Raw genomic sequence first — 71,791 nt, 5'->3', positions numbered from 1 at the left:
TCGTTTTGTCGCGAGCAATCGATGACAACAAAAGGTCCTTCCTTCAGGAATGTATACAAGCTGCAAAGCGTATCGAAGGAATCGTATCCGTAATAAGTTTTACGAAAACGCGCATACATATCGAAAAGAACGGCGTATCGATTTTTACCAAAATCCAGATTCATGTCATCGTACGGATAAAATTCGGAGTTTAGATATAGTTTCACGTTGGTCAAATTACAGTCATCGAATACGCTAACATTTTGAGACATGATATTCTTGCGGCCGGTCTGCAGCGCAAAGATAACGTACCGCGGCTTCTCCAGCTGAGTCGCCGTTTTGACGGCCCACGAATGCTTGGTCGTGCTCTGCAACATGGGATACTCATACAGATCCCACGAACGGAAACTGACACTAAGATATCGCCCGCTTTCCAAGGCCCGTAGCATAGATAGCTTATTGACCTCGTTTAATGTAACGTGAGGCATTCGCCACTGTATTTTAAACAATTCGATTTCCGGCTCCGTCGCAGGATTTCCTACAATGCAATTGTTATCGCTACGCGCTCGTATCAAAATTAATTCGTGACGAGCGTTAACAACCACGCGTTTGTAATCTTCGCAAAAGCCCAGCAACAACTTGAGCGGTACGCAAAAGTTGAAGTATCCTTCCGGTATGCTCGATGTAACGTCCCAGCCAGCATTCCGCATGAGTTGAGAATCATTATACGATAGCGATACGTAGTTCTTGATGGTACTGGTTATGCCAACGTTTCTGTTGCGATCAATCTCCACACCGTTGAGCTCGTATCGAATTTCATCAAACATGAACGCCACGCAATTATTCGCAAGCGTTGTCACAGACTCGTCATTTTTTCTCTTTATTACCAATCGTCCTTCAATGTAGAGAAAGCTCTCGCACGGCAACGTGTATAAATCCTGCTGTTGTATGGGTATTCTTATCTCATCGTTATGTCCAAACGTTGTGTTGGCGTACGGATTGTACGTGTGTGTCTCAATCTTGACGACGCTATCGTCAAAGATCGGTTCACCTCCAATGTTTAAGATATTAGCCATTTCGTACGACAAAACCCAATGATTTCAAAAATTCAATGTTCGACGCAGTGAGTTTCTTCTTTGGCGATCGTATTGTCTTTGTGTTTCTCGTCTGTTGCACCTGCTCAGCTTCGTTCAGTACGAGCATCTCACGTTATCGCTGTCGTCTTCGTACATGCAGTCTAACGGTGATCTCTTCTCCGCGAAAATCAATCAATCGACCGGCCTGATCCACGACGCGAAGCGTCAAGTCCGAAATGCTCCGTACGATGATCGGAAGGTAAATGATCTGTGCCGGCGTTTCCGATATCTTATATCCTGGTGGCACGCTCGGTGAAAACTCGTGTATCGTGTGCACGTACTTGTCGTTGCTGTACGCACCCGCGGTCACGTTACACTCTATGCGAATGATGTTTACGTTGATGATATTTAGCGGAACATCCGATTCGTGCAATTGTCGCGGCTCCAGCACGCGATTCGCTGAAAATCCCAGCAGCGATCCAATGTTGTTCGGTTTTGTGAAATTTATCCGATAAGCGCACTTGATCTCGCTCTTCATCGTATTGTTATTAGCATGAATAATAATCAATGGGTGCGGTTCATCTTCGTTTGTCGAGACATTATTGGATTGGTCCCATAAAAGAGCGCGTTTCAGATACATGTCTATATCACTCAGTTCATACGATCCTTCGGGAATGGTAATCTCCTTGTCGTCGTCGTCATAGTAGAATTTATTGTTCGACGAATTTACATTCGGTATCGTGTGATAGGTTTCAAAATCTGTTAGACCGAGCTCGTAATCGCCATCGCTCAAATCCACGGCGGGAAAGTAGCTTACCGCGAGGATGCTGCTCTTGCCGGTGAGCGTAAATGTCAGTGACATGTTTGAATGAATACTGAGATTAAACAGCGTAACGCCGGTCTTTAAATTGATTGTCAACCGACTGTAGAAAACGCAGACACAGTTGTCCGCAATTGCTCTGATCGTATCGCTGATAAGGTGTGCGATTGTACTCTATTACATTGTTCTCTAGATACTGCGTCAATTCTCTCGGTGGTCGAAGATTGCCAAAACTGTCGAAATATATGGCACGATCTCCCCTCTTCGCGTACGCCACCCAGTGAGTACCCGGTCCCTCAGTATTATCCAAATTCACGATACCGCTCTCGTTTCGACGTATACCGCCGATCGGTAACGAGTCGCGCATGAAAATACCTCTAAAATATGGAATGCGCATACGTTTTGCCAATTGTTGCAGTTGTACATTGGTAGTTACACCCTTGGGGATTTTTAGCGTCTCTTCGACGTTTTTTTTTTTCTCGAGACTCCCTGTCCGCGTTTGTACGGAGCGAGATAAAGTCCGTGACCTTCCATGGCGCGATTGTGACGTTGCATCTCTTCCAGCTGACGTCGCGCGGCTTTGTTATCATTCACGGCCTTTGCGACTCCCGCCGCTCCGCCGACCAACGAGCCAAGAACCCCTAATAACGGCAGGATCGGTAGGATACCGCCGCGTTTCGCTATCGGAAGTATTCGCTTGGTCTTCTTCTTTTTCTTCGTTTTCAAACCCATACCGAGTTTCGTTTTAGCCTTCATGGCCGCCCAAACGGCTGTAGCCGCAGCTCTCTCTCCGAGAGTCGAATCGTTCGCGGTGACACGTTTTCGCGCTTCCGCGGCGAGTATATTGTCTGCCACGTGTCGTTCTGTGAGATCGTTGCTACGCGAGTAGGCTATGTCGTGCTCGCGACACGCCGCGTCCAATGGATTAATACCCCGATCACCTCTTGCCAATCGTGTTTCTAAACGAGTTCCCGGTCCGCAAAATTGATAGCCGGGGATATGTAATTCGATCGGAAGCGCGTTTATCGCACGATTCAGCAGACCTCGACCTATCTTCGGCGGCATTTGCCGCAGTTTTTTATCAACGGCGGCGGACCGTCGATGTGTGTTTGCTGACACGGCAAATTATAATGTATTAAACAGCGCCGATATTGCTGAACCTCCGAATCTGCCTTGATATGTTCGGGAAGCTTATCCCACAAATAATCTATGTGATTATAAAACTGTCGCAGTAGAATGACCTTTGGTATATATTTTAACTGCTCGGCGGTTAAATCGTAAATATCGCTGTTATCCGACACGAGCAGAAACATTTTAAAGACTGAGCATCTCAGCTCTACGCGTCTCTATAAATAGGCCAGTTTTCTCGATACTGCATTTCATTCGTTGTGAAGGGGAGGTAAAATGCGGTTCGTACGACAATCGCGGACGATCAAAGTGACAAACTTTGACGATAGGATGCCGTTAACGAAAGAGGTACGCAAACATGGAGGCATGCTACCGATTTCTATACGCGGTATCATCTGCGGTCCGTCGAATTGCGGCAAGACAAACGTCTTGATAAGCTTGCTGGAAAGTCCGCACGGTGTACGTTTCGAGAACGTGTATGTGTACTCGAAATCGTTGCAACAATCGAAATATCGATATTTGGAGAATATACTAACACCGATAGAAGAGATTGGCTACTTTACGTTCTCGAATAACAGTGACGTCATTCCGCCGAGCGAGGCGCTCCCGAATTCTATTTTTATCTTTGATGACGTGGCGTGCGACAAGCAGGATACGATAAGAGAATACTTTGCAATGGGCCGGCACGCGGACGTTGACTCTTTCTATCTTTGTCAGACGTATGCGAAGATACCGAAGCATCTTATACGCGACAACGCGAATTTATTGATTCTGTTTAAACAGGATGGTACCAATCTGAAACACATATACAACGATCACGTAAACACAGATATGTCTTACGATGATTTCAGTAAATTGTGTCATACGTGTTGGCAACAAAAGTACGGATTCGTGGTGATTGACAAGGATAGCGCGATTTCGAATGGTCGATACAGAAAAGGATTTAACGACTTTGCGATACCGAAACGTGGTTAGTTGTTGTCGACGCGTCGATTGAACAACGTTAGCGCAACATGGACAGCAGCGAGGAGATTAGAGAGCGCGAGAGGATAGCAAATCAAATTGCGAAAACGAGCAATTCGATTCGCAAAAAATATCACGCCTTGAAAACTGGTAAAGTGGAGGAAGATATCGCGTTGGAGAGACACTTTAAGCCCATCATCGAGCCTCTAAGACAGATTGCCGAAAACACCGTTGCTGGCAAAGAATCTGACGTGTCAAAGATTGAGAATGAAACGGCGTGGGAAGACGAAGAGCCGAAGCTCAAACGACGACGACCAAACGCCTCGTTTAACGACTCTGTAATGGCTTCAACTCCGGTTACGTTGAAACGATCGATAAATGTGCCATCTAATTTGAGCGAAATAACCAAAATTTTTAAACCGCGTAAACCGAAACGATCGAAAGGTCCATTGAATGAACCACCGATAACCTCTGCACCTTCCGTACAACCCACAATGCTCGCAAACGAAGATGTTTTTGAAACCACGAATGACCCACTCGTGACGTCCGTTCGACAGCAGTTGCAAACACCTGAGGGTCAAGAAACGTTGCGAGATGAATTGGGTCCATTGAGCCAAAAGTATGTCGGGGCAGTTCTGAGCGGCGATCAAGAAAGCGGTATGGACATCGCGTACGGTGTTAAATTCACCAACGATGGAATGATGCTCGGTAATAAACGTTTTGACGTGAACTACGCGGACAAGATAATTATCGACGGCATACGATACAATGGCACACGCGGTCTTTTCGAATTAATCTTTAAGAAATATCCCGATCATGATATCTACACAGAGGACGATATGCAAACATACAAGAGCATTCTGTTGATGACGAGTGCTCATAAACGCAATTATGATGCTCACGCTCAAATAAAGGGCAACGGGGGATACAAGTACACACATATAATCGGGCCGTTGATTTCGGGTAAAAAAGCTGGAAAAGGTATACCGCGTGCCATGACAGGCAACAAGATCGACCATATAATTGCATCGTCGATTTCGGGTAAAAAAGCTGGAAAAGGTATACCGCGTGCCATGACATTAAACGACAACAAGATCGATTATGTTCATTGGGACGATCCCAACGAGCTTGTAGATCGTCTCAGATTGCTCGAAGCTTCGCGCCTAGCGGGTCACACCGGTCACGATAACGAAATCCTGTCAATTATCGAGGAACTTCGCGAGGCTGGACTTATTATAAATTAAGTGGCGCAACAGCGAGTCATTCAATCAACATCGAAATGCCGATCAACAAGTTTGGTATATCGCTCGGAAGAGGCGGTGCGGAACCGTACTATCAATGGAGAGGATTAATCAGAAATTACGTGCGCGATAACGCTCTTTGCATGGTCGCCACCGACTTTGACGCAAAATCGCGCAAGATTCGACGGATAGCGCCGCCTGTAGATGATGGCGATGCCGCTAATAAACGCTACGTGCAGCAGAGCGTGCAAATTTTGAAAGATCGACAGGATGAAATCGAGAGAAAGATGGTCGCATTCCAGAATAACGTGCAAATTACCCTAAACGAACTTCAAAAGATAATTCAAGATGTAATTGTGAATCATCGCGAATAGATAAGAACGTACATCTGATCTCTGCGTCAGTTGCATGTCATCGTCATGGCTGGTAAGAAGCAATCAGCTGAAAAACGGCTGCTGGTGGAAGAATTACACGCTCCTGCGAGAAGAAATTTTTCTCGAAGACGCGTCATAGTGCGCGGATACGATGACCTGTGGCAGGCGGATGTGGTCGAGATGCGCCCATACACGCGATTTAACAGAGGCTACCACTACATACTCACCGTTATCGACGTGCTGAGCAAGCACGCATGGGCCGTACCGCTCAAGGCCAAGAGCGGACCCGAGGTTACTGCGGCGATCGCGAAAATAATTCGAGACGGCGGAAGATGCCCGAAAAATCTGCAGACTGACAAGGGAAAAGAATTTTACAACGCAAACGTGCAGAAACTCTTGAAGAAACATAATATCAATCACTATTCGACATATTCCGTAATGAAGGCATCGGTCGTCGAACGATTCAATCGCACGCTCAAGAACGGCATGTGGAAAATGTTTACGCGCAATGGAAATTACAAATGGATCGACTCGCTGCCAGGTCTCGTATCGGATTACAACGCGCGAAAGCATCGAACTATCGGCATGCGACCAATCGATGTTACCCCCGCGATCGCCGACAAGCTCCTAACAACGGTGTACAGCCACGTAAAGATCGCTGCTCCCGCGCGATTCAAAGTGGGCGATTCGGTACGCGTGAGTAAATTCAAGACAATCTTCGAAAAAGGATACACGCCAAATTGGACCACGGAGGTGTTTAGAATCGTCAAAGTGCAGAAAACTAATCCTGTGACGTATCTGTTGGAAGATTCCTGCGGAAAACCCGTCGCCGGCGGCTTCTACGAATACGAGTTACATCGCGTTGCTAATCCCGACGTGTATCTCGTTGAAAAAGTTTTGCGCAAAAGAGGGGATGAGGTTTATGTAAAGTGGTTAGGATTTGATAATTCACACAATTCATGGATACACAAGAATAATGTATTGTAAAAATTTATTACAGTATAAAAATATACATATATACATATGAGTCATTTATTTTCCTAAATATCTAAATGTAATTACAATATTTTACAGCGGTATTTACAATATATTTACAATAGTATTTACAATATATTTACAATGGTATTTTATAATGTCCCCATGGCAGCGTTTCGGTAGAACCGGGTATAATGTACCGCTTATCATCGTACGGACTTAGAGCTATTTTTGTTTCAGACACGGTGTATACCTCGTGTTTTTTGGATCTTATGCAGGTTTGCTGTCGCGTCATTTCAATTTCGTCGCGCAGACACCGCGTGTAATCGTCGAACGTTATCGACCTGGCTACGACGTTACTCTTAACACCTTTAGCCTTTTTCGTATCTTTCTTACCGTCCACTCGCAAGGCGTACATCTTTGCTCTAAGCCCGACGAATTCGGTCATTATCGCACCGTTATTTTCGTCTTTCATTAAGCCCGGAACTTTTTTATTGACGAGTGGGATACCGTACGTATTATCAATCGCGTAATCGCTAGTGTCAAATCTATGAATGTGGCGCTTCATGATATCATACACATCGTCGCACTCGATGTGATAAATGAGACTGTCAGTATCGGTGTACGTGACTTTACACTTGTCGCGATACAACGGTAACATGTACTCGTGATGAAATTCGTACAAACATGTCTTGGATATATCGAGGATGCACATACCCACATAGATTGGTTTGTCGAATTTCACCTCGAGTTTTCGCATTTCTATTGCTACTAAATTCTCCGAAAAGACGCTTCGGCTATGAAAATTTGGTTTCGCAATCATAGCCTCCGCGCCGTACCTACCCTCCCAATGAGTCACGAGTCGCACGTCAACGTGATTGCGCACATTCTCCATGGTTTTGCCAAACACGGCATTGTTCATCAATTTGTATAAATTTTTCTCGAAATCATTGTTGGCCAACGTTCTAAATTTCGTATTGAGGTCTATATAATCGCGAAGCCATGGAGATTGCGCGAATTTCAGTATACGGTGAATTTTTGATATACGGAGACCGTGACGAGTACACTGCTGCAGGTTGCGATAATGTATTACATAACGTTTCTTATCGTATAATGTTGCGAGGAGCTTGTCCTGCCGCTTGCCGGGTGGTTTATCGCGCGTCGGACAGAACGGTAGGTCAGTGTGCGCGTCGTGAAGATGTTGCGGATACTCCAAGTCAACTTCGAGAATGTAGCCTATCGAGGAATCCAACGCGACATCCATAACATTAAAATCGGTTACGTCGTCGACCCATTTAAAATCTGCGTATGGCAATGGTTGACTCATTGCCCAGCCGTATAAGTTATTTACATCAAAATACATGAGGTACGACGACGGTTTCGATGGATCGTACGACTGCATGTACTTGTTGTTGGCCAGCGCGTATCTGTTTGAACATTGACTCAAACCGCCGCGTATACCGCGTTCGATAAACATGACCATGTCAATGTCGGTGAGCAATTCGAAATTGATGTGTGTATGCTTCAACATAGCATCCCACGTAAAACCCGGTAGAGTATAATAATACGCCGGATCGAGTCCATAACTCGCGACGCAACTATCGCGAAAATTTTCAAAGATATCGGCCAACAGCAAGACATCGGTCTTGAGATATAAATCGCTGTAATCACCGAGCGTTCGAATGGAGAACCGCTGCCAGACGTCGACGGCGTGCGCGTAATCGCTCTCGGATACGGTGTCACCTGTCAATGAACTGTAAAACGAGTCGCGCGGTGGTAAACACAAGTCCTCCAATTTTTCGACGCGCAGTCAATGTATTCATATGGAAATACGCCTTTTCGTGTCAGCAAATTAAAATTTTCTGCGGATAATTCACAAAATTCGCGTTGCAATATTCGCAGTTTATCTTTGCTGAGATAAGATGCCAATTTGTCGAGACTAGCGGTGAGAAACTTGTACGAATCGATAAATCGCAATTTGACGCATGTTTTCTTATCTTTATCTTCGGTGCTTTGAACGTTTTTTGTAAACGAAATATATTTTTCTTTTGTGATCGGGAGTAAATCTACATGTCCTTCGTATGCTGTTGCTATTTCAGTTATAATAAAATGTGCATCGTATCCCGATAAATTGTGAAAAACTATGGGTATGCAATGCGAATCTTTATAATTTAAGTTACAATTCGAATGCGCGGGACCTCTGTATCGACCGGTCAGGTGACAATGGTCGCGTACTCGCACGTCGTCTGGCTCGAACGGTTCTTCGCACACGTGACAGTGCGTTGCGCTGTTAAACTTTTCCCACTCGTCTCGCGTGAAATTTGCCATGGGTACATTAGTGGACAAAATGGTCTTTACGTCGTGAGCTAAACGTCTTAGCTCCTCGGCGAACCACGCGACGCAATCCTTATCGCGACGAAACCGATACATAGATAACGACTCGTCGTACGAGCAACGCACGTAGTACCCTATGCTAAACACGCGATGATGTTGATATGTGTACCTGGACGTTTCCGGATCCGCTTCCATCTTCTCCAGGGTACACTCCAGGTCGGCGTATACGACAAACGGAACTCGTTCCTTCCTGTTGTGATTTTTAAAGGCCAACCACTTGTCGTTATCGCTCGGTAACTTGATCGCGCAGTCATTCATCTCCTGACAGTCGACGGTGTGGGCAGCCAATTTCTCGTTGGAGCTGAAGTAGTGCAAACATCTGCAAAAAAATAAACGCAAATATTATAAATTTTTTATACACAAAATATTCTATATTATTAAAAGAACTATAGGTACTTACCGATCGCAAATGTATTTCCTGTGCTCTTTTTTACTGATTTGCGAGCTCACGAGGCGGGACAGGTTCTTGATCCACGCAAAATGTCCCACGTTGTCGTTATGCACGTACAGCAGATTTACGTGTCTGTCCATCTTTCGGTCAGTAACGCGTATTGGTAGGATTGCAAGTTCCTTGTTTTTTTTCTCGATGCTGTACACGTTGATGGAGATGTTGTTGTAATTTTCAAACCGTTTAATTTGATTCAACGTCATCGGAAACTCAATGTCTGTAAGATCTAGCACTGACGTGTAATGTGGATACGACGATTCCCGTTCTGCATGTCTCTCGGCTGGATACAGAGCAGCCGTCACTGACCATGCGAAACATGCATTGTCCATTGATTGCACATTTATCACCGCCTTCTTCTTTTTAATTTCTCGCGGTATTTCCACAAAACACCCCGCGTGCAATGGATTGTATTTGTTCACGTTTACCATTAAATTGAGTATACGCGACAACGCCCATCCGCTATCACGTTCCTGGAATTCCTCCAGCTTTGCTAAGGTAGGCTCGATGACGTGTTGCTTGTACCACTCAAGCAGATCGGACTCACGAAATAGTTCACAGTTTCTCGTAGCGATACTTTTATTCGCGCGTTTGTCACCCGCAACAAATTCACCATTAAACACTGTATTAATTTTTACATTGTCATGTCGTTGCATGACGTTCCGCACACGATCGAGTACAATGTCTCCCGCATCTTTGAGAAATTGACGAGGGTCGATGTGTTTGGAATTTATCACCGCACCAGTCAATATACGGCTTTCAAAAGCCGTATCTATCTCGCGCCATCTGAGTCCTGTCTCACTCGCACTGTATCCCGCACCCACATGTACGAAACGTTGACGTACCGAGTCTTTCAAACCTTCGAGTCTTGCGATACAAGCGACCAATGACTGTTTGAGACCGATCGATGACTGATCGATTGATAATCGTGGCCGTTTAATTCGGCTTTGTTCTTCCAACGATTCGATAAACTCGTCGCATCGTTGCTCCCACGCGGTAAATTCTTCCCGCGAATTTAACAGGGTGGATTGCTCCAACAACTCTTGCTCCATGTTATTGCACGATCCTCTTGCTAACGCCATTTGTTGCACTCACGACTTCCAGTTTTCGACTATTGAGCGTACCCCCAGATTCGTCATTTTATATCTCACTAATGATGCATCGTTTGATTTTTTAGCATATCTAATTTCACCGTGATCTCAGCATCCGTACATTTGCGCTAACCGAAAAATTGCAAGATTTGCAGTTTTGCACGTGTTCGATGAAATCATCGCGAGACGCGTTGCGACATGTTCTTGAAAAAAGGTACCATGTCATTGACTTATGCGAAATTGCAAAATTTGCAGTTTTGCACGTGTTCGATGAAATCATCGCGAGACACGTCGCGACATGTTCTTGAAAACAATAACGCTCCATTGACTTATGCGAAATTGCAAAATTTGCAGTTTTGCACGTGTGCGATGAAGTCACCGCGAGACACGTACGTTCACGAAAACGCGCCATTGACTTTTGGTGATTTGATCTGTATCAATGCAGCGGCCGTACATCGGCGCTATTTGCAGTTTTGCATGTGTTCGATGAAATCATCGCGAGACATGTCGCGACATGTTCTTGAAAACAATAACGCTCCATTGACTTATGCGAAATTGCAAGATTTGCAGTTTTGCACGTGTTCGATGAAATCATCGCGAGACGCGTTGCGACATGTTCTTGAAAAAAGGTACCATGTCATTGACTTATGCGAAATTGCAAAATTTGCAGTTTTGCACGTGTTCGATGAAATCATCGCGAGACACATATGTTCTTGAAAAGAAATCATATTTGATGCCCGATGAGGTGATCTCATCACGAATGTTCTTGACAAAGATATCACATTTAACGTATATGTGGATTGTGGTGGTGGTCACCATGCAGCAGCCGTGCATTGGCGCTATTTTTGCAAGATTTGCAGTTTTCGGTATGTATAAATGGTCTACGAGGATTCTAGAGCGCAGTCAAGAGTTTGATACGGTTCGAGTACGTCGCAAACACTCTCCAGATACGATGAACACTCACGGTGCGAATTATTACGTTCCGATTGAAAATGAGTCGTGTACGAAACAGCATAATGAGTAAGTACCGTTATTTTGTATATAATTGTGCATAAACTGTTTACATACCTTTGCTTATTTATTTGTATTTTTTCAGTTTTGATAAACCCCGTTGTATGCCACGTATTTTGGGAAGGAGATTTGCCTTGACATCTACAGCTTACAAATATTTGGATGTGGGAATCAACGTGGGACCTATGTCCTTTGTGGATATACTTATTGGCGATAATCGAGGAAATCAGATAGTGTTACCCCATGCGACGTGGACGGCGCTCATCGAAAGACGTATGGATATTGAACAACTTTTGGAGTCAACTATCGGTTCTTCGTTATCGATTCACGATGCTGTTATAGAACTCGTAAAAATGCGCGATGCGAGTGTAGTAAAATTGACATCGTGCAACACCAGCTTGTACATGAAACCGTCAACTATGCTTTTCATATTCGAGCTCGGACAATGTGTCAAACATGAATATTTCAAGCTGTATCAAAATACGCATGAAGTAAATATGAAATTTAATCAATTTGTAACTATTTTACGGCGGAAATGTATCATCGACAGATGTAATGCGGCAAATATTTTGCGTGAAATTTATGATGAAAATTCAATTATTGATTGTGAATTATTAGCCTACGCTTTAGATACTATTGTGTATAATGCGCTACATGACAAATAAATAAGTATATTATAGTAAAAAAAAAATTTAAATTATTTTTCCTTTTCGTTTACCGTTCCTCCTATTCTATGTCATTAGAATTACGCTGCGATATTGTCCTCAGGTTTATTTAAATAAATTAATGAGAATTATTCGAGAATTAAGATACTGTTGAGAGAGGACATGAATATGAGCTACGAAGAGGAATGACCGCGAGCGGGAGACAAATAATACACGAATAGATAGGCGAATGATGGGGATAGCAAGTGAGATATGATGATGCAAGTGAGAGAGGATAGGTAAGAAGAGGTGAACAGAGAGAGACACCGTGCGCGAACAGGGCCGCGGGCGCGAGAGGGAGGGACCGCGCGCGAACAGGGCCGCGGGCGCGAGAGGGAGGGGGAGATGACGCGAGCGGGAGCGCGCCGTGTGACGCGGACCGACCCCTCGCCCCGCGGCGCCCGAAAACGCGAACGCTCCGCGGCGCGGCGAAACGCGAACGCGGGTCCCCTCGCCCCGCGGCGCCCGAAAACGCGAACGCTCCGCGGCGCGGCGAAACGCGAACGCGGGTCCCCTCGCCCCGCGGCGCCCGAAAACGCGGACCCCCTCCCCCGCGACGCCGGAAAACGCGGTTCCCCCCTCCTCCTCCCCCGCGACGCCCGAAACATGCGGTTCCCCCTCCCCCTTCCCCGCGGCGCCCGAAACACGCGGTTCCCCCTCCCCCTTCCCCCGCGGCGCCAAAACACGCGGTTTCCCCCTCCCCGCGGTCCCCCCCCCTGCCCGCGGTTCCCCCCCCGCCCGCGGTTCCCCCCCGCCCCTCACCCCCCCTCGGAGCCCCCGGGGTAGAACCGGCCTAGCTTACCTACTACGGTCTGATTATCCCAGCCGAAGGAGAGCAGGATGGTCTGCAGAAATTAGAAGAAGTTCTCAACATGGCACGCAATTACGGCTTAAGAATAAACTGGAGTAAGTGTAGTCTGATGACAACCCGAGTCGAATATTTAGGGCACATCGTAGAAGCAGGAACAGTCAAACCGTCGGAGAAGAAAGTGTCAGCGGTGGCACGATTTTCTGAACCTACCTCGACGAAAGCAGTGCAAAGCTTCCTAGGGCTGACGGGGTATTTTCGCAAGTTTATCCCGCAATACGCACTCATGGCCCGACCTTTATCACAGTTATTAAAGATGGAGACGTTTATCTTCGCAGACAATCAAAGGAAAGCATTCAATCAATTGAAGACGGCGTTAACAACAAACCCTGTGCTGAAGTTGTATAAGGTAGGCGCCACTACCGAACTTCACACTGATGCGTCCCGACTTGGCCTGGGAGCCATTTTGTTGCAGAGAGACGGTGAGGACAAGCAGTTACACCCCGTGTATTACGCAAGTTGGAAAACCATAGGAGCCAAAGAAAGATATAGCAGCTTTGAATTGGAAGTGCTTGCGATAATCAAAGCTTTACGCAAATTTCGAGCATATCTGTTGGGTATACCTTTCCGAATCATTACGGATTGCAAGGCGTTTGTGCAAACAATGTCCAAGAAAAATTCATGTCCAAGAGTGGCGCATTGGGCTTTAGAACTGGAAGAATTCAACTATTCTGTAGAACATCGTTCAGGTACTCTAATGCGACATGCCGACGCACTCAGTCGCAACCCTATTGAGTGTCTTATTCTCCGAGAAGCTGAAGACGCACTGACGGCGCAAGTTAAACACGCTTAAACGGAGGATCCTGACATACAGCGAATTATGAAGTCTATGAGGAGTCAAGGCAATCAAGAGTTTGTATTACTAGACGGAATACTCTACAAGCGAAATGAAGGCGATCTTTTATTAGTTGTACCCAAATCCATGCAGACGGAGGTAATTCTACAAGTACATGAGCGGAGTCATTTTGGATAGCAGAACACGGAATATCAGATACGGGCAGAGTATTGGTTTCCGGATCTACGTGCGAAGGTACAACAGACTGTCAGTAACTATATTCGTTGTCTGTTAGCGGAGAGGAAACAAGGCAGAACTGAGGGTTTTCTACGACCTCTACCCAAGGAAGACAAACCACTGGAGACTTATCATTTGGATCACTTGGGTCCAATCCCATCGACCAAAAAGGGTTACGGCCATATCCTGGTGGTGATAGATGCATTCACCAAGTTCGTCTGGCTATACCCGACCAAATCGACGACAACTGACGAGGTGATCACCCGACTAAGCAAGCAAGCGGTTATTTTTGGGAATCCCCGGCGGATTATTACGGACCGAGGAACAGCATTTAGTTCACGTGCTTTCCGTGAATATTGCGAAGCAAAAGATATAGAGCACGTAATGATAACTACCGGTGTACCACGTGCTAATGGTCAAGTGGAGAGGATCAATCACTCCATTATTGCCATACTAACCAAGTTGTCTTTGCAGAATCCAGCGGAGTGGTTCAAACATCTGAATAGAGTACAACAAGCGATTAATTCCTCATTCTGTCGCAGTGTTGGCATGACGCCATTTGAGTTACTGATCGGACGAAACATGCAATTGAAGGACGACCTAAAATTACGGGAACTCCTTAAAGAAGCGACTATCGAGACTTTTAGTCAAGAAAGGACAGAACTACGATGCAAAGCCAAAGAAAACATCTTAAAGATCCAAGAAGAGAACCGAAAAACTTACGATCGTAAGCGCAAGGAGCCATTTAAGTATCGAGTTGGAGACGTCGCACAGTGGAGCGAACACTGTAAATTCCCGGACAAAACTTGAAAAAACGTTTTTTTAATTGTGAACACTTAACTATCAAAAATATTTAGTAAAATAGTCATACTCTTCATTCCTACATTAGAATTAACATAACGAGAAACAGATGAATAAATAAAATTTATCAAAGTATACCGCTCAAACATTTTGTTGACTTCGTCAAGATGCACTATCTGATTCAGTTATAGGATACTTATTTAAATACGTTTACCTTGCAAATTAGGGTTATAGTATCAAATTAGTATTACTATACTATATAATTTTTCCATATAGTTTATAAAAAATATGCACTTTCCGTTCTGTGTATTTTATTTTATTTTATTGAGAGTTTTAGTCAATAAATATGACATTTAATAAAGGTTTTAAAAAAATGCCCAGACTTGCCCGTTCTGTACCAAAAATTTTATAAAAGTATACTTCTAAAATTATTCATACGTGATAAATGTAAGTGCATCTAGGTGCTACTTTACAAAATATATATTTATGAAGATGTTAATTTACATATCATAGGACAAATCATTTCAAGTATTTATTTAAAAAAGCTCTGTATAGTAATGAAAAATGTGTCAAATATATTTCTGTATAAGAGATACTTGTTTCATTAAATTCCCTTTTAGCTAATATATGTGTCAAGAGAGAGAGTTCTATAGTCCTTTAAATTTTTACCATATGAGTTCGCAGAATAAAAAATAATTCAGAATACTCGACAAAATTCATTATAAGAAAGGAAACAAGAACGGTAAATGAAATAACGTGAGAAATAAATCGGCAAGAAGAAATCACTGAGAGATAAAAAAGACAAGGAAACTTCTAGATGCACACAAGAATTATAGCGTTATACCGCGCAGTCTTTTATTCAAGTTGCCTGTCCCTATATAATCTCTTTTGTTTTTCCGTAGAATTGTTGTTGGGCTATTCGGCTGTTAGTTTTGTCGATGTGCGACGCGCGATGCACGTTACAAGACAACGCGCTATAACGTTATAATTCTTGTGTGCCTCTAATCTAGAAGTTATTTGTCTTTTTATCTCTCAGTGATTTCTTTTTGCCGATTTATTTCTAACGTTATTTCATTTACCGTTCTTGTGTCCTTTCTCATAATGAATTCTGTCGAGTATTCTGAATTATTTTTCATTCTGCGAACTCATGGTAAAAATTTAAAAGACTATAGAACTCTCTTGACACATATATTAGCTAAAAGGGAATTTAATTTTTCTGAAAATGCTGAGGAATATTTATCTGAGCCATTAAGAAAATTTTCATCTCGTTTATATGAACGATGGTGTAAATCGAATTGTATATATGCGAAATTTATAAAATTGAATGAATCATGGTTACGAACAACATTTCGATTCCCAGAAGAAGCTTTGATTGTAACTTCGACAGAAATAGAGTCAACCCAACCTTCTACATCAGCGAATAAAAAACAAAGACCAGATATTCCTTTATCTAAACGAAAACCATTTTTGAATATATCAAATAGACAAAAAAGAAGACGTACCGAATTATTGAGAGCTGAAAACACTATAGATGAATTAGCATTCGCTCTAAAAGTAAAGATGCAAGCTTCTGGCAATGTTGATGGTGCAGCAATCTTATCTTTTCTTATTGAACATCCTGAACAAACATCAAGACTCAGAGCTTTCTGCGAAGGTAAAGGACTTGAAGTAAAAATGTACTCCAAAGAAAAAGCTTTAGCATTAATAGTGAATTTGAGATTATCGAAATTAAAATATGAAGAGCTACGAAAAATTTCTATTGAACAAGGTATTAATCCGTATCCTTCGTATTATCAAATTCAATTGGCAAAGAAAGACTGTTATCCCCCAAAAGAAGCAATTATAATTTCAGATACTCATGCATCAATAAAGTTACAAGCTCTCCTTGATCTGACAACTTATAGATTACTTAAAACATGTAATATTGGTACGCATTCTGAAATTCGGAATTTAAAATTAATATCTAAATGGGGATTTGATGGAGCAAACTGTCAAAGCCTTTACAAACAAGCATTTACAGATCTACCGAATGTTTGCGACAAACCGAAAGATGATTCAATTTTCACAACGTGTTTAGTCCCTCTGAAATTGATCAATGGTTCAACTATTATTTGGGAAAATTTGAAACCGTCTTCTACCAAATATTGCCGGCCAGTTAAGTTTGAATTTATAAGGGAGAATAATGAAATTATCCGTAGAGAAAATCAAAAGATGTCAACCGAAATAGAAGCTTTAATTCCAACACAATACGAGGACAATATTTCGGTGGAACATGAACTGTTACTCACTATGGTGGATGAAAAAGTGTGTTCATCATTAACAGATTCTTCGTCAATGAAATGTTTCATATGCGGCGCAAAACCTAAGGATATGAATAATTTTGATCTTATTTGTAAGAAGAATGTTCAGGTAGAGCATTACAAATTTGGATTATCAAGTCTTCACGGATGGATTAGATGCATGGAATTTTTATTACATGTTTCTTATAATCTTGAAATTAAAAAATGGTCGATCCGAGATATGCAGGAGAAGTTGCGAAAGGAAAACGTAAAAAGAAAATTCAAGGAGAATTTAGACAGAAATTAGGTTTATTAATCGATGTAGTAAAGCAGGGTGTCGGCAACACAAACGATGGCAATACTGCTAGAAAATTTTTCGAAAAGCCTTCAGTAACAGCAGAGATTACCGGATTGGATGAACAAATAATACGGAAATTCGCAATCCTTTTACAAGCTATCGCATCAGGTCGACAAATTAATGCAGAAAAATTCGATTATTACGCTAAGAATTTAGCGAAACTTGTTATTGAAAAATACGGATAGTACTATATGCCAATTACTGTTCATAAGATTCTGTTTCATGGTGCAGAAATTATAAAATATGCAATTATGCCAGTAGGACAGCTCTCCGAAGAGGCTCTTGAGGCTAGACATAAACAGTTTAGAAAATATCGTCTTGAGAATACCAGAAAGATCAATAGGAAAGCGACAAATGAAGATTTATTGCATCATTTATTAATATCGTCTGATCCATTTATATCCAGCCTAAGACCCGATTTCAGAAAATCAAAAGAGAAAGAAATGTTTCCAGAGGTACAAGAATTATTTCTTCAAGAAGAAGAAAATTCCGAAAACGATGAAGACTGTAATGCAGAAAATTCTGACGCTTCTCTCTAACTCTGATGTCTAAAATTTATTTTAATCGGTAAGTAATATTATCTGTAATTCATAATTATGTTCATTACATAGTTGCCAATTGTTTTTCGTGTACATATACTTCTATTACTTACGCTCAAAATGATTAAAACAAAAATATTATCATATTATATCAAAATCTCAAGTAAAAATACTATATAAATGAAGTAGACGTATAAAATAAAAAAACCCAGAACGCTCCACCGCTATGTCCGAGAAACTCTATGTTTCGTTCCAGTGTGCGTCGTGGCTATTCAACGGACACAGATGGGGCCCGGACTCAAGGTGCGACCGAAGTTTTTGGGGCCTTATAAAGTGAAGTCTGAGTGAAGCTGCGAAATGACAGGTACATCGTTGAGAAACTAAGCGAGTGTGAGGGACCCAACCGTACGAGTACCTCAGCTGACCATATGAAGCCATGGCCGAAACATCGAGGGATAGACTTAAACGTTGACGAATTGACGGACTATGACACTGAGGACTATATCCAAGCATCGGACGGCATCGAGGTCGATGCCGGTTGTCGAATGGCCGAGTGTGGGAACCGGGAATTTTCCGCGGTTGGCAGCGCCGAGAAACCGGAAGAAGAAGCGAGCTTTGAGTAGAGAGGAGAGGGGAGAGTCAGTCGAGAAGGAGAATCTTCCGTGAACGGTCGAGCCACTACGCTTTTATCTGTTTCGAATAAAGTCTCTTTTACCAGTGAACTTCGTATCCTGATTTCGGATCCTACATAATACTCTTCAATATTAATTTTACTTTCGTCTGAACATTATTAAAAGCTTTGTCAATGCAATTTACAACTTGAAAAAATATATTTAAATTCTATAGCCGAATTTTTGGCTAAATTCCGTACCATGTGCACAGGGCGGACGAAAATCAAACGGGAGCGGGATACGTTATGCGGGATAGTTGTAGTTGTTGCTTTGACGGACGTTTATCCCGCATCACGCATGACGCATCATGTGACCGCAGCCTAAGACTAGGTTTTGACATGAGACGTAAAGCCGTGATCAGGGAGTCGATCATGAAAGATTTACACTTTCCACTTTTCATGTTACGAATATTACGTGAAAATATTTACATGAAAAATAAAAAAATGATATATTTTTTCATAGTATATTTTTTATAATATACTAATTTGAATGTGATTTAGTTAAAAAAAACATACTGTCTGCCATTGGTTTTAATGTCTGTGATTAAGATATTGTTCTCTATCGTAAATTTTTAAAACGTCAAATTTATTACGTGACAGCAGCAGCAGATGGTACTGATTGGCTACAAAATAGAGAAAATCTAAAAACTTGAAAACTTTTCCATTTTGCAACCAATCAGTACAATTTGCTGCTGTTTTTCATTGTCCATGAAATGTTACCTTAAGGTGATGCTGGAGCTGTCTGTATGACCGACAAACGTACCGTTTTCTATATTATCGACTTATATCTGTCCTTATATAAACAAAGATATAAGACAAGAATAGCATGCTACCAAATGTTTCTAAATCTTGCGTTGGAGGGTTTATCAATGTTTTTCTTGTTGTGCACGTTGAAAAATTTTCTATATAAAATCAAAGTTCTCCCGATTTATTATGGTATATGTACGGCACGTCTGGAAAAGGATTTCTTATTCTGTCAACGTAATACGACGCTACGTGCCGACAAAAAATGCCGGTAAAACAGACGGTTCCAGCACAAGAGGGTGCTCAGGTGTGGCAATTTATGGCTATTTTTGTTTTTTGATGGCGATATGATTTTCAGATTTCGCGACTGACGATTTTCTGGCTACTGATGGTTCAAAAAGCAATTTTTCGACTATCATAAATGTGCACATATGGGCGCATTCAGGAGATTAATCAAAAGTTAAAACTTTACACTTTTCACGTTTCCGCTCTAAGGAAAAAGTTACATAATCATTACTCACAGACCAAGTCGCCGAGTAGCAGTCGAACGTAATTGGCTCTTATTTTTAGAATCAATTTACCAACTAATTAACGTAGAGGACCGATATCAATAGACTGCTGTTTTTTACACGCCTCCCTTAATAACATTGGTAGTTTTAAAATACATAAGCAAGTGTATGTAGATTGAAAATTCAGAAGCCATAGGCAGTATGCAGACACCATAGCGCCGGCGCATATGACTTCTGCATTCGTGCTCATGGCTCTATGTGCTTCCATCTTTAAGGTGAAATTGTATGGGCAGTGAAAAGCAGCAGCATATTGTATTGATTGGCTACAAAATAGACAAGTTGTCGAGTTTCTGAAACTTTTCTATTTGGTAGCCCATCAGTACGATCTACCGCTACTTTTCACTGTCCATAAAATTTCACCTTTAGGCTGGCAAATCACAGCTATTCCCTTCTTCTAAAGAATAAATGTGATTGGCTAGTTCCGCTATTCTAAAAACTACCGATGTTATTAAACTCGATTAACGGCGCCGTGTAACAACCCACAAGCTCCCAGCCAGCGACCTCTACAGTAATGAAACTTACGATACATGAAAAAATCTGCTTAATTTGCTCCTTCATAATATGCATGTTTCATAATTTGCTCCATTTTACTTTTTTTATAAATAAATGATAAAGTTAGTAACAATGTAAACGTTAATATAAGCGAAAATCATTAAAATTTGTAGATTTGCAAGGTACAGAAAAATTGCTCCCTTTTCGTTTGAATTTGCTCCACCTTTACAAACTAATTATCTACAGTATTTATTAAGAAAAACGTAAATAATTGCTTTATGCAGTTCGGAGGTTATCAAGAAATTGTGCGCATGCGCAGTACTTAGCGCCTGCGCAACAGAAATCGAGCGCGCCATTTTTTAAATTATTCATTTTTCTTTAATTTGCTTTATACAGTTTGCGAGATATCAATCATTAGAATTTGTACATTCTCAAGGCACAGACAAATTGCTCCATTCTTGTTTCAATTTGCTCCACCTTTAAAAACTAATTATTTACAGTATTTATTAAGAAAAAAATAAAAATTATCGTTTTATGCATTTTGCAGGATATCAATCATTGAAATTTGTACATTCTCAAGGCACAGACAATTTGCTCCATTTTTGTTTCAATTTGCTCCACCTTTACAAACTAATTATCTACAGTATTTATTAAGAAAAACGTAAATAATTGCTTTATGCAGTTTGGAGGTTATCAAGCAATTGTGCGCATGCGCAAAAGTATTTAGCGACTGCGCAACAGAAATCGAGAGCGCCATTTTTAAAATTGTCATTTTTCTTTAATTTGCTTTATGCATTTTGCGGGATATCAATCATTAGAATTTGTACATTCTCAGTGCACAGACAAATTGCTCCATTTTGTTTCAATTTGCTCCACCTTTAAAAACTAATTATCTACAGTATTTATTAAGAAAAAAATAAAAATTATCGTTTTATGCATTTTGCGGGATATCAATCATTGGAATTTGTACATTCTCAAGGCACAGACAATTTGCTCCATTCTTGTTTCAATTTGCTCTACCTTTAAAAACTAATTATCTACAGTATTATTAAGAAAAACGTAAATAATTGCTTTATGCAGTTTGGAGGTTATCAAGCAATTGTGCGCATGCGCAAAAGTATTTAGCGACTGCGCAACAGAAATCGAGAGCGCCATTTTTAAAATTGTCATTTTTCTTTAATTTGCTTTATGCATTTTGTGGGATATCAATCATTAGAATTTGTACATTCTCAGTGCACAGACGAATTGCTCCATTCTTGTTTCAATTTGCTCCACCTTTAAAAACTAATTATCTACTAATTATCTTATTTATTAAGAAATAAATAAAAATTATTGCTTTATGTATTTTGCGGGATATCAAGAAATTGTGCCCATGCGCAAAAGTATTGGCTGCGTTCAGCAGAAGTCAGCGCTTTTAGTAAGCGCTTTGGGCTGATTGGATTAAATTTGTAGATCCAGATGAATAGTCCTATCTCAATTAAAATGTAAAGTCTAAAGGTGAGATTTCATGGGCAGTGAAATGCTGCAGCAGCGAGCCGCAGTTCTAAATTTCTTAGAAAATTCCTAGGAAATTACTATACTTCCCTAGAAATTTTTAAACTTCTCTAGAAATTACTTAGTAATTTTTAGGAAATTACTAAACTGCTGCTCGCTGCTGCAGCATTTCACTGCCCATGAAAACCCATCTAAGGGCCAAAGCATATATGACAGTCGTAGTCGTGGACGTAAGTAATGCTGGGGGTCGATTCTGTATTTTGAGACGAGGTGAATATTACAAAAGTGAACAGATTTACTAGATTTCGACAAATGAAATTGTAGATTCTCTAGTGAATTTCCTCACTTTTGTAATTTTCACTTAGTCCCAAGATACAGAATCGACCCCCTGGGTCTACAATGCGAGTCGCAAAGTCGTGAGTCGCAAGAATTGACCAATCACAGTCCATTCGCCTAACGTGCACGGACCGGTTCGGACGTGTTTCGCGCGTAGTCACGGACGACGTTTTAACGTGTTCGGACGTGTCCCGCCCGAACGTAAAGATTTTTTTAAAGTATTGCGACTGATACTGTCTGCTTGCATTTGCCACTTAGACCTTGCTACTCAACAATTAGTAATCAACAAACAGTGGAAAATACTGGCCATATTGTCCTCGTGCTAGAGGCAGGAGCCATTAAACCCAAGAAGAAGAAGACCAATCACAGTCGAATTTGAGGAGAATAATTGACTGTGATTGGTCAATTTTTGCGACTCACGACTTTGCGACTCGCATTGTAGACCCAGCATTAAGGGTTGGCAGGAGTACATTTATTACTAGATCGTAAAATCCGTTTTACGGCCAAAATAATGAGAAAATCGCACTTTCATCATGATATTCGTAATCAGCAGCATCGCCTTCTAGAGGCTACAGAGCGATTTTTTGGACAAATGGTCGAAATTTAAAATTTTGCGAGTTTTTGTATGAAATCTCGAAAATTTTATTTTGCATGAAAAGGCACCACGGTTTAAAAAATGGTTTACGGTTTACGGTTTACGGTTTACGGTTTACGGTTTACGGTTTACGGTTTAAAAAATGGTTCCTTTTCCGCGATGCCGATTGGTTCTCTCGCTGCGCTTACTTCGCGAAGATCGCGTATTTTGACAGCTATGTGTATCAAGGGGTTAGTAGTGTAATATTAATTACTTAATATAAATTTAATTTGTTTACTACGTTAGTTCTGTTCCTACGTTGATAAAAAATTCTCTTTTCCTCTTGGACGTCATCAAGATTATTGTTTCAGATAAGTTTTACAAAATGTTCTTATTATAACCTTTATTCTTCTTTATTCGTTATATTTTATTTTACAAACGATACTTTGTGTTATATTTTATTTTCAGTTGCGGTTTTCATGTTTTTTGTACAAATGTTTTCTGTATATGGTTATATGTAATGCGAATCTTTAAATTGTGTTGGGAACATGCTCTTTACGGAGATTATACATCTATTATGGATCTAACAATAAGATGTAACAAAATTAAGTCTGAGATGAAGAAATGGAGCTGATGGTTGAACTGAATTGAGTTACTTACGATGGTTTGTCATGTTTATTACTTCTATTCTATACAATATCTAAAATTGTTGTTATTTTATATCCTGATGCAAAAGAATGGAGCAATAATTGATTATTGTTGTCGAGTTGTATAGATAAGCCCATTAAAGTGAACTTCTTTCTGGATCAGAAGAAAGTTTTATTTTTGGTGGAAAAACCAGTGTGGAAATAAAGTGCGTTTGCATCATGCCAACGGATTACTTTCGCGTTGTGAATATGCAAGGAGTTGTATTTAATAGCACTTTTTGGAGGATTCCTGTGGATTGCGAAAGAGTAACTCGGTTTAAGATTATTGTTTCAGATAAGTTTTACAAAATGGTCTTATTATAATCTTTATTCTTTAGATCTTATTTTGCAAACAATACTTTGTGTTATATTTTATTTTCAGTTGCGGTTTTCATGTTTTTTGTACAAATGTTTTCTGTATATGGTTATAGCCTGATCTACAATGTGCTCTTTGCTTTCTGTTTTTTGCTCTTAACCTCTTTGCGATTATTTCGTATTTTGCAATTCCGTCGCGTAACGTGATGTTTCTTGTCTCTTCTGAAGTTCGTCAATTTTTATCTTGGGCGACAGAGAACAAAAAACATCGCGTTACGCAACGCAATTGCGAAATACGGGATAGTCGCAAACAGGTTAAGAGCAAAAAACAGGAAGCAAAAAGCACATTGTAGATCAGGCTTATATCTTATGCGAATCTTCAAATTGTGTTGGAAACATGCTTTTTTCAGAGATTATACATCTATTATGGATTTAAGATGTAACAAAATTTAAAGTTGTACAGTCTGAGATGAAGAAATGGAGCTAGTTTTTCTAAAAAAGGAGTTCAAACAATTAAAGTTCTCAATAAAACTGGAAGAAAGGAGTTAATGAATAAACATTTGGCTTGAGAACTAAAACTGAAGTGTGCTAAAAATGTAACGAAATCGACAAAAGTATGTAATTAACATTTTCATTCAACTTTAATATAGCATCCATTTCCTATTAAACTGATATTCATTAAAATATTCATTAAAATGTAATAACGTTGAAAGAACGATGTTTTTAGATTTTAAGGATCGACCTGTTTGGGAAAGATAAAAATCAAAACACAATTGATAGCTTGTTGATATGACTGATTAGTTATAATAATAATCCGTAAATAACAGTAGATTCCGTAAAAGTGGTGAATGTTACTTCCACAAAGGCGGTATTTAATTTGTCAGTAAATCCCTATAATTATCTCTTGCATGTTGACAAATTGATCACAGTCTGGGATACTTGATATTTTAAGAAACTAATTACTATAGTATCGCAAAGGCAAATTAATTACACACACATACATACACAATAATAACATTTATTGTGCTTCAGGGACAAGTATGGAAAGTATAAAATTTATAATTAATAATTAGTAAGATAATTAATATAATAAAATTCAATAAAATAAAATAAAATAACATTATTAATAAAAGATATATTTATAGCTTATTATGTAATAATAAATGTTATACTATAATATTATGATTAATATAAATATTTTTTTGTAATTCTCGTGAATTTTAATATCTTATGTATAGAATTAAGCTAATTTTTATATCTGGACACTTTTTATTAAATTTTTTTACCTTGGATTGAAGATCATTTCTTTTTTCCCACTCATTGTTTAAACGTCGACTATAAGCAACATAATGTCCAATTCCACCAGTATCTAATGGTGGTATAAATTCCACAGTTCCGCACAATAAAAAATTCTGCTCTTTAATCACAGATTAATAGACAGATAGCCAATGGCCCCTCAAAAGTCGAGACCACCATTTCCGTGACTTGATTACCAACACACTTTGCCCCTTACCGACAGACTTTGCCCCTAGGATTGAGTCCGGACTAAATCACATTACAGACTTTGCCCCTGGTGCGAGTCCGGACTAAATATACCCGATTTTACCTACAGATTTTGCCCCTGGTGCGAATCCGGACTAATTTTGCAGTGATGCCAGATTTCAGCAGTGATGTCAGATGTTCGATGCTCGGTCAGCCGAGCCGCAGCCGGCGAGAATCGTGCTAGGCTTCTTGTTAATATCTCGGCGCTCGCGCGCGCGCGCACCTAGGTCTTGTCGTACTTATTAATAATTACTTATGACATTTATTGTCATTATATATATATATATATATATATATATATATATATGAAAATTATGTAAGTTTTTATAATAGTTAAACATACGTAATATATATTATTATTTTCAGTATTTACTTAGACATTGATCAAATTTACATTATTAACTTTTTTTATTCTTTTCATTTCATCAGTTTTATTTTCTGTTGCAGTATGGAAAAGATAGTTCTAAAATAAGATGTAGGAAAAACAATATATCAAAGTAATAAGGTTGAGTCAAAATTCCAATTCTTTTAAATAAGTTATTTATGTCATAAAGTGTTAATTTTTGCCAACCCCTTAATCAATAAGTAAATTTTATAAAATAAATATTATAAAATAAAATGTCTGTAGTATTCACTCAATGTTACATATGAATGTTTCATTTAGATGCGCTTCATGTTAACAACGTATGAATTAATTCAATTGAAATAAAAAAAACTACTTTATTTATGTTTAAATATTACGTCTAATCAAATTGTTTTTATTTTTCTATTTGAATATAGTAAACGTTTACTTAATTGATTTTGACTACTTTCAATTTTGAAAAAAATATATAAGTCTCTTTCTATTTAATGTATGTATAAAAACACATGTTTAAAGGACACTGTAAAAATAGCGACTAAACATTAAAGTTAAAGTTTCTTGGAAAATCGAAAACTGGTCACATCAATGCAAATCATTAATTAGATTTTACACTCTTTAAGAAGCATCAAATTTAACACCTATTTAATATTTTAATATATACGATATCATGTATGAAAACTTTACTCATAAAATATTGATTTCTTTCTACAAAGTTAAAATTATATTGGCAGGATTATAAATGCATGTATTTTACATAATAAAGTATGTAAAAAAAATTTGGGACAATGCTTAATATGTGATTAAGAATTAAAAATTGTTATCTCTAGTTGTTAGTGTAAATATTTAAGAAATATAAATAAAAATTTTGTATATTTTATATACATTTAAAGTGTCAATATTCCAATTAGATATATGTTGTCAAAATCATAAACTTATATGCACACATAGACTAATAATAAGCGCTTTCAAATTAAAAGGCTGTATGTTACTAGCATGTATACATATACAAGAGAGAGAAAGAGAGAGAAAAAAAAGAGCATGTTAATTAAACTTTTGTTATAAGATATATGTACTTAAAATAATTGTATTTTTACCAAAAGTTAAAATTTATGTGCTTTAAATAACTATTCATTATTGTTAATGAACATACCTTCTAAGAGTAAATCATTTTTCAAAATATCCTCACATGTGTCGTTGAAGGAACGTAGAAAACTATTGAGATGTAGTCTACAAAAAATGAAAAGTACAACTTTGTTGTATATTACATCTATAAAAATATGGAAAACAGTAATAAAAATGTATAATACAAAATGCAGAAAAGATAGATATTATACAAATATTTTTAAATAAAAGTTGTTTTGCGATAAATTCATTAATTTCAACAATTGATCTAAAGGAAAATATAGAAAAACAAGAATCGTATATAACTAATAGCAAAAAAGAATGGCACAATAGTAACAATAAATAATTTGAATAACATTGAATTTTGTGTAAATAAAGCGATTTACTTATATTAATCAACTCTTTTTTTTTAATTTTTTTAATTTTTGATTCATTAAAAAAGTCAAAAAACGAGATAGTGTATATATGTACACACAGCAAGAATAAAATCTATATAAATATAATAAAAATTATGTTTTAAGATATTTAATATTTAATAATTTAATATATGTATAGCAGACAATACATCGTAAAAAATTTACTTTTTAAATTTAAGCAGGATTACAAGAAAAGTACATTTATGGAAAGTGATATGCCTGCTTATGATATTGTATTTGTTATTGAAAATAAAGTCAAAGTCTAATTAATATTTAATTACTTTTTAAAATGTAAATTTTATATATTATAAATTATAACGTAACATAATGTTTCACAAATTTATATCATGTAAAATATAATATTTTTATATTATTTACCTAATCTTCATATTTTTTATAAAATTATTTTTTCAAGATGCAATAATTTTTTTATTTCAATTGTGTAAAATTATCTATTTAATTTCTGTATAAGAAATTTTTTAACAAGCAACAAGCAAGAAGGAAAGAATAGGAAGAAAAATTTTGATGAAGCCAAAGGGGAAAAGTTATAAAATGTTTAAATATACGGAAATATTAGAAATGAAAAAATATAAATGCAAATTTAGTACATTTATAAAGATAAAAAATGTAAGGATGAGTGTGTTAAGAAATTGTCTATGTAAACTGTATTAAATGATAAGGATACATGATATAAAAATGTACAATATTATGATATAAAATAATTGTAAAATTACCAAATTATAAATAAATATAGAAACAAAAATATAAAAAACATCTTTTTTGACAAAAAATAATATAATAAATAATATATATATATTTATTTATTATAATATATATTACTTATTATATTATTTTTTGTCAAAAAAGATATAAGTCATAAAAGATAAGATAAGTTTATATATATATATATATATATATATATATACTAACCTGCCCGTTGCAAAATATTTTTGAAGTTTCAGTATTTTATTGTCTCGGATTTTGCTTTTAATACTTGTATAATGCCCACTTATTTCAGTACTCTTTAAACGTTTAAGCTTCAGTTCCTCATCAATAATTAATTTTCGTAAGTTATTTATGAATAAAATAATTTTTACTTTGTTCATTTTGTATATTTTGTATAACATAAAAAAGTGTTATAGAAGCATTACCTAAAAAACTCCAAATGTTTTGGGATTTGCCGAATTTTCTTCCTACTATACTGTGAAAGCATTCTGTTATATTATTTGTCCTTGCAGGACAATCATAAACACTGACTTTTGAGGCTAATGGTAACCAAGTTTTGCGTACATATGCTAAAAAATCGTTAACTGCAGGGTATTCCTGAGAAATTTGATCCACTTCCAGTTGTATAAAAGAAAGCGCTTCTTCAAAACAATCAGAAGGAATCAATGCCATAGTCATGATCATCGATAAAACACTTCTTGGTGCATCCATTAATCCCAATCGTCGCCATTGACGCAAAAGTGCCTGGTAAGTAAACATTGATATATTTATGTATTTGAATGACTTTGATTTTTATATTAATTTTTATATAAAATGAAAACAAGATATAAATTATTATGTAAAATGATAATACTTGATTATAGTGAAACCAGCATCCATGTATTTCTGCTGTTGGAAATTGTTCATTTATCACCTTCATGGCTGCCATCTCCTAATCGCTCATTATAAACTTTAAATTTTGTTGAAGCACTGGTGCTAACTCTATAATTCTGTTCCAAATAGCTCTGTACATATTACTGGAACGACTTTCGCACAGAATAAAGATCATAGCAATACCCTAAAAATATAATATATATAAACAGTAGTAACCTTCATATTAAAATAAACAAACTACATTTAAATATATAATGGTATAACAAATAATCTAATTTGTTAGTTTTAAGTTAATTTAAAATTTTAAGATTTTATTATTTTTAAGTAATTTAAAAAAGTAGACATTTAAAAAATATATAAATTTATATAAAAATATAAAAAAAAATGTTTTTTTTATATAATATCCAATTTTATGGTGTATGTATGTACATACATAAAATCATATTATCTTTTTAAATTATTTTAAAATTTGTATATGTTTCTTAAATGAGATCAATATTAAAATAATATATATATATATATATATATATATATATATATATAAGGGGGGAGTCCGGGAGACTTGACCATAGAGGAGAGTTGAACCACTTCAAATATCTCGTTCAAATTTTGAACAAAGAGCTCAATCCGAGCACGTTAAAACACGTTTGTCTCAATCACAGTCGAAACGCACTACCAATCGTCATGTTGTCACGTGCTCGGATTGAGCTCTTTGTTCAAAATTTGAACGAGATATTTGAAGCGATTCAATTCTCCTCTATGGTTAAGTCTCCCAGACTTCCCCTATATATATTATACATATAAAATAATATATTTAAAAAAATAATTAAAAAATAAACTTTTATTATAACTTTTACAGATTCAATTTCAACAAACTGTAATTATGACATAATATGCAATGTTATTATATACCCTCATACTTACTACATTCATATGTCGGGTATGTATTGTATACATTTGACTCATCAATGGTACACGTGGAACAATCTAAAAAGTTAACATTGTTTTAAATATGTTTATATTTTTGATACATAAATATAATAGAAAAATGTAAAAATAGTATAATTTTAGAAGAAATGCGAACTTACATGAAATGTTCCATCCACATAAAGTTCTGTTGATTTTTGTAACTCTTGCAATAGCTCATTACTTGTAAATATTAATGCCTTTTTTCCATCGCTGCAAATGACGTGCCCTTTGTAAAATTGTTCAAGAGGTTCATACGTTGATAAAGTTCTAATAAAAGTCTCCATATCTCTTGGTAAACTTGGGCGAAGTTTTAATCTTTCACGATACAATGAATACTTTAACGTTCCGTATGACAATGTTGCAGCAGTTTCAGGATACCTGTGTTAAAAGCCATAAATATAAGCTACAACTAAGAATTACAGTTAAAAAAAATATAAAATTTGAAATATACTTACTTTCTGCAGACACTATCAAATATTTCTTTCAAAGGTAAAGATGTATCTCTGCAAAGTTGCAACATTTCTTGTTTCATGGCAAATTGTTTTGCTTTCCATTGTACTTTAAGATGATTATGATCTTGAACTATATGTATTTTGCCATCCTTATCAATTTTAAGAGTGCCAGGACATTTTGTAGATCGACGAGTGTTACACCGTAGAATATTTGTATTTCGCGAATCTTTGTTGTAAGTGTAATCATCGTAAACATAAATAATGCTACCAGGTTTTTTTCCACATATTTCTTCCATCTGGAAAACAATAAATAAATAAATATATATCTTAATTTTTAAAAAATAATAAAAATGTAAAGAATGAAGTTAGATAAAGAATGAACCACTTTTTGCAAAATGTATAAAATTTCACGATTATGTAAGTAAAATAGAAATACAGCATAAACATAATTATTATAATACAATAAAAATGCTATTATAACACACATATACGAAGCACCACAAAAGCAGCAGTTAGATAAAAAATTATGTAACGTAAAAATCGAGGGAAATATGCATACGTACGCACTTTTAAAAGTTTTTATTATGTTCTATTTCAATTATGAAATTTCATAATTGCTTATAGCGAATTCGACCAATCGAGTTCGCTATTAGAGATACAACACGAGCACATAATTACAACAAAAGGGCTATTACAACATGCGCATTTTAGGCAGATAACGAGCAGAGGTTAAATTAGTATAATGCACGTTTCAGTATACAACAAGCGGAAAATTTTTTTCTTATCGTCGGTTACTTACGTCGAGATGTAGGCAGTCAAGGAATGCGTCCAATGTATGAAAAAATACGTTGCTACTTGTCGCAACGTCTTTCAGTATATTTCTCTCTAAATATACAGCTAGCTACTTGAACTTACACCACGAGCATTACAACAAAGGCGTTATTACAACAAAGGCATTATTAAAACAAGCATTTAGGCGATTAACGACCCAAGCAGAGGTTAAAGTTTTAGATCACGATGAATCGGAAGCAATCTTAAAAGATTCTTTTCATGTATGTTATCTCTAATCATATAGATACTTGAAAATACAGCACGTAATTACGAGAAAAGCTCTCCAACACGAACAGATTTACGACGAAAGGCTATACGATAAATTGCTATTACAACACGAGCGTTATATGAACGACACGATGTATCCCGCCAAAAAGTGCGAGAAGCATGCATAATTGCATAAACATGAACTACATTTATGGAGGATTCACACTGCGTCCGATGTTCGACGATCCGACATCCAATAACAGAATTTATTATTAGAGATAAAAATTTCCTATTGGATGTCGGATCGTCGTACGTCAAACATCGGACGCAGTGTGAATCCTCCATATTCATGTGATATACCGCCTCGGCACAATAGCGTGAAGCTAATGCTGGGTCTACAATGCGAGTCGCAAAGTCGTGAGTCGCAAGAATTGACCAATCACAGTCGATTATTCTCCTCAAATTCGATTGTGATTGGTCAATTCTTGCGACTCACGGCTTTGCGACTCGCATTGTAGACCTAGCATAAAGGTACCTTTTCATGCAGACGCTCGACGCTCATTTTCAGCGTCAAAAGACGTCACGTGATAAAAAATGACGAATCAGTATCATTGGCTGCGTTTAGCAGAAGTGCTGAATTTGCAACTGTTGTAAAATTTGTAAATCTGATTGGTATATGCTTATAGATTTAGCCAAGATTAATGCTAGGTCTACAATGCGAGTCGTAAAGTCGTGAGTCGTAAGAATTGACCAATCACAAGCGAATTTGAGAAGAATAATCGACTGTGATTGGTCAATTCTTACGACTCACGACTTTACGACTTGCATTGTAGACCTAGCATAAGAGCATATACCAATCAGATTTACGAATTTTACAACAGTTGCGAATACAGCTCTTCTACTGAACGCAGCTATTATTTTCGGCCCTTGCCCAACATACAACATTTCCGAAATTACGATTATTGGATATCACACGTCACGCATCGCGTTGAAGTACCGAGGTATTCGTTGCCTATTATTAAGGGTCGACAGGAGTAACACTACCGACCTCTATCGGGTTGCTTAGCTGCGAGTCCGTATTTTATTTATTATAAATTTTTTAAGAGCCAAAATGAAAAATCCGGCTCTGTACCAGCTTGCGGCTGATATTACTGATTAAAACGAGCATAAGTTTAATGAGATTCGTTAATTAATTTGGCTAAAATTTGGGAAAAGCCGTTCCTAAGCAGCTTTGCAGGCTTGCTTAGAGCTGCAAAGCTGCTTAGGAATGGCTTTTCCCAAATTTTAGCCAAATTAATTAACGAATCTCATTAAACTTATGCTCGTTTTAATCAGTAATATCAGCCGCAAGCTGGTACAGAGCCGGATTTTCCATTTTGGCTCTTAAAAAATTTATAATAAATAAAATACGGACTCGCAGCTAAGCAACCCGACAGAGGTCGGTAGTGTTACTCCTGTCGACCCTTAAGGGACATTTTCACGTGCTGATGAAAGTAATTATTTAAACGATAAAAAGGATTACGTGACGACTTATGTCGTTGAATATTACAGCGGTGATGACTCCTGCACAACGTAACTTGCGCCGATTAATCACATTATCTGTCCGCTGATATTCAAATAAAGGCCATTTTACAATTGCGTAAATGTAGTTGTAAATATAAGGCTTAAGAAAATGATCAATCATATAGCGTTTTCGACTGAAGCAGGGTTAACCCAACTCAGGTTATTTTTGGCCAATCACAGTTATTCTTCTAAAGAATGGAATAACCGTGATTGGCCAGTTATAAAAGAAGAATAACTGTGATTGGCCGAATATAACCTGAGTTGGGTAAACCTCGCTCAGGCGAAAATGCTAATAGTCGAATATTCTTGCGATCAAAGAATAATCAACTACGATTGGTCATTTTTTTACAACCTTACGTTTACAGCCATGCTTACGCAATTGTAGAATGGCCTTAAGATGTTGTGATTGGACGGCGCAAATTACGCTTACGCAAATTACGCCCCATGTGAAGGCACCCTCACGCTAGTGTGCCGAGGCGGTATATCACATGAATAAATGTAGTTCATGTTCATGCACGCTTTCCGCGCTTTTTTCGGAATACATCGTGTCGTTCATATAACGTGTTGTGATTGCAATTTGTTATACAGCCTTTTGTCGTAAATCTGCTTGTCTTAGAGAGCTTTTCTCGTAATTACGTGCTGTATTTTCATGTATCTATATAATCAGAGATAACATACATGAAAGGAATCTTTTAAGATTGCTTCCTATTCATCGTGATCTAAAACTTTAACCTCTGCTCGTGTCGTTAATCGCCTAAATGCTTGTTTTAATAGTGCCTTTGTTGTAATAATGCCTTTGTTGTAATAACGCCTTTGTTGTAATGCTCGTGCTGTAAGTTCAAGTAGCTATATATTTAGAGAGAAATATACTGAAAGACGTTGCGACAATTAGTAGCAACATATTTTTCTATACATTGGACGCATTCCTCGACTGCCTACATCTCGACGTAAGTAACCGACGATAAGAAAAATTTAATTTATTTTAATAAATTAATTAAAGAGAACATATATAAAAGACTATATAAATAATGGTATTATTTTTCATCAAATATTTATTTGTTTGATTTTTGTGTTTTATTATCATCGTAAGTAACGCTAGAATAACAGAAAAATGTTATATTTATGTGTTAATTTATTCAATCAGAAAACTTAAAAATGTACGTATTCATAAATTTTAAATGTTTTCTTTAAGACATTGTTTGCATTAAGTATATATTAAATATCATAGTATATTCAAATGTATTATATAAAATATTCTTATTAACTAAATGTTAATTAAAGATGGTATAATTGAATATTTTATCGGCATGTTTTTCATCGGCTGCTTTCAATATGGCTGAATTAACTTGCATACAATTGAATGTAATATGATTATGTACTTACTTAATTCGAAACTGCTTTGGTTTACAGCAATTTCAATTCTGTTTAATTAAAAAAAAAATTATGTTACAGTTAAATAAATTTGATTATTTTTTACATTGTGCATTATTTTTGATAATTTAGTCTTCACTAATAATTGTAATGAGTTGTCAATATTAATAAGTTCGTAGACAAAGTCTGACATTTTATTTCATTTAGAAATATTATTAGGAATTAAAGATGGAATCTCTACATATATTTTGTGATTAAAAATATAATTACCTGGCACATATTGCATAACCATTTCACATTTATTTCATTATAGATGCAAGTTTTTCCTGGAAGAAAGAAAGGGACAAGTATTTATGTATATGATGATTACGTGTACTATTGGGATAAACGTTACGAAAATGTCTTCCGATGCAATACACGACGGATAACAAAATGTCGAGGCTGGGCCATCCTTCAGGATAATACTGTAAACGTTGTAACTGAACATAATCATCCAAGATCACCATTTATGAAGGAACAGATTGAAATGAAACAAGAAATGTTAGAACGTTCTTCCAAAACTCATACTGGATTAAAAGATATATTTGATTCAGTTTGTAGAAGGTACAACTATTTTGTTTTTTTTCTTTTTGTACTTTTCCTTATCATATTTGGCTTCATTTATACAATCTTTAATTTCATTTATTATTAATTATATCGCCATATTAGGATCCTGCATTAATATGTTGTTCCAGTTTAATTTACTGGTTATATTTATCAATTTATTATAGTTAATACCACAATATGAGTTGTTTATTTTTTGTTTCATATCTATTTTATCTATGCTGACAAATAATGGATAGTGATCTGTAAACTTGTTTGTTATTGTGTAAGATTTATAATTTAAAGTGTTTGTTTTTATGAATACATTATCAATGCAAGATCCTTTACCTTCTGCTGGATTATCTAGAGGTTGTGTAACATTTTGAAAGCATGGTATATAACCCTTTTCTAAGAAATTGTTTAATAGTTCTTGATCTAAGCTGTTTAATTCTAACAGATCTATATTATAATCTCCTATGACTAGATGGTTATTGATATTTATATTTTTACTTAAGAATGTTTAAGTTCATTATAAATTTAGTCTTGGAAAAATCGTATAATCTATATAATACAGAAATCTCTATATTTTGATTTTCCTCAATCATTATAACAGCATTATTTTAAATCTATCAATTTCTATTACCTGCGTTATTTTTTCAATTCCTTCTTTAATGTACATAACAACACCATAATTTCTATTAATTTTACTCTTATTATAATGTATTTCATAAAAATCTAGTTTTTGTGTTTTATATTTTTCTAATTTATACGTATATTTTTATACTTTATTTCTTTACCGCCTTCGTCCTAAAGTTCTATATAACATAAAATATAGAATCCAAATAATTTTTAATATGTTATAAAATATTTTTTATGTCCAGGTTGCAATCAGGCTTATTAATAAAATAAAGTTATATGTAAACACAGACCTACTAATTTATTTGTCATATACTTTTTCTTCAATATCTTGCAAAATTTGTGTAACTTTATTAATTTTATACTAATAGATCATTTATATTATAAAAATAATCGCATTTTTAATAAGGAATTTTTTAATATAATGACAATTTTTTAAAATAATTGTCATAAATTTTTTATTTATAAAAAGTAACAAATTTCATGTATAATATTGTTATAAAAAAAACTTGAAGAAAATATTTTTTATTTATAAATTTCAATTATCTATCAATATTATAATTAATGCTTTTAAAATTACTAAAATATAATTGCTGAAATACTTACAATTATTCTTTAAATCAGTCTTTATTAATAACTTGTAGAATTTTAAGTAATTAATATAGCGTTTGTCTTTTTTATAAACTATATAAAACTTACTACTTAGAGTTCTATAAAAATTTAATAAAAAGTTTGTTTTACTTTTATTATACTTAATTAATGTTTGACATATTGGACTGAAATTTATTTAAACTTTATAAAAGGTCAATTATTTTGTATATTTGTGTCACTGTTATTAAAATTTATATTGCATTATATTTAATATATTTTTTGTTTCTAGCAATCCAGATGCAGCAGAATATTTAAGTTTTACGTCTATGAGATGTAACATGCGACGTGAACGTACAAAGAGCCAACCACGTGTACCTGATACATTGGCATCATTATATGATATTCTAAAAAACTCTGACATAATTGAAAATATTTATAAAGAAAATATAACTACGTCGAATGGAAAAACTGCAATAATTTTATCAACCAATTATTTACTAGATGCATTAGCTTCTACTACTGAAATTTACGTAGATGGAACATTTTCTGTAAGTACAAATATCTGTTCTCGAAATTAAGAAATTAAATTAATTTTTTTATGTTTAAAAAAATCGTAATAGTACAACAAAATATTGTAACAGATAATATTGTACAATTTTAAATCTAATTTTATTTATTATTCTTAAGGTTCTCCCCTGCAAGCCTCATATTGCACAGCTTTACACTGTACATATACGATACATGGATACAGTAAGTATATATTATAATTTTAAGATGTTCCTTTAAATTTTAAACATTATTTATAACTTGTATTTTCAGGGCATTGCAACATTATTCGTAATGAGTGATGTACGTACAACAACTTTATATGATGCTTTATGGGACAAAATTATAGAACTTGTGCCACAACTTAAACAAAATATAAAATTTATTATGAGTGATTTCGAAATGGCTGCAGTGAAATCATTAAATAAAAATTTTACTACAGCTAAATTAACTGGATGTTGGTTTTACTTCAATCAGGTATATATAATCATATTTTTATTAATATTGTTATATTTTGCCATTATATCGCAGAAATTGGACTTCGACAATATGTCACTAAAAATTTATAAGTTACTTGCTTCATTTATGCTGAATTTTTGTACTTTTTTCAAAGAGTAATATGAGTATTATGCACGAATTGTGATTAAATATAAGTTACGAAAGTATTTGTTGATATTACAACCAATTGGCCCTGCTTTTTGTATATACGTAAAAATTGAATTTCGTATATTATGTTATGTTACGTCTTTAACTAAAATTGATATTGACTGCTCAAGAGTAAAAGAAAAAATACAAAAATGTTTACAAATATGCTAAATATATCGCAAATATTATTTTATATTTTATTATTTTAACGTAATTACCATTTCTTTTATTTCGGAGTCTTTTACTACAAATATATGTCATACGTGATAAGACATTATGTCTTTTGATTGATTAATGTTATAAAAAATATAAAAAATTGCATTAAATTAAATTACATCTCTTTCCTTCTTTTTTAGGCTGTTCTGCGTAAATGGCGAAAACTACACCTCTCAAGTGCTACAAAAACTGTACTGTCAATGACTATGACATTGCCTTTGTTACCACCAGAAAAGTTTCAAGAAGCTTTATCCATCATACAAACTGAAGCTGACTTATTGTCAAATGAATATCCACATATTTTACAATTTATGTCATATCTGAGACTTACCTGGTCCAACATGGCATCAAAAATTAGTACCTACCGTTGTCCTGTACGTACTAACAACATAGTGGAAAGTTTCCATAATATCGCAGTACAAAAAATAGGAACAAGGAATACAAATGTATGGACATTTTTAGGTAATGTTTGTATCAATATAATGGCAAAATATTTTCTATTAAGTACATAACATATTTTTATACATACGTGATTATATGCATGCATTCCTTGTAAGAAATAGACAATTTACGTAATTTATCACAAATGTATGACGACCTATAGTATTTTTTTACAAAATTTGCGTCACATATGTGATGTTACATTATAAGTATAAATAAGGCTCCAATTTAAAAATCTTTTTCCAGATAAATTATCACATTTGATTACTGACCAAGAATTAGATTTACGTCGCTTAAAGAATGGTATTAGACCTCGACGACCTCGTACAAGAGCAAATAGGGAACTCGATTCTAAAATTATAAATGCGCAAGAGGACCTAGTTAGTGGAAGGTATTATTTTATTATTTCGTATTTTTTTGCGTATTAAATCGAGTAAACATAATAATAGACGTAACATAATAATTATATTGTTAAAAATTAATTTTCTTTAGGTTGTCACTGAAGGAATTTTTATTAATGTTTACCAGAAACAATATGTTTCAAATGGAACAAATGACATTATTAGAAGGTAAATGTATTACAAACATACCTATTAGATGTGCGTGTGCGCGTGAATGCGTGTATGTGTGAATACATATACATATATATATTCACACATAAACACACAATATACATTTTATATATATATATATAAAACATATATACACAGGGTGTTCCGTAAAGACCGCGTTCGCATTCATACAATTTCATCAATATCTTTGATTATTATTGCAAATTTCACAAAACGGTATAGGACATTTTTGTTAACATAATCGCTTCTACTCCCTCATAATCAATGTAAGAAGTATCTCGACCGATGTCAAGAGTACAACATTTACCCTGTGTATATTACATTATAATACTTTAAACAAAATTAAATTATTTTTTTACCATATTAACTTATTAATTTGTTGTTATGACACTTATTTCAAGAATAAAAATATATGTAAAAAAATATATTTTTTTGCAGATATCAATATAAATGATGAGCATGTTGTAGACGTGGAGTTATTTTCGGATAATACAGAAGAAACCTTCCATACATGTAAATATTACTAATTTTACTAACTTTATTAATTTTTCTTTTATTTAAGAACATTTTTAAACAAGTTTATTAAGATTTTTTTTTCCTTTTACTAAATGTAATAAAACAAGCTATGCTATATTTTTAAAATTGTTTTATATGTATATAAAAATTAATAATAGTTAAAACAATTAAGAAATAAATAGCAAGAGGATAAGAAAATTTAAATACATAATAATAGTATACATTTGCCTTAGAAAATTATATGTTTATTATTAATTTTTTGTTTCAGGGGGACAAAATATAAGACGCAGACGCAGACATAGAAATGTACCTAATCGAAGAGAGATAAACAATATACATGAAACAAGTGCAGGTAATAAGAATGATTTTTTAAATAATTTTCAAATATCTTAGTTTTTTCAACTGTTTTTATAGAAAAAGAAATTCATAGAAAAAAGTCACCAATATAATCTGTTTAGTAAATGAGCTTATAAATTGATACGTATTTGTACATGTTTGTTTCTTGTTCATATGTTAACATATTCGTATGTTAGCATATATCGAGATTTTAAAATTTGAAAGTTTTATTTCAATAATTTTTTTTATAAATGACATTTTAAACAATAGTAATTATTATTATGATAATGGATAAGTTCAACATTCTTGTAATTTTTTAAAAGTATTATATTTTTATCTGTATTATTTTCATGAACGTAATCTGGATACATTGGTTTTCAATTTCTCAAAGCTTATTTCTTGTGTCTTAGAAGTACATTATTTTCTTAAAATTTAGGAAAAATCTTTAAAAAATATGATACTAGCTGATAGAAGGCAATCTCTAGTATAAATGTGTGTATATAAATTTTTATTTTGAATTTAATGTTAAGAGATAATATCCTAATATTTACATATATCTACCTTCAATAAATTATTTTATTACATATGGATATTTAAAATCTGTGAAAATTATTTGTTTTCAGATAGCAATAGAGAGAGTTCTTCCCGTATAGAGACAATAACGCATGAGCAACTTGAAACAAATATTGCTAATACATCTAGTCAAGAGGAGGAAACAGATGCAGTCGGAGAAGAGGAAACCATTGTACTTGAAACAAGTTTAGGTAATAAAAGTGATTTTTCGTGTTTTACAAGTATTTCAGTTTTTTTACATCTTTTATTCTTGATTTTATTTTTAATACTTGCATATATCTACCTACAAAAAATTATATTATTGTACATTAAATATTCAAAATGCAAAATCTATTTGTTTCTAGATAATGATGGAAACAGTTCTAGTGTACAGACAACGCATGAGCAATCTGAGATAAACGTTATTACAGAAGATAATTTTAACGGAACAGAAAGTACTAAGCAGTTCAAATATACTGTTCTAATATATATTCGAATTAATTTTGATATATAAATATTGGTATGTACAATACTGTGAACTTTCTTTATTTTCCTACAGATGACGAATGGATATACGAAGTACCCGAAGATGATTATTCATCTTTACTCGACAATAGTGCCTCTACAGAAGAAGACCTTCCATACCACACTGTGAATTGGAATCTCGAGGATAATCAAAATACTTCAGAAGAAGTATCTTCTACAGACACTTGTACGGTGTGTCTTGCTAACGAACGCACACATGCTTTCATACCCTGTGGTCATCACGCTTGTTGTCATCAGTGTATTGAACGTTTAGAAAGTTCTCGATGTCCAATTTGCAATACAAGATATAGCAGCTGTATAAGAATTATTAATGCATAATTATTAATTAATTAATGCATAATTGAAAAAGGTCTTTATGGAAAAATAGATCGCCGTCTAATGTCCATTTCTAGCCATACTTCGATAAATACAGACTTATTTTGATCTCGGTTTAAAATAGTTTTTATCTTCGTCTAGCTCTAGGAAGTTGTAGAAATGGACATTAAGTAAAATAATCTCTTTAACAATTACTTAATTCGAAACAAATATTCCTTATTGATTACTTAATTACTAACGTTTACTATTAGAGACAAAGATAAAATGTGCGCAATTTCATTTATTTTTAGTCTTTTCCGTTTTTAATTCATTTATTCTAATCAAAACTACAAAATGAAATCTTTAATAGACTTTAAAATAAGTTTATACACGTATGACATAGATAAGTTAAAATGCAGCAATATGTCATTATTACGGTTACAATATCACTCATTTGAGACATCGATATTTAATTTGCACAAATGAATGTCGTGCCAAAGATATTTAAGTTTTTTCGTGAAATTTTAAGTGTAGTACTAAGTGCTGTGACTTTATTTACATTTTTATTTAGATTCTAGGGTTGATATAAATATTATAAAATATTGATTCAACGTACAGTATTACAAACATTTGATAACCCTGTTCTGTTCTCTGTCTCTAAACACGTAGAAACTGCAGTTGTAAGAGTTACAATATTATTTATTTTAAATACAGATATTTTATTTCTACAAATGTATGACGCGCCAAAGGTACTTCAGTTCTTTCGTAATATTGTTAAGTATGATACTAAGCGCTGTGATTTTATTTACATTTTCATTTAGAGTCTAGTGTTGATACAAATGTAGTTTTTCTAATGTTGGTATAAATATTAAAATATTTTACGTACAGTATTACAAACATTTAGTTTCCTATCCTGCTGAACAAGCTAGAATAATCTCTAAACACAAATAGATGATATCAGTGTCAATCAATTATCTAATAAAATTTCAATAGCAAATTTCTATGTTAAATAACTATTTAATAAATCAAACAGTTTTATAATAATTACATTACTATTATATAATTCACAGCAATTCGAAATTGAACTTTTTATAAAGGAACAACTATTACGGAAATTCAGAAGGAAATATTAAAAATAACATGTATATATTGGTTACACATATGAATATATTCTTTATCTCTATATTGAATTATTTATAAAGTAATTTTACAACTATATAATAATTACAATCTACTCGCTGAAATACAAATAATAACGATCAATTAAATAGAATAACATTTAATACAGTTACAATTAATATTGCAAATTAACGTTGTTACTTATAAATAATCATTATTTTCGCATAACATACTACGTTCTACAAATAAGTCGCAATAAATAGAGATCATAACACGGTTCTACAATTTAATGGAAACTACTCGACGCTTTTTCATACGCAAACAAAAACGCTCCTAAATTCCTGTTTACTACTTGCAACCCGTTAGCACCACGCGTGTCCTTACAGAGTCCTGCTCCATCGGATTATCCAGAACGATATTCTTGTAGCTTTTAAAGTTCTCTGCTTGCTCTAAAGATATCCTCCTCCTCTCTATCTGAAATAAAAATAAGAGAATTATTCGATTATTTTGCTTACTTTCCTCGGTATTAGTGATCACTATTATTTACGAACTTTTGACTTAACGACTTTCTTGCAAATATCTCGTTTCGACTTTTATCATATTAAATTCTTCTATACTTTTCTTTATTTTAAACCGCGTGAATTACAAGTTATTATAAAAAGGGACTCAAAAATAGAAACCATTAATACTTCGCTACAGTTATTGCAATTAAAGCAAAGTGATTACCTTAAATTTTATGGTGTATTTATTCTATCCCACGATGCATAGTATCCATTATCCTTGTATCCCAGCCCCTCAGGCGCATATATCCCAGCAGTTACTCCATTCTGAAACAGAAAGTTTTTACAAGCCTTTACTCTGTTCTTCATATAATTAGTAGCATAATCAGTTAATGTGATTCAGGAAATAGATTTAAAAGACACTTATCTGATTGTACAACAAATTATTCTCTTGACTATCCTTCCGATCAAGGGTGCCTGTACCATCTTATTCCTTGCGGGCCTCTCTCAGGACGTATGAGACTTTCACTTTCCGGGACGCCTCCCTCAGGATGCTCAGGACATCAGGAGTGAACCAGGTCGCTGCACATCTCTCTCAGTGCATTGTTCGGACGTAGATATTCACCTGAAACGCTCATCGCTCTCTGCCAGTCCTCGCTCTAAAACAAAAGTGAATTAATAGTTGCACGATTCGTCAATAAATAGATAAACAAATTACTAAAGATAGTTAATGACAGCACTGTTAGCTCTTTCAATAGACAGATTAATAAATCAACGGATTATCTGTTCCATTTTCAATATTATTGCGGATTAAATTTATTCTTTGATAATAAGTCTCTTCACTTACCCCGCCAGTCTCCTCTCCTTCAGGACCGCTGTTCCTGACTCTTCGCGTCACACGACGATCACGGAGCCAGTCACCGGACCTTCCGGTCACCGCGATGTCCCACACATCGTCTCCTCTCGCTTCGTCGCCGTCACTCTTCCGACCGCCAGAGTACCCGACGTAGTGAACCTGAAGAGAGAGAAATAAAAGCTATTATGAATTAATGAAAAATACGATTATTTTATTATTATTAGATTCTATTCACCTTGCTTTTTCCTCGCCTTGCATTCCTCTCGTAGATTTCTCGCGTTTGACACCACGCGTTACACACCTGTCAAACGCACAAGGAGAACAAAACCTCACCATAATTTCGATCTCCCAAGATTACACGTCGTCAGGCCGTCTGCTCATCGCGCGTTTACCGCTAAGCCTGCGAAAACTTCCTGACGTTGAATAACTCCAAGAAATAAAATTATTCAATATTTTATACAACTTATCTCTTTCGCGACATTCGTGCGCAAATGCACAGTGTCCTTCTTTCGGTGTGCAAATGCACGGTGCGCTTTTTTTCGTGTGCATCTTTTCCGTGTGCAAATGCACGGTGTCCTTCTTTCGGTGTGCAAATGCACGGTGCGTTTCTTCTCGTGTGCATCTTTTCCGTGTGCAAATGAACGGTGCGCAAATTTTGCGTGTCCAAATGCACGGTGGGCATATTTTCGTGTACAAATGAGCGGTGCGCATCTTTCCGTGTGCAAACGAACGGTGCGCATCTTTCCGTGTACAAACGAACGGTGCGCATCTTTCAGTGTGCAAACGAACAGTGCGCATCTTTTCGTGTGCAAACGAACGGTGGGCATCTTTTCGTGTGCAAAAGACTGGTGCGCATATTTCCGTGCGCAACTGAACAGAGCGAATTTTTTAATAATTTACTTTCTGTGTGCAAAAGACATTTGGCCAATAATTCCTGTGTCCAAAAGCACCGTGTCCGATTGAACCGTGCGCAAAGTGTCGTGTCCAATATCTCTGTGTCCTTTAGTGCCGTGTCCATTTGAACGGTGTCCAAGTGCACCGCTCCCGTTTAAAAGAGGTTTGATAGCGGTTCAATAGCAGTTATACAGATCGCAGTTATACAGATCGCTGTTTTAGTTGTTTAGTTGTTTGATAGCTGTTTAAAAGCTGTTTTTAGTTGTTTAAAAGAAGTTTGATAGCGGTTCAATAGCTGTTTTAGTTGTTTGATAGCTGTTCAAGAGCTGTTTGATAGCTGTTTTTAGCTGTTTCATAGCGGTTCAATAGCTGTTTTAGTTGTTTGATAGCTGTTCAAGAGCTGTTTGATAGCTGTTTTTAGCTGTTTCATAGCGGTTCAATAGCTGTTTGATAGCTGTTTTAGTTGTTTGATAGCTGTTCAAGAGCTGTTTGATAGCTGTTCAAGAGCTGTTTGATAGCTGTTTTTAGCTGTTTCATGGCTGTTTGATAGCTGTTTTTAGCTGTTTTTAGCTGTTTCATAGCGGTTCAAGAGCTGTTTTTAGCTGTTTTTAGCTGTTTCATGGCGGTTCAATAGCTGTTTGATAGCTGTTCGATAGCTGTTTGATAGCTGTTTTTAGCTGTTTTTAGCTGTTTTTAGCTGTTTCGTAGCGGTTCAAGAGCTGTTTGGTAGCTGTTTTTAGCTGTTTCATGGCGGTTCAATAGCTGTTTGATAGCTGTTTGATAGCTATTTGATAGCTGTTTTTAGCTGTTTTTAGCTGTTTAATAGCTGTTCAATAGCAGTTATACAGATTAAACCATTGAAAGTTAATGGTGCGATATCGTTTTCATGAACATACGTGTCTCGCGGTGAATGCGCGTGCCGCACTCGTCGCGCAAACGGGGGCCGGGAGCGAGAGGGACCGCGCGCGAGAGAAAGAGACCGCGCGAACGAGAAGACTCGCGCAAACGGGGGGACGGAGGAGAAACATCTACGATAGGGAGATAACGCGAGCGTGCCGTGTGACGTCACGCGGACTCCGCGGCGCGCGGCGAAACGCGAACGCGGGTCCCCTCGCCCCGCGGCGCCCGAAAACGCGAACGCTCCGCGGCGCGGCGAAAACGCGGATCCCCCCTCGCCCCGCGGCGCGGCGGAAACGCGGTCGCCCCGCGGCGCCGGAAAACGCGGACCCCCTCACCCCGCGGCGCCGGAAAACGTGGACCCCCCTCGCCCCGCGGCGCCGGAAAACGCAGACCCCCTCACCCCGCGGCGCCGGAAAACGCGGTTCCCCCCTCCCCCTCCCCCGCGACGCCTGAAAAACGCGGTTCCCCCCTCCCCCTCCCCCGCGACGCCGAAACACGCGGTTCCCCCCTCCCCCTCCCCCCGCGGCGCCGAAACACGCGGTTCCCCCCTCCCCCGCGGTCCCCCCCGCCCGCGGTCCCCCCCGCCCGCGGTTCCTTCCCGCCCCTCACCCCCCTCGTTCTCGGTATGTGGTCCAGAACCGGCCTAGCTTACCTACTTTTATTAAAACCTAAAAAAAACAAGTTCGATGACGAATATACAGGGCCGTATGAAATTGTGGAAATCCTAGAAAATAATAATATTAAAATATTAATTCCACCAAATAAAATTAAAATCGTACATGTAGACCGAACTAAACCTGCTCGGATTGCAGATCAGGGATGAAGGAAAAAGAATACACAATTACTGGTTTAAAAGATAATCCTGGAATATTTTTCGAGGCCGTTGGAGAGATGCGTACGTCCGAGAATTCTTGGAAGATGATAATCTACATCGACTTGCGCGATATTAAAGGTGCAACGGCCAAGCTTGAACGGCAAATGGACTCAATATTACAACAATGTGGTGATCACAATTCACATTGTGAAATACGACCACGATTGACTTCATTAATTGCCAAATTAAATAAGATAAAGCAGTATCAAGATCATATACGTGAACTCATAGGAGAATCCCAAACAAAACGAGCTCCCCTGGAATTTGTTGGACAACTTAGCAAGATATTATTCGGAACCTTAACCATCGAAGACGAATATGCCATGCGTAATGCAATAATGCACGTAGAAAATAAAACTAACGATCTCGCTCTGCTACTCGTGAATCAAACTGTAGCAACGCGAGCGCGTTTCGGGGAACTGTACTACGCTACATGGGAGATAAGAAAGCAGCTTAGCGCAATAGACCTTAGCGCGAGCGACCTTACTATAATACTAACCTATTAGAAAATATTAACCATACTAATACTTATTATATGTACAGTCGTTCACGGAAAGATTGCAACACTTTTTTTTTGATGATTTTTGGAACGCGCAGAAATTTTGAGATCGCGATCCACCATCTCTGTATACACGTAGTGAACGGTATGATAGCTGTCAAAGTGAACTATACAAGGTGGAGGTTCACGAAATGTATCTTGTGCGGCGCGGAAAATCTTAAGATATCAACTGGATACTGTAATATCGGGGTTAGTATAAAAGAATAAGCTAAATAGACAATTTTATTTTATAAATTAATTTTTATTTTCAAGACGTGTGTAACATTAAAAATTAATGTAATATAACCTATTAATATAATTATTTATAATAATTTTATTAATTATTATAATAATTATATTAATTATTTATAATAATTATATTAATATATTGTGTTATATGTTATATTAATTATTAATTTTAATTACATACTTAATTACGTAATTAATAACATTAAAATTAATAACATATTAATTTTAATACATAATATTAATACATAATTAATATAACAGTAAAATTAACCGGCGTCTGGTAGTTCGGCAAGCAGAGGACATCAGTCGATCAAAGAAGCTGCCGTGGAAGACGTGGATGCTGAGACCACGAAGCCACATCACCGCTTCAAAGCCAATTCTTCTCGTCAAATAACGATGAAGTAATCTTTCTAAAAAATTAAAAATTACAATTATAAAAATTAATTGCAAATTCAGTTTTAGTATAAAATAATCATTGTATTATAATTATATTAAGTTGAGAAGATAGATTTACTTACATAAAATTGCCAGATCGCTGATTACTATTGACTGTTCAGTAAGAACAGATCAATCGCAATCTGTTGTCCGCTGCAATCCAGAGCGAATCTCTTGTAGAAATTCGTTGTGGGATTAAGATGCGCACGTCTTTGTTCACTCTAGTACTGGGATCTTCTCTCGACTGCAGGGCCTCTGGACCGACATTAGGCAGGCATGTTTGGAAAACGGCGATACGTCCTCGGGTGCTGGAGAGGAGTTTGTGAGCAGCTTGAAAACCGGCACCAACCCGGGCGTTGTTATTATCGAAAGTGCCACCGAACTTGATGGGCAGCTAGGCGAGAAGGTCACGGAATCGGCAGGCCCAAAGATATTTCGGATGACTTTTGCCTTGTGCCATGTTCATTCAAGATTTTCATTCCTTCAATCGTTCATTCATTGACGAGAGTTGTTCACGTTACAATCATTTAATGTCAAACATATTATTCATTTATTCATACATCATCTTGGTGAAAAAACTTTTCATATTTTTTCAGATATTTTACAAGAATTGAGACTTGTAAAAAATTCTGAAAAAGTATATGATATTTCTCTGATACTTTCAGAAATAATTGAAGATTTTTAGAATATTTCAATATCCGTATATATGAAAATTTCTGACAAATTGCACAGATTTTCTCATATTTATTCAGATTTCTGCAAGGATATATTAGCGAAAAATATTTTATTCTTATTTCGTCTGAGATGTTTAATTCGTATAAAAAAACTGAAAATTTCTGAGTATTCTAAAAAAAATCTGAAAATTTTTATAGAAATTCTGATTAATAATGTGAAAAATTCTGATATTTTTTTACCAGAGCATTCATGGAAGGTCACATAGTATTAATACCGTGTGACACTTCCATATGATTCTCTATTTCTACATTTAATCTTTGGGGCATAGATGCAACTTTTTGGAATAACTCGTGCCTTGCGCGGAAATCTTCCCACACGATGAGAACATGTTGCGTCAATGCCTCGCGTCTATGTGGAAATTGAGGTTTCCATATTTTCTGAGTAGGTTGTTCCTCTCGTTTTCCATAATGTTACACGCCCAGATTCATTCATCGAAAATACCTTCTCATTCGAGAAAACGGTATTTGTCCATTCATGCTTCTGTGCCAAATGCTGCAAGGCAAAAGCCATCCGTTGTTCTTTGTGGCGTTCGGTTAATTGTTTATATTGAGCCGGTTTATATCGATCGTATCTCTGTTCCCACTATCTGCGCCGCAGGCTCCTAATATGCGATAGCGCAAACCGTGCGGCGTAGATGGCGAGAACAGAGACACAATCGATATAAATCGGCTCAATATAAACAATTAACCGAACGCCACAAAGAACAACGGCTTTTGCCTTGCAGCATTTGGCACAGAAACATGAATGGACAAATACCGTTTTCTCGAATGAGAAGGTATTTTCGATGGATGAATCTGGACGTGTAACATTATGGAAAACGAGAGAAACAACCTACTCAGAAAATATGGAAACCTCAATTTCCACATAGACGCGAGGCATTGGCGCAACATGTTCTCATCGTATGGGAAGATTGCCGCGCAAGGCACGAGTTATTCCAAAAAGTTGCATCTATGCCCCAAAGATTAAATGTAGTAATAGAGAATCATATGGAAGTGTCACATGGTATTAATACTATGTGACTTTCCATGGATGCCCTAATAAAAAAATATCAGAATTTTTCACATTATAATCAGAATTTCTATAAAAATTTTTAGATTTTTTTTAGAATACTCAGAAATTTTCAGATTTTTTATACGAATTAAACAACTCAGACAAAATAAGAATAAAATATTTTTCGCTAATATATCCTTGCAGAAATCTGAATAAATATAAGAAAATCTGTGCAATTTGTCAGAAATTTTCATATATACGGATATTGAAATATTCTAAAAATCTTCAATTATTTCTGAAAGTATCTGAGAAATATCATATACTTTTTCAGAATTTTTTACAAGTCCCAATTCTTGTAAAATTTCTGAGAAAATATGAAAAGTTTTTTCACCAAGATGATGTATGAATAAATGAATAATATGTTTGACATTGAATGATTGTAACGTGAACAACTCTCGTTAATGAATGAACGAATGAAGGAATAAAAATCTTGAATGAACATGGCACAAGGCAAAAGTCATCCGAAATATCTTTGGGCCTGCCGATTCCGTGACCTTTTCGCCTAGCTGCCCATCAAGTTCTGTGGCACTTTTGATAATAACAACGCCCGGGTTGGTGCCGGTTTTCAAGCTGCTCACAAACTCCTCTCCAGCACCCAAGGACGTATCGCCGTTTTCCAAACATGCCTGCCTAATGTCGGTCCAGAGGCCCTGCAGTCGAGAGAAGATCCCAGTACTAGAGTGAACAAAGACGTGCGCATCTTAATCCCACAACGAATTTCTACAAGAGATTCGCTCTGGATTGCAGCGGACAACAGATTGCGATTGATCTGTTCTTACTGAACAGTCAATAGTAATCAGCGATCTGGCAATTTTATGTAAGTAAATCTATCTTCTCAACTTAATATAATTATAATACAATGATTATTTTATATTAAAACTGAATTTGCAATTAATTTTTATAATTGTAATTTTTAATTTTTTAGAAAGATTACTTCATCGTTATTTGACGAGAAGAATTGGCTTTGAAGCGGTGATGTGGCTTCGTAGTCTCAGCATCCACGTCTTCCACGGCAGCTTCTTTGATCGACTGATGTCCTCTGCTTGCCGAACTACCAGACACCGGTTAATTTTACTGTTATATTAATTATGTATTAATATTATGTATTAAAATTAATATGTTATTAATTAATTTTAATGTTATTAAATACGTAATTAAGTACGTAATTAAAATTAATATAACATATAACAATATATTAATATAATTATTATAAATAATTAATATAATTATTATAATAATTAATAAAATTATTATAAATAATTATATTAATAAAATTAATAAAATTATTATAAATAATTATATTAATAGGTTATATTACATTAATTTTTAATGTTACACACGTCTTGAAAATAAAAAATAATTTATAAAATAAAATTGTCTATTTAGCTTATTCTTTTATACTAACCCCAATATTACAGTATCCAGTTGATATCTTAAGATTTTCCGCGCCGCACAAGATACATTTCGTGAACCTCCACCTTGTATAGTTCACTTTGACAGCTATCATAACCGTTCACTACGTGTATACAGAGATGGTGGATCGCGATCTCAAAATTTCTGCGCGTTCCAAAAATCATCAAAAAAAAAGTGTTGCAACCTTTCCGTGAACGACTGTACATGGTGAAGGGTTTTGACATGAAATAATAAATTTCATCTAATTAACATATGATTATATTTAATGAGCACGGTGGAGGACCCTAATTCCCTTAGAATAAGTACTTTGAAAAATAAATCGTAGCAATCAGTAGAATGTAATCTTAATTTTATATCATTAACTTTAACTCTGATTTATATACATGCATTTAGAATAGAAAAGGGAAAAGAGTACGTTGACACACACGCATATATATATATAAATATATATATATTTAATCAATCTTAAAATACAAGTAACTTAAATGCTTTAAATAAACAAAACAATTTCCGTCGCCAGCAAATAATTCAAAATAAGTCGTTTTATTTTCGACCCAACTGGCCAATTAAAACAAGATTGCACGACGTTTCGACCGAATTCCGGTCCTTATCAAGTGCTATACATTTAACAATTCGACTTTGACTGTCTTACTGTTCGGACGTTGTCCCTCGATATGGCTGGTGACGTTTTGATTTTACCGTTTGTTTTGGAACGCATAAGAATTGTAAGCTTTTAACTAATTTTTACAGTGTTAATTAATTTTATTGTTTTTGACCAGCGTGATATTGTAACGATTTTGTATAGTTTTTCTATTGTTAAATGTATTATTTTCTCTTTTGTTTAGTTTTGCGTTTGTCTTGACGTTGTCAGGACACCACGTCAACGATGCAATTTGTTATGCGGATCGGTGTAACTTAAATTAATAGCACTTGATAAGGACCGGAATTCGGTCGAAACGTCGTGCAATCTTGTTTTAATTGGCCAGTTGGGTCGAAAATAAAACGACTTATTTTAAATGCTTTACTAATTGTAAGATTACTATTATAACGTATTCATATTCACACTCGTAAAGCAAGCCCATCCAGGATAATTTCGTACCTATTCCTCACCTGAAATAAGATAAAGGAAAATACATTAATATTTCCATATACACATATATTCATAAGAATATAAAATAAGATTGAAAATACTTATCCTTATTAATTCAGTCTCAGCTCACTAATACCTCCTATCACCTATAACAATAACAAAATATATTAATTACTGCACTCTTATAAAATAAAACTGTTATATATACTCAATAAATAATTATCCTTACAGAGCTAAGCAAAATGTCAACGACAAGCCTTATGCTAGAAGTGAAAAGACTACGTAATTTTGCTTATCGCCTGGATTTAGACAAAGCTAAGGAAAAAACACGCGGCAAATACTTGAATATATTTAAACAAAAATAATAAAAAATAAAAAAAAGGGGAGAGACTAAAATATGAATAAATGTAGTAATGATAGAAATATGGCATTAACTTACTTTTAATTTATCCTTATCATATCCGTCCAACGAAATCACGGTGACAGTATAGACAACCAGCCCTATCATAAAATAAGAATAACATATATTAACAAATATCCGAATAAGTAACATAAGGAATAAACAATGAAAACAAATATGTGCGTCTATATATGTATACAAATACAAATATACACGTGTATATGCCCAATAAAAAAAAAAAGAAAAAAAATATATATTACTAATAAAATTTATATATACTCTAGAAAACAATGGCACTAAAACCTCAATTTAGATAAATCCAGCTACAGCAACACAGCTCTTACACTGCTAGGCACACTTTAGAATCCTGTAATAAGAATCACATAAATAATCAATTATCTATAAATATAATCATACTCTATACGACATAACCATCAATTATACTTACTAATAAAAGTTCGGGGACCGAACTTCCCTAAGGAGGGAGATGTCACGTCTGACGGTATAATCACCGCTATATTCCAGACGCATAAATTTTTTGATTTTCCATCCATATTGCACAGCGCCTGAAAACAATATTATAATATAACAATCACTCTTTAAACTCTTTAAATTAACTGTCACAACAATCACTCAGCTGATGCGAGTACGCGTTCTTAAAGTAACTGGCCCAAGCCTAGAGAACATGGCTGCCTAAAGGCACCCTTTCAAGCTTAACCCCCATTTTCATGAATCACACTATAAACTTTTGGACAATCGCTTGTTAAAATTCCCCAGAATCACTAAAATTGATCGTAAATGGATATTACAAGCCTTATGAGATCCTTTATGCAATATAAATTCACTTTGACACGCGGATCTAACGATAATAAATGCATGATCCATAAGAATAAACTAAGGAAACTTAGATAAAATATAAATAAATAAATTAAAAGCAGATTATTCATAAGAACATAACCTTTTGTGTCTAAAAATTATTATTATGCTAAAATAATAATTATCTTACTAGTATTTCTCAAACATGATTGTTATAAACAATTAAATTATATTATTAACAGACCTAGCTAGTGTGACTACTGGAACTATCACAAAAAGTCAAACATCTTTTGGTTATAAATCATTGTTGGATTTCTCAAAATAAACTAATCAACAATAAAATTTATCATAAAATTATTATAAAAAATGATGAATAAAATTACTGCAGACACTCAGCAGAGCATGTCAAGTAATCTTACAAAAACCCCCACATCATATCCCTTCTTAATTCCGAGATATAATTAAAAATTACGGAAATCCATAAAACACAAAAATTTTAAACAACCTAAAATAATGCCTTTAATTATCTGAACACAACAAAAGAAACCCCATCTTTTTATCTCTTACCGTTCTCGAGTTATAAATTATTAAAGTTTCACGTCCGCCATTTTGAATTTCCTACCCTTTAGACTTACAAAGACCAAATCACTTTTACATTAATATTTTAGTCTTTTATACATTTTAAGACCGAAAAATTTCATTTCTGAATAAAAATTTTGACACTTAATTATTATGATAAAAATGGAATCTCTCATACTCCTAAACATTCACTCCATGAAAGACGAAGATAGTTTAATACCAGTTCACAGAGAGTAAGACAAGGATAGCCCTATAGACTCTTAATAAATTAAAATAAAAATGATATCAATTATAGAAATACATGCTCTTATATTTATGGAAAAACACCACATTGAAATAACTATTACCTTATTAATATTTTTCAAAACAATTGTTATAAACAATTAAAATTATATCAATACTATTTTACTACTACGTCATCAAAATCATCTCGAAAAACCGATCGACTTAATGAAAAAATACTTACTACAAGATTGTTCAATTTTGCAACTTATTTTTATAAACAATTATAAATAAATAATTAACCACACTAATAATAGCCGTTAACAGATGCCTCAGGTTATGCACAACAACTTTTGTATAAGTCAAAACCTCGTCACTCCTCTGGTTGAGGCAGCAAAAAATTCCAAAGGGAAAGACACCCGGTATAACGGTTTAGCATGGGAATTGTTCCATATAATTGGCAATTATGTGGATGAAACAATTATGTGGATGAAAACTCGTTCAGGTAAACACGAATTTTGATTGCGCACATAAACTCTGCATCAGTACACCTACGAAAAATGATAATAACTTTTATTTCTGCAATTGTTTATTTACGAAATATTTGTAACAATAAAATAAAGTGCCTCATAAAAAATTATTTCATTGTTGAATTAAAACCGTGCGACTAAGGAGAATTTAACAATATTAATATGTAAATTAAAAAGTACCAATTTATTTAATTAATAAATTGTTATTAACAAATACATATATCAACAATAAAATTTTCCAATACTATATTATACTTTAGTGAAAGTCCTACAATATGTTTCCTATACACTCCTTCCAAATTCCCAACCATTCGCGAGATATAAAAATAATAAAAATCTTATTATATATATATATATATATATATATATATATATATAAACAATTTAATTTCATTGATTTCCCGTACTAATGAGAATGCTGACCACTCCTACATGCATGATACATTATTAACATGATATTAGAATCATTATTACCACTGTTAAAATCACTTTTATCAATATTATTATTATTAACAAAATATATATATACTTACTAAAATTAATATAAATCTCGATCGTCAAACGCTGAAGCGCCACTCACGAACCTGAGAAAGATATAATTGTATTATGCGTAACATAAGGAACACGAATCCGAGCGAGATGCGAGTATTGTACGATTTGAAAGAAAGAAAGAGAAAGTCAGATATACTATAGTAACTGTTAGACGAAGAGAGCAATATCTTTTATACTTTAGACATACTAATAATGACTTTAATTGTACTATTAAATTATTCTACTGTATGTAAAGTATGTCTGAAGAAACTTAAATAATATTTAACATATATTTGCACGTTTTAAAATTCAAATATTAAAGATTTCCTTTATGATAAAAGTCATACTAAAATTTTATAATGAAAGTAGGTATCGCTCTCAATACAAATCGCTGTTAGACTAGAGAATAAAAATAGAATTCAGACGAGTCACCTGTATGACTCATTCGAGGGAATCTAGTCTTCGCATAGACCATATATGGACATGTCGAAGCAGAGCGCAACGCATGACCATATAAGGTAATGAATTTCAAGATACCACCCTATGACTCATTGCTGGCAAGCGAGCCACACCACTAGAAGTAGACTCACATCCGCTAGACAACGCCTTATGACTCATTGTAACGAGGTGCGGTCACCTCCCACTACCGTTTCCAAAATTGTATAAAAGCAGAATCTTTCACCCTCTCGACGGAGAGTGTGGAACGAGCCAGAAAAGGTCACATATCTTATACTTGTTCCATCCTCCCATATAAGCCACTTGTATCGTAAAAGTTCTACAATAAATATCATACTCTTTTATATCAAAAGAAAGATAAAGATTATTGAATACCTACCTTCGACGGATCCAAGGAGCCATAATCTACATCGCCGACCAACAGCTAATTATCCTGGGGTTTTACCTCCTTAATTGCAAGAAAAAGAACCCATCAACGGAGACGTTCTGCCGGATCGAGCCACCTCGCATCACCCAGGACGTCACACGCGTTCCGTCTTCTGCCGCGCACACTGCGATCTTGAAAGATTTTACGTTACAAACGTTTTTTTCCAACAGTTTTTACGCGTCGCGGCTTCAGATATCCGAAAGTTTCGTTAGCTGCGTGCAGGTACGCCGCTAAACTCGGTCGTGTAAAAGACCGTTAGGCGTTTCGAAGAAGGCGTCGACGACGAGACAGTCACGTTGAAGTGGTGCACGTCACGCGGTTGTAGCGCGTCAAAGCGCGAGAACTGCACGGCGTGGCCGCGACGTACTGCAGTGGAGGTCATGAGCAACGCGTCTTCTTGTCTATGCAACTTTCTCGTGACTGGTAGCGTAGTACAGCTAGACGAGGCCAGGAAAACTGGTGGAAAATGTCCGTCCCCGCTTGTACGAATGCCGGGAAACAAGATTTGGTAAATGTTTACACATAGGGCCTGACCTCCGCGAACCTTGACCTTGACCGATGTTGTCAAGGTCACCCTCCTGAGTGACCTTCAGAAGGTTTTAGTCGGGGATCGCTTTTTCGTAAAAAGTTCGTAACAAAAAAAAGTTTGGCGACCTCACCGCGTTCACGGACCTTGGTATATGTTGTCAAGGTCCGGACCCCGAGTGACCTTCAGAAGGTTTTAGCCGTCGCTCGTTCGTCGTTAAAAAGTTCGTAACAAAAAAGTTTGGAAACGACGTAGGTTGGTAGACGCGCTTTACGAGTCGTTGACTGTTTAAAGCGCGTCACTACGCTACCGAGGTTAGGTGACACGCTTTAACAGTCGTTACGTGTTTAAAGCGCGTCAACTAACCCCGGCGTAAACCCGTTCGGGGCTACCGCACCTCCCCCGAAAGCAGGAAAGGTGTGTAAGTGACGCTCGGTTCGCGTGAAAAGTGTCGACGTGAACTCGTTTGTTTTTAACAAAAAAAGTTTGGAAACGATGTAGGTTAGCGGACGCGCTTTACAAATATTTAACTGTTTAAAGCGCGTCAACTAACCCCGGCGTAAACCCGTTCGGGGCTACCGCACCTCCCCCGAAAGCAGGGGGGGGTGTGGGTGAACCTCGGTTTGCGTGGAAAGTGTCGGCGTGAACTTTTTATGCGTGGAAAGTTACGCGGCGAGATGCCACCGGGGTTAGCGGACGCGCTTTAAAAATATTCAACTGTTTAAAGCGCGTCCGCTAACCCCGGTAAGTCGTCTCTGCTTTAACAAAAAGACTTCACGTTCGCAACACGTTACTGCTTTAAATGTTGTGTTTTGGTAAAGCAGCGACTTTCTCGCGAACGAAAGTCGTCTCTGCTTTAAAGAAAAACGTACGCGTAGTCGTTCCGACCTCTCAGTACTTAAACGAACTGCCATATTTTTGAAACTTTTTTTGTTTCGAACTTTTTACGAAGAAGCGACCCCCGACTAAAACCTTCTGAAGGTCACTCAGGAGGATGATCTTGACAATATATGTCAAGGTCAAAGTCCGCGGAGTTTAGGCCCTACGTGTAAACATTTACCCAAGATTTTTTTTTCGACGTTCGCTCATGCTCGTAGTGTGCTCAACACGCTATCTTTCCGTAGTGAAGATAGCGGTAGATGTGTTACGGCTGAGGGGAGACTGGGGCTAAGCCGACACTATTTTTTCAAAGGCACGTTTTAATATTTCCGTAAACGTTTTAGGCACCGTCATGGATATATATTTAAAGAGTGTTTTTTCCGGTACAAACGTGCGTCAGGAAGTTTTGCTGTACGTCGCTTTGTTTTGCCGCCAGAAAAAGAAAAGTAATGCGAAGACAACGTTTCAACGTGAAAACGGCCGGGGTAAACTCGACACTTTGCCTGATCGACACACGTTGCGTTGAACGTTCGTTTTTCGTGTCTGAAACTAAATATACCGTTGTTTATTGTGTCGTTAGAAAGTACAAAACATCGGACGTAAGTAAAATCGTTCGTGGAAAAACGGAGAACAAAACGTGTTAAACATTCACGTCGTTTCATCTAAACTCCGGTCTGAAAAACACGTTCGGTAAGTAACGTCGCGCGTATACGTACGCACACCGTTGTCCGGGACCCGCGGCTGCTGTACAAGCATCGTTAGTTCGTGGGAACTACGGAAACAGCGTGTCGATTTAGCCCTTGTCGACTTAGCCCCGAACGTCGTTTTTTACTTTTGTTCGTCCAAAAATATATAACGTTTGAAACGATGCGAAAACTCGTCGCGGCGTCGTCGAAAGCCGTGACGTTCCCCGCAAACGTACTTACTGGTAGCGTCGCAAGAGTAAAGCTCGCGGAAAGACTAAACCGTTCGAGAGATCAGAAAACATACTTTTTACTATCGAAAACGCTTCGCGCGCGTTAAAACGTACACTCGGACTCAGACGGTTACCAACGTCTGTTGCGACGCGTGGCACCGAAAGACGCTGTTACAGTAGGAAAGGTAAGTTTCTACGCAAGCGTTAACGTGGCAAAAAGCCTAGTGTCAACGTAGCTCCGTTGTCGGCTTAGTCCCGGTCTCCTCTCGAGACAAACGGTAGACAGCTTGTAACTAATATTTATGGAGGATTCACACTGCGTCCGATGTTCGACGTACGACGATCCGACATCCAATAGGAAATTTTTGTCTCTAATAATAAATTCTGTTATTGGATGTCGGATCGTCGTACGTCGAACATCGGACGTGATCGGACGCAATGTGAATCCTCCATTAGTACGTGCAGCGTACCGTTTTACGTACGTAGTTCATCGTACGCGTACGTCTGTTCGTTGTTGTTTGTTTCGTATCTGAATCTTGTGTTAAAACGTCTCGCGCACGCGTACGATCCGTTTTGATAGATGCTCAACGTTTTTTGTTACAACGAAACGTTACGTTGCGCGACCGTTCGCTTGCGTCGTTAATATTTTTGTCGCAGGCGTTCGGTTGTCTCCGGCAAACGAACATCGTGGTGTCGTTCGAGTGTCGTTTCACGTCAAGTGCCGCAAGTCTGGTAAAAAAGATGAGATCAAGACTGAAACGTCACGCTAAGTCGTGGCCCCGGCGTCGCTCCAGCACTCTCATGTTTACGTTAAAACAGGTTTGTTGCGTGAAAAAATGTATCATGTTTTTAAAAGGATTTTGAGAAACTTCGTTTACGTTTTCGCGCCGATATACGACGTACGTCGTAGACGTGTAGCTTCAAACGATACGTACGAAACTTTACGTTCGTTTACTTAACGTTTGGACGGTTCTGACTAACGCGTACGTTCTCTTACGACGATAGAGCGTTAAACGTGTTTTCGAATCTATACAGAACGTAACGTTAGAACATCACACGCTAAATGTCCAAAGACCTCGTTCGTACTAAGTCGTAACGTTTTGACGTTTAGAAAAAACGCGTGCGACCGAACATTCTTAACGTCTTCCGCGAGCGGCGAGATCTACTTTCAGACGTACGGGTACGGGAGGAATTCGCTACGGAAGATGTGTTTCACGGTGAGCAACGGCGTCGTACGGTGCTTGGCGTACAGGGTAAACGCGAGACTTTGCCTCTGCCAAACCGTGGCGGAACGCGCAGTGGGAAAGGCGGAGTACGCAGAGAAGAACCGTACCGTTTGCTGTGAGATAAGCGAGAAACGTTTCCTAACACGTACGCGACGACGTCGGTCGCACCGACTGAAGTCTTTAAGTGTTTACTGGAACGCAGGACGAAAAACGAGAAGGACCAAGTTTAACGTGCGTAAGTTCTTGGGGACGTGGCAAGGTAGGTAAAAACGTAACGCAGTTTCGAAGCAACGTACAGTTTCGTTCGTTCAAACCGACGTAAGCGTCGTGACGTGCTACACGGGCTTTTATCGTTTTTTGTATTTTTACGTTCTTGCTGTGTCTTGCGTTTTATCTGGAGTCTCGCGTACGATAACGCGTACGTTTACCTGCCATTTCGACGACACTTTCAAAAGTAGAAAAAAAAGACGAGTCAGATCGTCAGATGTACAGAACGTCGTCGACGAAACCGTCGTTTAACGATGTTGCGACACGTGTGAAAATTCGACGCGTAACTTACCGTTTCGTCGTGCACGTTTCGTTCGTTGAGCAAAACTTTCGATGTTCCTGTTCGGAAGTACGCTGTAAGTGAGTAAGCGTTAAACCGCGGAGACGTTGTTTCGCGTTACGACGTTTCTTTAAAATGACGAGACTGAAAACGTGAGAACCCGAAGTAGAAATCTACGTTGAACGATAATTAAAGTTCGGTATCTGTAGAAAGTTTCGAAACACAACGCGCGCGAGATCGTCTCAAGAACGTTGAAACGTCGGAGCGTCGGGAGTGTAAAAACGTAACGCGTTAACGCTTGATTTTTTATAGTTTTGGTAAGGAAAACGGAACCGCCAGGGTCAGTGTGCGCGTGCCGCAGTGAAGAGTTTCCTGGATCGTTGGTCGCAGCGCAACGCTACAAAGGCGAGAAACGCAGCGTTTCATGGTAGACGTACGAGCGACAATTTAGACCTTCGTTTTAAAGCGCGACTGTCGCCCACCGTGAAGGACGTTGGAAGGGAACACAGAGAGACCATCTTAGAAAGCTACGGGCGAAAAGAGACGGGGTGTTGCGTGTGGGAACGTTATCGATGACAACGTACGCGTACGCACCGTAGATATCGTATGAACGTGTGTCAACGACCGTCGTTGTGACTCGCAAGTCGTTGACAAGTTCAACGTGCGAGTAAGAACGATCGTTTAAGAAAGTCCGAAGTTTCAAGTGTGCTGTCGTTACGCGAGAGAACGAGTCTGCGAAAGTCGGTGTCGTCTTTGTTAGCCAAAATCGTTTCTCATCTTTTGACCGTCTTTTCCTGCACGCTCAACGATGGCAACGAACGTACGCCGTCAGAAACTTCGGACTTAAACGTATAATATTTCGATAAAGTCGACGTTGTCGACGTCTCGTCCAAACTTGTGTCAGCGGGGTCACGAGAGTAACGCGCGTGTCGTAGGGTCCAATCCGTTTGATATTTTTAAAACAATCGACGTAGTAAGACACGTGGTAGACTTAAGACGATCTTAACGCGACGATCTACGTCGGACGACCGGTTTCAGACTTTACGTCGTGAAGTTTTCTTCGCACGTTTTGCAGAAACCTCGTCCTCGAGAAAGAAACGTCGAGTTTCCGGTAGGAACGACACCGGTCTCGTCTGCTCAAGACACCGGCCGATTGTAACGCAAGGCGTTTCGCTTGTAACGACGCCTGTAACGAGCAACGTGTGCGTTTACTCGATGTGCAGAGTCCGAGATGTGTACGCGCCGTAACGGTGTCAGTTCGTGTTTTCTAACACGCGAGCGAACGAAAGTAAACCACCCCGGAAAACGTTCTGCTTTTTGCTCTCCAGTAACCTGCGACGCTTTAAACGCGTCCTCGTTCGAAAAAAAGCGCTTTACAACGCGTTACGTGTTTAAAACGCGTCACTCGGCTACCGAGGTTAGCGGACGCGCTTTAACAGTCGTTACGTGTTTAAAGCGCGTCAACTAACCCCGACGTGAACTCGTTCGAGGCTGTCGCACCTCTCCCGAAAGCAGGGAAGGTGTGTGAGTTGTTACGTCCCGATAGATCGCGGCCGCAGAGGGCGGTACTCGGATCGCTTATACGGGACTAGTCGCTTTTCGGGTTATCGAGCCAAGGGGCTCTATCCGGGGATACCTGCGACCGAGGTAATTCGCTATCCAGACGCCCGTCACCAAATCGTTTGCCCGATCCGCACTCTCACTGGGAGATTTAGGTTCGGTAGTTCATCACCGTACCGTTGATTTAGAGGATTCGTCAGATATCGTTCAAACGGTTCTTCTACTCTAGTGCATGCGTAACATTCGAAAGCGGGCCGGCAGTCGGCTAGAACCTTACTGCACTCGCTACACGTGGAGAACTCTATCCGCGGACCGTATTGCACGAAGTGCCTGAGGACGCCTTCGAAATCTTGCCGGAAGGGCTGGTATTTGCCAAGCTGGCAATCCTCACAAATAATGACCCCGTAGTTTTGTTTTGGAAAAACAACGACCAGACACAGATTTCCGTCATTAGCCATGCTCTGATAGGGCTAGGAAGTAAAACTACCTCCGGAGGTTGCCGATTTACCGGATGTCCGGGACACATGAACAATGGAGCGCTAAACTCTAGTTTGGGAGATGGCAATTATCGTAGATTCGCGTTCTAAATATTGGTCTCCTCCCTCGTGTTCCACCGAACGTTTTACGTCAGAGAATATTTCACAGCACGTGGTACACGCGGAGGGGCTCTGGATTTCTCCGATCACGACGTCGCACGAATCGCACTCTTCGACTTTGTATCGGTAACCGATATGCATATAATGGCGGACTAAGCAGTCGTACTGGCGGCGTTGCGGGCCCGTTAGGTCTCGGAAACACTCTTCACAGAGGTAGTGTTTGCTATTACGATTTTGATGGCAGATAGTAAAGACACACACGGCGCGCGATAACCAATTCCGCCGCGCAATTCTAGAGGCCAATGGGGTTAGTCGGCGCGCGGGGCGTCGCGTGCGCGCCTCGATCATGCCGTTCGCTTAGCGCCTAGGGGCGTCGTCACTTACCTTTAATCGAGCTCCAATGGGCGATCCGCGGTGCCCCAGTGTTCTGGTGGTGAGGCGTCGAACCACAGGTGTAGAATCTCGGCGCGGCGCTGGATCAGGCGGATCCGGCGGGGGTCGTCCTCTTTGATTGAAGCGATGAATTCCCAGGATGGAACTGGTGGTGGATTATCGGAATCTCTCCCCGGTGTGAGGGTGATCGGGGTTAGCCGATAATTCTGGGCTTTCCGGAATGCTTGGTAATCTGCTCGAGACTCGGCCTTGTCCAGTGGAACGTAGATGTATTGTATACTTTTAATGTTAATTTTGCGCACTGAGGTTACGTTTTCGAGTTTTGGTCTCGCGTCCGCCTTGCACGCGGAACTTGCGACGAAGTACTTTTCGTATTCAGGATCAGGTGCGTAATCGGAAAGGACTCCTAACAATGGATTCGGAGGGGTCCCGAACAAAAGGCGGTTGAGCCTGCGGGTGCGTACCTTGAGTCCGCTTCGTCGCGTCTTGGGCATTTGTTAACTACTGATCGAGGTTAAAAGACAAATATGCTTTGGTTGACTCTCCTTGCTCGTGGCGAGAAAGCGTGCTGCTCGTACAGCACTGCCTCTCTCCAGGCACCCACGGACGGTAGCGTGCCGCTCGTACGGCACTGCCTCGTACGCAGATGTGGCGCAAGGGGAGGACCGGTGATTCGGATGCCTTATTGCAATTACTAGAATACCCACAGGCGGAGACGTGCCGCTCGTACGGCACTGGGCTCGTGTGTGGATGTAGTGTAAGTGGGATCAGTGGAGGATGTGCGAAGAGGTGTAAGAATTTGTAGAGTAAGATATTGTATAAAAATGATTGTATATTACGATAATTCTACATAGGACATCTATGAGCTAACATATGATTACAAAAGTAACAAGATTACAATCAGGAATGTATATATATTTATATAATTGTCAAGTGGGACGAACGTATGGCGTATTTCTATATGACGCGTGTGACGTCCTAGGTGATGCGAGGTGGCTCGATCCGGCAGAACGTCTCCGTCGAAATCAATTTTTATGGGTTCTTCTTGCAGTTAAGGAGGTTAAACCCCAGGATAATTAGCTGTTGGTCGGCGATGTAGATTATGGCTTCTTGGATCCGTCGAAGGTAGGTAATTCAATAATCTTTATCTTTCTTTTGATATAAAAGAGTATGATATTTATTGTAGAACTTTTTACGATACAAGTGGCTTATGTGGGAGGATGGAACAAGTATAAGATATGTGACCTTTCCTGACTCGTTCCACACTCTCCGTCGAGAGGGTGAAAGATTCCGCTTTTATACAATTTTGGAAACGGTAGTGGGAGGTGACCGCACCTCTTTACAATGAGTCATAAGGCGTTGTCTAGCGGATGTGAGTCTACTTCTAGTGGTGTGGCTCGCTTGCCAGCAATGAGTCATAGGGTGGGGTCTTGAAATTCATTACCTTATATGGTCATGCGTTGCGCTCTGCTTCGACATGTCCATATATGGTCTATGCGAAGACTAGATTCACTCGAATGAGTCATACAGGTGACTCGTCTGAATTCTATTTTTATTCTCTAGTCTAACAGCGATTTGTATTGAGAGCGATACTTTCTTTCATTATGAAATTTCAATATGACTTTTATTATAAAGGAAAATAAGAAATCTTTAATATTTTAATTTTAAAATATGCAAATATATTGTTGAATATTATTTAAGTTTACATACAATAGAATAATTCAATAGTACAATTAAAGTCATTATTAGTATGTCTAAAGTATAAAAGATATTGCTCTCTTCGTTTAACAGTTAATATGGTATATCTGACTCTCTCTCTTTCCCTCTTTCAGATCGTACAATACTCGCATCTCGCTCGGATTCGCGTTCCTTATGCTACGCATATACAATTCTATCTTTCTCAGGTTCGTAAGTAACGCAGGTTCGTAAGTAACGGCGTTTGACGCTCGAGATTTATATTAATTTTAGTAAGTATATATATTTTGTTAATAATAATAGTATTGATAAAAGTGATTTTAGCAGTGGTAATAATGATTCTAATATCATGTTAATAATGTATCATGCAGGTAGGAGTGGTTAGCATTCTCGTTAGTGCAGGAAATCAATGAAATTAGATTGTTTATATATAATAAGATTTTTATTATTTTTATATCACGCGAATGGTTGGGAATTTGGTAGGAGTGTATAGAAAACATATTGTAGGACTTTCACTAAAGTATAATATAGCATTGGAAATTTTTATCATTAATATATGTGTTTGTTAATAACAAATTATTAATTAAATAAATTGTTACTCTTTAATTCGCATATTGATATTGTTATGTTCTCTTTATTTAAGAGGTTTTGAATTTCTAATATCATCTTGTTTATGAGCACACTTTATTTTATTGTTATAAATATTTTGTAAATAAACAATTGCAGAAATAAAAGTTATTATCATTTTTCATAGGTATACTGTTTACGTGCGCGGTCAGAATTCGTGTTTACCCGAACGAGTTTTTATGTTTATGATATATAATTGCCAATTATACGTCATAATGCAGACGGAGGTATATATTTCGTTAATTAATTAGGTGTAGCGGATTGTTAAAGATTATGTTTTCCATATGGGCTTGAAGAGGAAGGTTTAAACTTAATTTACATGCAAACGGGGTATTTTTTGCAAACGTAATTTAAGAGATATTAAGGATTGAAGTTTGAAATAGTCGAATTTCGGGTAGTTGTGACAGAAAAATATCAATTATATGGCACAATTCCCATGCTAAACCGTTATACCGGGTGTTTTTCCCTTTGGAATTTTTTGTAGCCTTAACCAGAGGAGTGACGAGGTTTTGACTTATACAAAAGTTATTATGCATAACCTGGGGCACATGTTAACGGCTATTATTAGTGTGGTTAATTATTTATTTATAATTGTTTATAAAAATAAGTTGCAAAATCGAACAATCTTGTAGTAAGTATTTTTTCATTAAGTCGATCGGTTTTTCGAAATGATTTTGATGACGTAGTTAGTAAAATGGTATTGATATAATTTTAATTGTTTATAACAATTGTTTTGAAAAATATTAATAAGATAATAGTTATTTCAATGTGGTGTTTTTCCATAAATATAAGAGAATGTATTTCTATAATTGTTTTATCTCCGTCTATTTATTTTCATTTTTATTTTAATTTATTAAGAGTCTATAGGGCTATCCTTGTCTTACTCTCTGTGAACTGGTATTAAACTATCCTCGTCTTTCATGGAGTGAATGTTCAATTTTCAATCTCGTTTATTAATTTAATTAATTTAAATAGAAAATCGGCGTTAACGTTACTGGTGTTTAGGAGTATGAGAGATTCCATTTTTATCATAATAATTATCAAAATTTTCGTTCAGAAATGAAATTCGGTCTTAGAATGTGTAAAAGACTAAAATATTAATGTAAAAGTGATTTGGTCTTTGTAAGTCTAAAGGGTAGGAAATTCAAAATGGCGGACATGAAACTTTAATAATTTATAACTCGAGAACGGTAAGAAATAAAAAGATGGGGTTTCTTTTGTTGTGTTCAGATAATTAAGGGCATTATTTTAGGTTGTTTAAAATTTCTGTATTTTATGGATTTCCATAATTTTTAATTATATCTCGGAATTAAGAAGAGATATGATGTGGGAGTTTTTGTGAGGTACTTGACATTCTCTGCTGAGTGTCTGCAGTGATTTTATTCATTAATTTGAATAATAATTTATTGATAAATTTTATTGTTATTTTGTTTATTTTGAGAGATCCAACAATGATTTATAACCAGAAGTTGTTTGACCTTTTGTGATAGTTCCAGTAATCACACTAACTAGGTCTGTTAATAATATAATTTAATTGTTTATAATCATGTTTGAAAAAATGCTAGTAAGATAATTATTATTTTAGCGTGATAATATTCTTTAGGCACAAGAGGTTATGTTCTTATGATTAATCTACTTTTAATTTATTTATTTATATTTTATTTTAATTTTCTGAGTTTATTCTTATGGAACATGTATTTATTCGTGTATTGAATTGAATTTATATTGCATAAAGGATCTCATAAAGCTGGTAATATTCATTTACGATCAATTTTAGTGATTCTGGGGAATTTTAACTAGCAATTGTCCAAAAATGTATAGTGTGATTCATGAAAATGGGGCTTAAGCCTGAAAGGGTACCTTAAGGCAGCCATGTTCTCTAGGCTTGTGTCTACTACTTTAAGAACGCGTGCTCGCATCAGCTGAGTGATTGTTATGACAGCTAAGTTAAAGTGTGATTATTTATTCTTATATTGTTTTCAGGTGCTGTGCGATATGGATGGAAATCGAAAAATTTATGCGACTGGAATATATCGGTGATTATACCGTCAGACGTGACACGCGTAATTCTATATGTAGTGAGAGAGCTGAAGGCTCTGGGTTCGGTAACGCACGTGGAGATAGGAAGATTCTCGGTGTGGAAATAGGAAGGTTCTGGATTCAGAGGGACTCGAGAAGGATTCAGTGGTTACTTAACTGGAGAGTCCGTGATCGAGGTAGGACTCCGGGGAACTGAGAGCGTCCCTTGGGATGTTCGCCCTTATATTCCTGTTTTCCTGATGGCGGGGGTGGTCGAGTAGAAGGGTTGACTGAGTGGAAGGGTTGAGTTGCGTCATCAGCTCTGTCTTCGATTTCTCTTTTTATATGGTCATGTTTTAGGTTTTTTTCCTTTCGTTTGCCTGAGTGGAAGGGTTGAGTTGCGTCATCGGCTCCGCTTTCGATTTCTCTCCTTATATGGTCATGGCCTGAGTTTTCTTCCTTTTGTTGCCTGAGTGGAAGGGTTGAGTTGCGTCATCGGCTCCGTTTTCGATTTCTCTCCTTATATGGTCATGTCCTGAGTTTTCAGGAAGGGTCTGGGAGGGTTTAGGTTTGCGTTACCTAAAGGAAGCGTTGCGGGGAAATTCCTATGGCTAAACCCTTGTGGGCATTGCGACTTATTCGTTGTGTATATACATTATTGGAATAGGCCAAGCCTATTGCGTACATCGTGACTTATTTTCTATATTTATATGCTAGTGGGTAGGTTAGGCCTATCGCGCAGGTCGTGACTTATCGCTGGTGTGGTAACTTATTCGGTGGTAATTCTACTGTCGGTAAGTCATACTAGGAAGTGTGGTAACTTATTCGGTGGTAATTCTACTGTCGGTAAGTCATACTAGGAAGTGTGGTAACTTATTCGGTGGTAATCCTACTGTCGGTAAGTCATGCTAGTAAGTATGGTAACTTATTCGGTGGTAATCCTACTGTCGGTAAGTCATGCTAGTAAGTATGGTAACTTATTCGGTGGTAATTCTACTGTCGGTAAATCATTGTTCTTATGAGTAAGGTCTGACTAAAGTCTTCCTACAATCTAAAGAAAGTTTCAAATTTTCCGGGTGTACAAGAGGGTGGACGTAACACATCATACATATAATAGCTTTTTTAGATATAAATATATATAAATATAAATATACACACATATATATATAAGCTGTGTATGTATATATAAATAAAAAATATATTTACCAAATTGACCAATGTCAACCCAAGTGAATTTGTAATTGGCATCACACAAAGCCATAAGAACTATGCTAAAATATTTTTTATAGTTATAGAATTCCGATCCTGTGCATGGTGGTGCTTGTATTTCCATATGACGACCGTCAAGCGCTCCTATGCAATTTGGAAATTGCCACTTAAGTAAGAACTCCTCACTTTTCTTCTTCCATTCCTCAGAATTCAAAATAGGCAAAACAATAGGTTGAAGAGCTAGCCATATAGCATGGCACACTTCTGGTAAAATTTTGTGTACTGTTGATCTTCCCACACGATATTTTAGATGTTTAGTTACAACGCTATCCCCTTGAGCAAGATATCTGCAAAAGAAAAACAACTATCAAGAGTGAATTAAAACAAGAGTAGTACTATCATTGATTTAATTTAACACTTACGTTAAAGTTATGACCAGTTTTATTTCAGGTGACAAAGGTTTTCGATTGCTGTACTTAGTAAGATATGGAGTTGTTAACTCCAGTAAAATTTTATACTGTTCTGGGCAAAGTCGCGTGTACATAAAAAATTCTTCGTGATCAGTTAATTTTATTTTGCAAAATAGGTTAGACACGAAACCTTGACGTTTCCTTCTATTGATTGGTCTCACCCACCAACGTCTGCTTTTGACTTTTTGTATCCGATACGTTAATATTTGAAGTACAATGCTTTGATGCCAATATAACATAAAATGTATTATAAGGTTTAATTTCTGTAAATCCATTTTTGACACGCACGCAGGCATATTTGAACGATTATGTACACTGTCTTGTTGGTGTTGTTGCAATCAATGCAGGATTGTCGAATCTAGAAAGTATACGCATCATCATTATAGTTATATACTATACGTGGATTAAAATTACATATAAATCTAACATATACAATCATACCTGATAAATATAGGTAACTTTGAGCCCATTATAAGTAATCGTAGGATAAGCAGGCTAACTGTAACAAGTGTGAGAGCAGTCAAACCTTTTGTACACTCGCCTGACCATGCAGGTTAAATTTTATTGCCACCAAAAGCTGACTTTAGTGCTAAGAAAATATCCCACGCCCTAACCTAAATAAAATTACAACCATTAGCATAATCTTATCATATAGATTAATATAGAACACGTTCCACAGAATGAATGTAGTACATTGAATGAGTTTTACCTTCTGTACAATAAAATTTTCATACATCCTGTAGATCTTTTGCTTTTGGAACATTTAGTACATGTGATTAAAGCTGTCAGGTAAAATAAGGAGGACAAAGTTTCTGCCCTACCAACTACACCTGTGACACGTGCAGCCGTATTTACCAATGACAATTATTTGTGATAATAATTAAAAAGTCTCTATTTTTGTTACATACTGCTTCTGTGTGTATAGAATGCACAGCAAAAAATAAAGATAACACAAAACTTGCTGCTTTTGGCAGAAACATCAAACAGATCCTGTAAGCACACTTTTGTGGCAGACTCCATATTCTCTTTCTCCATTGGTCCATCTTATGGTTATGTCTTACTGCCATTGTAGACAGTATGGTTTCAAGACTAAAATTTTTGTGACCTACGACTAAATATTACAGCCTTACAACCTTACTGCTACGGTCATTGTAGACGATGCTTAAGAGCAGAACTATCGTCAGGCGTACGGGATCACTTAGATACGCGAGAACAAACGGAAGGACGTAAAGCTGGTATACCAGTACGCGTACCATCATCCGTTCGGGGAAGTCCAAAAACGATGCAAGAAAGATATCAAGCGGCACGGTCTTGGGTAAGAAAGTTTGAGAAACCAGACCGCTTTTTAACAGTGACCGGCACGCCACAGTCTCCGTCACGTAAGGAAACGTTTGTGGGCGGTCAAGTAGACGCGCGTCCAGCGTTAGCAGCAAAAATCTTTAACTTGGATGTAAAAGAACTGCGGAGAGATCTACGGCAAAAGGAACGTTTCGGAAAACACCGAGCTTATGTAGGTGTACGTGAGTTCCAAAAAAGAGGCGTACCACCGTTGCCGTTACTTGCACGGTTAGGTGCGGAAAAAAAGCCAAGGCCGGAAAAACGTCGAGATAAGATGGTATGGACTGAAATCCCTGCGGAAGAAAGGTCGCCAGAGCTTACGGCACGGGTTTTAAGGCCGCGGGTGTCACGGATCATGTAGCGACAGATCGAGAAGATATCCTTGTCGAGGGAAAGATGGAAAGTGTACAAAAGGCTATCCAAAAAACGTTAGAGAGGAAACAGAAGCAACGGAGACGGGCGATCTTCGGTATCAAAGAAGGACGCGAGGGAAAAAATACAGAGTAAGAGGAAAAGAACGTACGACGCGCGGAGTAGTGCCCTCGTCGCCATATTTGTTACGGAACGATGCGCGGCACCGGACGTTGGAAATATGTTCCGCAGTAAAGAGTGTTGACGACTTCGACAAGTACATTCACAAAGGATTTGCGTGTGCTGCACGTAAGGTGCAAACAAGAGACGGAACGAGACTACGTAAACGAGATAAGGTAAACGCCGTCATGGATGCAAGCGATGTTGGTACACCAGAAGCACGGTGGAGACTGAACGGACATGAACGGTTTATGAAGTCTCCGACAGTACGAAGACTGGCAGTTCCGTTGCCTACGCGTCAACGGATATATTTCAAAGAGGGAACGGAAGAGCAAGCAGCACAAAGTGCGCAGAAAAAGGACACTACACTTACTGCATGGTTTAATGTGACGCAAGATGATGAAAGAACGAGACCGTTCGTCGACGCAGAGCGTGCGTCACACATGGCGTATGAAAAGAAAGAAGCAAACGGGAAACTACGTCAAAAAAAAACAGAAAAGATCCGTTCCAGATTCGATACAGTAAGCATAAAAGATACGGAAAGATATTATCTACGCGTGCTTCTTCTACATATTAAGGGAACTAAATGTTACGAGACGTTGAGAACTGTCAACGGAGTTCTTTCGGAGACGTTCAAGGCGGCGACAAAAACAAGGACGTTGCGAGACGCAGATGATCACGGGGGCAAAACGAAAGAGAGTCAACGGCCTGCACAACGTAGAGAGCTCGTTGCTTATATTTGCATATATGGAACACCTACAGATGTACCAACACTTTGGACAAAATATAAAGACGCCCGGCGTGAAGATTATGTACACAGAACGCGGGATACGTCAGAAAATATAGCTTAGAAGTGTATCGCGGAACGACGGGAACTAGCTGTGTAAACTTCAACGTGCCAAAACCAAAGCCAGTGAAACGTACTAAACGAGACGCGGCGTTAGATGAGGAAAGAAGTAGAGGAGAAGATTTTGTGTTGACCGTAACGGCAGAGCAAAAGCACGCGTACGCGTTAGTACGGCGAGTACGTGAAAATGAAACGGAAGTCAAAAGGTTATTTTTTATAGACGGCGTTGCAGGAAGTGAAAAAAACAGGCCAAGCAGCAACACTTTTAAAGGGAGGAAGAACATATCATAGTCTGTTGAAACTAACACGACCACGAGATGAAACAACGAACGCAAATATCAGAGGAAACACGCAGAAAGCAAGAGACCGTACGCTTTGCGAACGTACGACGATGGGATGAAGTAAGCTGGACTGTAGAACAAGCTCTAACAGCAGTCGATAACGTCGTAAGAGATTTGATAAGGACGACAAAACCATTTGGAGCAAAAGTACGTCTTTTTGCAGGAGACTTGAGACAAACGTTACCTGTAGTGGCTCATGCAAAACAGAACAGCTCGACGTGAGTCAACTGTAAAACACACGCTATGATGGAAAAAAATACGTCAACGTAAACTTAAGGAAAATATGAGAACAGGGGAGGAAAGAGACGTTGCAACGTGGCTACGGGACGTAGGAGAGGGTACGTTGACGACGACAGCGGGACTACAACAAGATACACAAGAACGTCCAGACGACGTTTTATGTAAAGACGCACTACGTACAGAGATTTTTGGAAAAAAAATAACTATGGAAAAAATAATGGAAAATCCAGCGAGAGCGATCCTTTGTTCAAAAAATAAGGACACGTTTAAACGTACGGACAACATTTTAGGTTTACGGGAAGGAGAAGAAAAAGAATATCTCGCCCGTGACTCTCGTGAGAGTGAAGAAGAACATGAACATTTAACGTTTCCA

At 37.1% G+C, this 71,791-nt stretch overlaps 6 protein-coding genes and 4 long non-coding RNA genes across 20 annotated transcripts in view; 3 read left to right on the top strand and 7 right to left on the bottom strand.

The window, feature by feature from the left end:
* LOC139812887 (uncharacterized) overlaps positions 1–1,055 on the bottom strand; it is a 1,203-nt gene extending 148 nt beyond the window's left edge. Inside the window, exons 1-3 of the mRNA XM_071777999.1 lie at positions 582–1,055; positions 118–473; positions 1–60 (exon numbers count right to left, since the gene is read on the bottom strand). The exon at positions 1–60 is cut by the window's left edge and continues 148 nt beyond it. Coding sequence (XP_071634100.1) covers positions 1–60; positions 118–473; positions 582–1,055 — 890 coding nt within the window. The remainder of the gene's footprint in view (positions 61–117; positions 474–581) is intronic.
* Positions 1,056–2,948: 1,893 nt separating this feature from the next.
* Positions 2,949–6,601, top strand: LOC139813302 (uncharacterized). The gene has a single exon (XM_071778693.1). It carries the CDS (start codon positions 4,017–4,019, stop codon positions 5,208–5,210), a length of 1,194 nt encoding a protein of 397 aa, XP_071634794.1. The 5' UTR covers positions 2,949–4,016; the 3' UTR covers positions 5,211–6,601.
* A 57-nt stretch (positions 6,602–6,658) lies between these two features.
* Positions 6,659–8,356, bottom strand: LOC139813368 (uncharacterized). Its single transcript, XM_071778858.1, has one exon. It carries the CDS (start codon positions 8,085–8,087, stop codon positions 6,696–6,698), a length of 1,392 nt encoding a protein of 463 aa, XP_071634959.1. The 5' UTR covers positions 8,088–8,356; the 3' UTR covers positions 6,659–6,695.
* An 859-nt stretch (positions 8,357–9,215) lies between these two features.
* Positions 9,216–10,477, bottom strand: LOC139813369 (uncharacterized). The gene has a single exon (XM_071778860.1). The coding sequence runs from the start codon at positions 10,475–10,477 to the stop codon at positions 9,347–9,349; it is 1,131 nt and encodes a 376-aa protein (XP_071634961.1). The 3' UTR covers positions 9,216–9,346.
* A 59-nt stretch (positions 10,478–10,536) lies between these two features.
* LOC139813370 (uncharacterized) lies at positions 10,537–12,600 on the top strand. Its single transcript, XM_071778861.1, has 2 exons — positions 10,537–11,506; positions 11,583–12,600. Exons 1-2 carry the CDS (start codon positions 11,100–11,102, stop codon positions 12,160–12,162), a joined length of 987 nt encoding a protein of 328 aa, XP_071634962.1. The 5' UTR covers positions 10,537–11,099; the 3' UTR covers positions 12,163–12,600.
* Positions 12,601–23,408: 10,808 nt separating this feature from the next.
* On the bottom strand, positions 23,409–31,642 carry LOC139813281 (uncharacterized). 9 transcript variants are annotated; one of them, XR_011732111.1, is made up of 8 exons: positions 31,199–31,642; positions 30,403–30,695; positions 30,067–30,325; positions 29,903–29,965; positions 28,959–29,162; positions 28,310–28,849; positions 26,992–27,068; positions 23,409–26,829 (listed from the first exon to the last, which is right to left on the bottom strand). It is a non-coding gene; the product is annotated as an uncharacterized lncRNA (long non-coding RNA). The 9 variants fall into 9 exon arrangements; XR_011732113.1 differs by having other exon boundaries at positions 23,409–27,068; positions 28,310–28,593; positions 28,670–28,849; XR_011732114.1 differs by having other exon boundaries at positions 23,409–27,068; positions 28,310–28,580; positions 28,670–28,849.
* A 1,861-nt stretch (positions 31,643–33,503) lies between these two features.
* Positions 33,504–41,961, top strand: LOC139813304 (uncharacterized). 2 transcript variants are annotated; one of them, XM_071778694.1, is made up of 13 exons: positions 33,504–33,947; positions 34,685–34,974; positions 36,470–36,728; positions 36,868–36,930; positions 37,000–37,203; positions 37,728–38,049; positions 38,275–38,419; positions 38,521–38,597; positions 39,039–39,113; positions 39,385–39,468; positions 40,076–40,216; positions 40,370–40,459; positions 40,564–41,961. In XM_071778694.1, the coding sequence occupies exons 2-13, from the start codon at positions 34,685–34,687 to the stop codon at positions 40,866–40,868; spliced, it is 2,055 nt and encodes a 684-aa protein (XP_071634795.1). In that variant the 5' UTR covers positions 33,504–33,947; the 3' UTR covers positions 40,869–41,961. The 2 variants fall into 2 exon arrangements, with proteins under 2 accessions (XP_071634795.1, XP_071634796.1); XM_071778695.1 differs by having other exon boundaries at positions 40,370–40,455; positions 40,564–40,792.
* A 91-nt stretch (positions 41,962–42,052) lies between these two features.
* LOC139813306 (uncharacterized) lies at positions 42,053–45,433 on the bottom strand. Of its 2 annotated transcripts, XR_011732128.1 has the most exons (4): positions 43,555–45,433; positions 43,311–43,478; positions 42,690–43,122; positions 42,053–42,437 (listed from the first exon to the last, which is right to left on the bottom strand). It is a non-coding gene; the product is annotated as an uncharacterized lncRNA (long non-coding RNA). The 2 variants fall into 2 exon arrangements; XR_011732127.1 differs by having other exon boundaries at positions 42,059–42,437; positions 43,311–45,429.
* A 5,408-nt stretch (positions 45,434–50,841) lies between these two features.
* LOC139812948 (uncharacterized) lies at positions 50,842–52,538 on the bottom strand. Its single transcript, XR_011731985.1, has 4 exons — positions 52,346–52,538; positions 52,201–52,264; positions 51,937–51,998; positions 50,842–51,643 (listed from the first exon to the last, which is right to left on the bottom strand). It is a non-coding gene; the product is annotated as an uncharacterized lncRNA (long non-coding RNA).
* Positions 52,539–67,623: 15,085 nt separating this feature from the next.
* On the bottom strand, positions 67,624–69,191 carry LOC139812993 (uncharacterized). Its single transcript, XR_011732007.1, has 4 exons — positions 68,831–69,191; positions 68,563–68,735; positions 68,074–68,479; positions 67,624–67,998 (listed from the first exon to the last, which is right to left on the bottom strand). It is a non-coding gene; the product is annotated as an uncharacterized lncRNA (long non-coding RNA).
* Positions 69,192–71,791: the final 2,600 nt, after the last annotated feature.

Source organism: Temnothorax longispinosus, chromosome 5, assembly GCF_030848805.1.
Source record: "Temnothorax longispinosus isolate EJ_2023e chromosome 5, Tlon_JGU_v1, whole genome shotgun sequence".
In the NCBI taxonomy this organism is placed as follows: Eukaryota; Metazoa; Arthropoda; class Insecta; order Hymenoptera; family Formicidae; genus Temnothorax; species Temnothorax longispinosus.
The sequence above is the reverse complement of the archived record's forward strand: the minus strand, read 5'-3'. Positions and strand labels throughout refer to the sequence as shown.

Coding starts and splice junctions, on each gene's coding strand:
- LOC139813302 (XM_071778693.1), top strand. CDS start 4,017: ATGGACAGCAGCGAGGAGATTAGAGAGCGCGAGAGGATAGCAAATCAA.
- LOC139813368 (XM_071778858.1), bottom strand. CDS start 8,087: ATGTTGAAGCATACACACATCAATTTCGAATTGCTCACCGACATTGAC.
- LOC139813369 (XM_071778860.1), bottom strand. CDS start 10,477: ATGGCGTTAGCAAGAGGATCGTGCAATAACATGGAGCAAGAGTTGTTG.
- LOC139813370 (XM_071778861.1), top strand. CDS start 11,100: ATGTTCTTGAAAAAAGGTACCATGTCATTGACTTATGCGAAATTGCAA. Junction 11,507..11,582: donor TGTACGAAACAGCATAATGA/GTAAGTACCGTT, acceptor GTATTTTTTCAG/TTTTGATAAACCCCGTTGTA.
- LOC139813304 (XM_071778694.1), top strand. CDS start 34,685: ATGCAAGTTTTTCCTGGAAGAAAGAAAGGGACAAGTATTTATGTATAT. Junction 37,204..37,727: donor GTTGGTTTTACTTCAATCAG/GTATATATAATC, acceptor CTTCTTTTTTAG/GCTGTTCTGCGTAAATGGCG. Junction 40,460..40,563: donor TAATTTTAACGGAACAGAAA/GTACTAAGCAGT, acceptor ATTTTCCTACAG/ATGACGAATGGATATACGAA.